The sequence below is a fragment of the Vicia villosa genome, unplaced genomic scaffold (assembly GCF_029867415.1).
Source record: "Vicia villosa cultivar HV-30 ecotype Madison, WI unplaced genomic scaffold, Vvil1.0 ctg.001262F_1_1, whole genome shotgun sequence".
Taxonomy (NCBI): domain Eukaryota; kingdom Viridiplantae; phylum Streptophyta; class Magnoliopsida; order Fabales; family Fabaceae; genus Vicia; species Vicia villosa.
In genome coordinates, this window is record NW_026705552.1 from 308,210 (window position 1) to 380,298 (window position 72,089).

General features: G+C 36.6%; 3 protein-coding genes across 3 annotated transcripts; all 3 read left to right on the forward strand.

The window, feature by feature from the left end:
* Positions 1 to 40,056: 40,056 nt before the first annotated feature.
* On the forward strand, positions 40,057 to 40,884 carry LOC131634227 (uncharacterized). Its single transcript, XM_058904879.1, has one exon. It carries the CDS (start codon positions 40,057 to 40,059, stop codon positions 40,882 to 40,884), a length of 828 nt encoding a protein of 275 aa, XP_058760862.1.
* A 12-nt stretch (positions 40,885 to 40,896) lies between these two features.
* LOC131634228 (uncharacterized) lies at positions 40,897 to 43,503 on the forward strand. Its single transcript, XM_058904881.1, has 3 exons — positions 40,897 to 41,040; positions 41,287 to 42,077; positions 42,606 to 43,503. The coding sequence occupies exons 1-3, from the start codon at positions 40,897 to 40,899 to the stop codon at positions 43,501 to 43,503; spliced, it is 1,833 nt and encodes a 610-aa protein (XP_058760864.1).
* Positions 43,504 to 54,700: 11,197 nt separating this feature from the next.
* On the forward strand, positions 54,701 to 56,799 carry LOC131634232 (cytochrome P450 76T24-like). The gene is made up of 3 exons (XM_058904886.1): positions 54,701 to 54,816; positions 54,951 to 55,840; positions 56,019 to 56,799. The coding sequence occupies exons 2-3, from the start codon at positions 54,953 to 54,955 to the stop codon at positions 56,601 to 56,603; spliced, it is 1,473 nt and encodes a 490-aa protein (XP_058760869.1). The 5' UTR covers positions 54,701 to 54,816; positions 54,951 to 54,952; the 3' UTR covers positions 56,604 to 56,799.
* Positions 56,800 to 72,089: the final 15,290 nt, after the last annotated feature.

Below are 72,089 nucleotides of genomic sequence, written 5' to 3' on the forward strand. Positions count from 1 at the left end.
TCATCGTTGATGATTATAGCCGCTGGACGTGGGTAAAGTTCTTGAAACACAAGGATGAGTCTCATTCAGTGTTCTTTGAATTCTGCACTCAGATTCAATCTGAGAAAGAGTGTAAAATCATAAAGGTCAGAAGTGATCATGGTGGCGAATTTGAGAACAGATTCTTTGAGGAGTTCTTCAAAGAAAATGGTATTGCCCATGATTTCTCTTGCCCCAGAACTCCACAGCAAAATGGAGTTGTAGAGCGAAAGAATAGGACTCTACAAGAAATGGCCAGAACCATGATCAATGAAACCAATATGGCTAAGCATTTCTGGGCAGAAGCAATTAACACTGCATGCTATATTCAGAATAGAATCTCTATCAGACCTATTCTAAATAAGACTCCTTATGAATTGTGGAAGAACAGAAAGCCCAACATTTCATATTTCCATCCTTTTGGATGTGTATGTTTTATTCTGAATACTAAAGATCATTAATTTTGATCATTCCCTTTAACATATCCAATGATTTTACATGTCAATGAGATGCATACAAATTAACGTCTGATAATACTTCATGAAAATCATTAATTTTGATCATTCCCTTTAACATATCCAATGATTTTTGGTTGATGTTACATTTTATAGACATGATCTCTACGATAATATCTTTCAATCTAGCGGTGAAACTTGTCATACAAATAGGTGGTAAAGAGTTATATGAGGTGTCATAATATTAAGTTTGACACATTTGTGTCATTTGATCCTGACCTATATATATATATATATATATATATATATATATATATATATATATATATATATATATATATATATATATATATATATATATATATATATATATATATATATATATATATATATATATATATATATATATATATATATATAAAATCGTGAATTTCAAATATATATTTCATGATTGATATAAAACTAAATATTGATGTTTAGAGAACAAATCGCAATAAACTAAACAAAAAGACCTGATACCAAGTATTAGAATTGATTTAATAATTAATCTATACAACATATGCTTAATAATAATTTAAGACGGAAGAGAAACGAATAAAATAAAATGATTCGCTTATTAAACCTTTTAAATTCAAATTAAATAATCAAATCACAAAAGCAATATTTAAATTTAATTTTTACCACATCCAAATAACTAATATAAATATATATTTTTATATATAAGTTTATAAAATATAATAGATAATGAGTTAAAAGGTAGTGCACTGGCAGTGTAAAATAATTTTACACTGTCATCCAGTAAAAAATCATATAAATGTGCCATGTCATTAAGTTTTTTTTTTATAAAAAAATGGTTTAATTAGATACATGGGTGGTGATTGGTTGACAGTGTAAAAATATTTTACACTGTCAGTGCATCACCCCTTTTCTCATAGATAATTACCCTGATATTAGTTTTAATTTTCAAATTACAATTAAAATTATAAATGTGATTCTTAAAAATATATAAGTCAAATATATATTGTAATCAAATTTATTGATTTCTTAATTTATTTTTTTAAAATAATAATTATTAACTCAAAGTATTAAGCAAACAAGTTAAAAAAAATTTAATCTTATATTTTATAATAAATTTCTATAACGAAATTTTGATCAATACCAAATAATTAAAATTTTAAATAATTTTAGAACTCTAAAATGTTGTTGAAGCATTGATTTATTAAAAAACCCAATCATTACATTGATATCCAATGTTATCTCAAAGTTAATTAACAAAAAAAATTAAGTTGTAATAATTTTAAAAATGCAATCAAAATTTTAAACTAAATTATTTCCAGATGCAAAAGATATCGAAGAACCTAAATCCATACAAATCGTTTCAAAATAAATATAACACATAGTGTTATGAATAAATATTATTGTGGATGTCCATATATATTCTTATCTTTCATCTTCATATTCCCTATTAAGTGGTATAGTGAGGTTATGATTTTTCACCTTCCTAATATCCTATAAATAGAGACCACTTTGCAATGTAAAGCTATCAACTTGAAAGATGATAATACAATATTACTTTTTCTCTTCTTTTCTCTCTATCATATCTCCTTCATCTATATTGTTTTGGTTAATTTCATAACACGTTATCAGCACGATACTCTACAACGCGAGTGATGATATAGCCAGGTTCTACGTTATTTTTCTAATCTTAATATATTTGAACCAATATAATACAATTCATGTTTTTGTTACTATTTTTTCCTTCATATAAATATGTTTTTTTTAATATATTTTGTAGAGAAATTGATTTACCTTGTACAATAATATTAGATCTCTTTAACCTCTCTGAAGAATTGCACAAAGAATAATTTTTCTTGACCGTTGTTTATGGAAATAGTTTGTGATGTGATATTTGTAGAACTAAAGATTAATATTAAACTATCTCCAAATTATTGATCAAAGATTGATTTTAATCGATTATTGTGTTTATTAATAATTGATGAATTCCAGAAGAATTCAACGTTCAATCCCCTTTAAAAGGTCGTATCTATAATATTATTGAATCCAAGAAGGATTTCATTTTTTTTGTATCGATCTGAAAATTCATAATTTGTAATATGCTCATTAAAAGATTGTCATTTGAGAAAAATGACACAAATAATTTTAATGCATCCCAGGAGGATGGTTATATTTTTATTAGATTATTGTTTATAACAAATTATTTATATAGTTCCTGAAGAACTTATCAAGCATCCCTGAAGGATAGAAAAATAAATTATTTTTATAGTTCCTGAAGAACTTATCAAGCATTCCTGAAGGATAGAAAAATAAATTATTTGTATAGTTCTTGAAGAACTTATCCATCCCTGAAGGATAGTAAATCAAATTAATTATATGACGATATAATTTTAGTGATATAATATTGTTTGATTAAATATATTTAATTTTATAAGGGGTAATTGTTTGATAATTATATGATAATATGTTCATATGAATGTGTTTGATTAAAGTGTTTAATAATGAGATACTATTATATTGGTTTTGAATTATATTGGAGGTATCAAATATATTTGTATTACACAACACAATTTGGACAGAAAATGTGTAATAGAAAAGCTACCGTCTTTTTTCCCTCGGGCTTGTACTACACTTATATTAGTACAATTTAAGCACATGTAATTGTAAACCAGTAGTTTACAAATTACACTTAAATGTGTCGTTGGTAAAACCGGTTGGGTCATCTCGGATATAATATGATGCGAATAATTTGTATTGAAGAACCAGAAGTTTCTTCAATCCATTAAATTTTTGTGTGTTTCTAAAGGAAAATAAAAATTTGAGAAATTGCATTTTTATGACATTAACTGCTGCATCGACTAAAATATCATGCATATGTCTCTATTCACAACCAGAAGTTTGTGAAATTATTTTCTCAACTAATTAGACTAAGATCTTATTTTCTGGATTTTTTAGAAATTCATGTATAAGTATCACATATATTATTAAAATTGATATTAAATATCATATAATATATGTTCATAAAAAGAAAATGGACCCGAAGATCCATTCTTTAGACGTCTAAAGTTAATTATATGGTTGATACTTATGAGATCATCAATTCTAAATTATATATTTGAAACACCCAAAGTATGATATTAAGATATTTATTCGCATTAAGCCAACAAGATACTATATCTTACTCCTCCCTATTTATTATAATACTTCTCATCTAAGTGAATATTTGGATGTGTTGTGTATATTCCAATTGCTCCAATACAATACATTAAGATGAGTCTTGAAAGAATATTGGAAAAATATAATTAATATGAATCTCAATTTTGAGGATATAATTTGAGAAAATAATCAAATACTTGATTACAGCCCAGTAGGCTGATTATCACTTGATAAATTAATTTTCCCAATATTAGGGGGAGGAAATAAGCAGCTGAAATCATGAACAAGAAGTTCAAATGAACAACTAAAATCATGAACAAGAAGTTCAAATGAACAATTTAAAATAAATTGTTGTCTTGATCCTCGTACAAATCAATATAAACCAAAAGTTCAAAATATTATTCATTTGCAAAGTTTATGAAATAAATTATCAGCTGATAATACTCCACTCAAAGTGGATTCTCCTATTGGATAATATAATATTGCAAATGAGTTGTTGCTGCGCCTGAAGCGTGGTATGAAAGTCGGTTCCAATGTTAAAAGTCCTCTACTAAGAAAAGAAACTAAAGATGACTCAAGTGAGGATATGAAAATGCTAAGAGCACTTTGATCTAATTTAATTTCCAGTTCCAGAAGAACAAATCAAGTACTTGAAATATGAAATAAAGAGATCTCGATAAATTATGTCATGGATGAAATAGAATGGAACCGGAATTGAGATAACCAAATAAAGTCAATATTGACAATGTCTTTGTATACAATATAGCGCTAAAAGTGATCAATGATAACGAGGATCATGAGTCAAAGTCTATTAAAGATGGTAGACTAAGTGAGAATTGGCCAAATGAATATATTCAATTACAGAAGAATTAAACTCACTTTACAAGTGACTCACTTTTGGACCTGTAGTCCGAACACCTCAAGGTGTGAAACCAATTGGATATAAATGATTTTTATGAAAAAGAAACATAAGAATGATATAAAGTTTGATTTATTGCTCAATGATTTTCACAAATACCTAAGATTGATTTTGATAAAACATATCCACCTGTAGTGGATTCAATCGATTTTTTTATATTTAATTAGCCTTGTAGCACATGAAGGGCTTAATTTGAACATGGTGAATGTTATGACATCTTATTTATATGGTTCACTTAATAGTGACATTTACGTGAAACTCCCTGAAGGGTTTGTCGCGGGCGAAAAATCGTTTGTCTTTTCTAAATGAGACACCTGATGCCTTCTTTGGGCTCGAGTGCTCAAAAAATGATTTTTCTTTCGTACCGACCAAACTTTTTATTGTTTCCAAAAGAGGAAAAGGAAAAAAGCTGCAATAACCTAAAAGTGGGGGGAGATCTTGGGTAAGAGGGTTGGTTATACGAAGGGAAGGTATTAGCACCCAACGTATCTGTAGTACTCTACAGGGTTCTTTATTGTTTATTCCATTCTTTGTTACGGTGGAGGTTCTGTTGTGAAATAGGTGGGACCTAAGGTGTTTGTTTGATTATGCTCGCAAAGATCATCGCGATCCTCTGCATACATATCCCCTAGAGGGAATCAGAGCATCTGTAGCTCGGGGTCTACGGGTGCTAAGGTTTGAATGGTTTTTTGTTTTGTTTTGCTCGCCAAGGATCGACCTTGTGCCTACGTATTCTCAAAGGGATGTTGAGAAAGTCAGAGCAATCGTAGTTCCCACTTATGCTAGTGGAAGCAAAGGAAAAGAGACAAATGTCGTCTAAATGCTAGATGTATCTAATCTATATCATCACATACATCTGTTTGTTTTTTTTTGAAAATCTTTTCATTATAAGCCCGGGGCCATGCCACTTATGGCGCTTAGAATGATAAAGATGTTTTTTGTTGTTTAACCAGCCTTGTGGCAAAAACTTTCAATGAAGTCAGCCTTGTGACAAAAAGTTTTGATTAATCAGCCAGCCTTGTGGCAAAAGTTTCAATGAAGTCAGCCTTGTGACAAAAACTTTGATTAATCAGCCAGTACGGTGGTAAAACGGTTTGATTGATTAGCCAGCCTTGTGGCAAAAAGTTTGATTGATTGATTGTTTGTGATGATATATAAGAGATACTCCTAGCATAGAGATGAAAAATGTCTAATCTCCTAGGGTATTTGATTTGGATATTGGGGATGCTTATAAGAAGCCCGTGGGTCCTTGTACGAAGCCCAAGAGGAGGCTATCCGAGGGTCCTTGCATTGTAAGCCCAAGAGGAGGCTATGGGAGGGACAATCCAGGGTCCTTGCATTGTAAGCCCAAGAGGAGGCTATGGGAGGGTCACTCGTTTGTACAAAGCCCAAGGGGAGGCATGGTATAGTTGGTTTGAGCTCTTAGAACGATTTCACCGGGAAACCATACTCTATGTCCTAACCTAAACTAGTGGAGATTCTTTGCACGAAGCCCAATAGGAGGCTATGGGGAACCTAGTGTTATACTAAGTTGAACAAGCACATATAACACAATCACAAGTATGAACAAGTACGAACAAATATGAACAAGTACATGAACAAATATGAACAGTTATACATATATGACAAAGTGTGTGTATATAATGGAGTTTATGAAGGAAATATACCTGTAAGCATGATCCATTTGTATACACCGGGCTCGGGACTCACACTCGAGGAGAAGTCCACTTGAGTTTATTCAAAGCTATGTAAACAGGTATTTATAAAGAGGCTTGGGACTTATACCTACATGGAAGCCCATGGTATATTTTTGGGAAGATTTAAAGAAACCTTCGTTTTTGGTTTGTTATTCAAAGTTAAAAATCAAACTGATCGAGATATGTACAAAAAGGCGTACAATGAAATACCTAATTTCATGTACTGGAGTGGGTATGTACAAAAGGGCTTGGGACTTATACCTACATGGAGGCCCATGGTAAAATTTTATGAAACATGGTTGATTATTTTTAACAGACGCGAGGTTTGAAAAACTGTTTGAAAGTTATTGTTTTGAAAAATTTTTCTGTACAAAGAAAAACTGTATAAAAGAAAAAAGGAGTGAAATGGGACTTACACTCTCTAATATTCGAGAGGCCCCTGTTTTATTTTCATAAAACAGGGTGGATGGTTTGAAAAAGATGTGAGAGTTGTTGTTTAAAAAAACTGTTTGGAAGTAATTTGAAAAAAAAGTTTTCTGTACAAAGAAAGACTGTACAAAGAAAAAGGAAAGAAATGGGACTTACACTCTCTAATATTCGAGAGGCCCCACTGTTTTGAAAAACAATGGATGATTTGAAAGTGAATTGATTACTGTTGTGAAAACAGTTGATTGAGTTTTAGGCTTACCTCGAAGAATGAGAAAATTGGATTTCTGAGTTTGAGGTGTTACCGTGATCCTCAAGTGATGTGCTTGGAATAAATTGGGATCTCAACAGATATTAAGCATCCTCACCAGCAGAAAAGAATGTCGAATAAGCTCACAACTTTCAGCAATTCCATGATCATCCAGTAATTGTTTGTGGAATCCTACAGCAAATGGAAGACCAAACAAAACAGACAATACAGAGAACAACAGAGAAATAATCTCGAAGTCTCGGATGAAGTTAGAAAATTCCAGTGATGTGTAACAGTAATCAAATAGAAACTTAAATGATTAACTATACAAAAATTATATGAAAATATCAAATTCAAAAGAAATTAATCTAAGAAAATATATCTTTTTTTTTGTGATTTTTCATGAAGGAAGAAAATAATTAGAAAACATAAAATTAAATATGTATCTAAAATATTTTTGTGTTTTTTTCTATGAAAAGAGAAAATAATTAGAAACATAAACATAAATATGCATCTAATATATTTTTTGGTATTTAAATAAGGATTAGAAAAAATAAACTATATCCTATATTTAATTAAAATATTAAGTCTTTTTTTATGAAAATACTTTTCTCAAAGCAAACTAAAAGAAAATAGTTAAAAAAACTAAATGTTTGGGCCTGGGGTTTTAAAAACAGATTGGGGGGGGGGGTGAGAGCCCAATTAATTGATTAAAATGCTGAACAAACAAATAAAAAAAAAAAAAAGAGAGTGGACCGGACCGGGTCGGGTCAGAGTGACCCGGATCCGCCACTTTTCGGTTCACAATTAGAATTGGGTTTGAAACCCTAGAACTTGAAGAAAAGAGGCAGCGCCTCTTGCATCTCTCTTTCCCTTTTTCTGAAAAAAAAAACTCTCTTCATCTTTCTCACGATGAGCAACAACAATGGCAGCCCCCCTCCCTTTCTCGGTTTCGCTCTACTCTCAACCACTCTCTCTCAGTTGCTCTTGCTCTCATTTGAACAACAACAACAACAAAGCTCCTACTCTCGCGGTTCTCTCTCGCTCTCGTCGTGAACAAAACAACTCCTCAAAAGAAGTTTCACGGCGGCTTGACGAACCCAGGTATGCTTCTTCCAAAAAATATCGTTTTCTTGTTGTTTTCTTTCTGTTTCAATTTTTACTCATGGTGAACAAACAGTAACAACATATCTCTCTTTCGGTTCTCTTGATCAACAACAATGGCGAACTCAGACTCGCCCTCGGTTCTCAATCGCTATTGTCTCTCTTTCAATCACTCTCACTCTCGGTTTGACGGCGGCCATGGAGGAGAAACAAGAACGAAAATCTGGGTATGTTTCTCTCAGCTCTTAATCATTCAGTTAAACTGAAAACTCACCTCCACAATTATTCATATTCAGACTCAAACAAACATAAGAACATGGTTCTGTGCGATTTTTGGTTTTAACAGGAAAGGATAAGGTTCACAGCAATATTATTGAAAGAGCAAGTGCGAAATCGATTTACCTGCGGCAAGGAGGATTTTGCCGGTTTAATCGTTTGAGGTATGTTGTCTTCAGCTTCTGAAAATCTGTAGACTTTCTGCTGTTGAACTGCTGCATTTCTAAACCTTCGAATTTGTCACTGTTATTGCTTTGAATTTCTATTGAAAATTGTTGCTGTGTTGATATGATTCTGAACCGTTGTTGATTGTTGATTCTGAATTGCGAAATCTGAAACGCTACTACGTTGCTGTTACACAACTTTTGAATTGATGGTTACTGAGCCGATGTTAATTGTTGCTGTCTCTGCTTTTTTTTTTACTTGCAGCAACAATAACAGCCTTCAAATTTTTCCAGTGGCCCGATTTGTTTCACGAACAGAGGTAGAGACTCAAGTATACTTTACTCAATTTTGTTCTTCATGACACAATTCTCTTTTATGATACTAACACATGCTTTCTCTATTTTTTTCTGGAAATTTTGTTTTAACAGAGAAATAGCAACAACAATATTGAGAGTAAGAGTGAAATTAGCTTACCTACGGCGAGGAGGTTTTCGCCGGACTATCTTTGAGGTATGCCTTGAATTCTTTATTGTTACTAACAACTTTGAATTGTTACTAACAATTTTCCTAACAATTTTGCTTGTTGTTGTAGGATCCTTTGAAGATGATACCACCTCTCTTTGGATATTAGGGAGACTTGAAGATGGACTTCAAGTTGGAAGCTTGAAGATGAAGATCTTCAAGTGAGGTATGAAGAACTACCTCCTTCTTCTTTGTAACTAGAACACTCACAATATTGAGCAATAGAGAGAAGAGAGAAAGCAAGTAGTTTTAAGTTGCTTTGGTGTGATTTGCAATGAAGAGAACACCTCTATTTATAGGAAAAGTTAAGGGAGTGTTTGGCATTTGGTAATAAACTTGATATCCAAATTGTAATCATTGCAAAAATCTCATAAGAATAAGAATATTCTTTATGACATTATTTCTTATGCAAGTGGGAAAAAATATCTTTGATTCCTTTTTGTCTTGAATTATTTCTTTGCTAAATACACCCCTTTTTGTCTTGATTTGGGCTTTTGAATATTTTGTTGAACTTTTTGCTAATCTCACCCTTCTTGTTTCTTTTTCCATGTGACATGAGCATTCTTGATGAAAGCATGAAGAAATTCAATTTTGAAGAATGAAGACTTTGAAGATTGAAGAATTCAAGAATGTCTTTGAAGCTTTTTCTTTTTTCTTGTAATTCCGATTTATTCCAACTTTAGATTGTATGAACTTGTATTCTTGGAAATAAATGGAACTTTGAATGTTGTATCTTTGAATTTTGAATATAGTTCACTTTGTACTTCCTTTGGAATTTAGAACTTTGTTCATGTAAAGAATTCCATTTGTAAATGCTTGAATTTATTTTAGAATCCTTGAATGAACATGAAGTTCTAATGTTCTTGAATGTACTTGAATGGAATTTGCAAGTTTGAATGATCCATGGTAATTCTTGAATAGGAGTGGTAGAATACCTTTGAGCTAGTGAGAAACTTGAATTTCAAGTATTGAAAAGTGTTCCTGTACCATGAATTTTGAAATGATATTGGACTTGAAATCCTTAAATTCACGATCTTGAATAATCACTTGAAATTATATTTCAACAAATGGACTAAAAAGATATTCTCTTGCAAATTTCATGAATGATTCAAACTTGTATCATCTTTCAAATAATCCATAAGAAACAATTTTCTTTACCATGACGAATCCATAGGCCAAAATCTTGAAATAGATTCCAATTAAAACTCTTGAATCACACAAATGGATATGGCACACTTTATTTGAAGATGATTGAAACCTTTGATTGACTTCCTGGGGATTTTTTAGGGTTTCCCAAATGTGATCCCTGATTTTGGTCCCTGATAGTTCAAAACCCTAATCTGATGATTTGAAATTTCACTGTTGATCAATCCTTGTGTAGGAGATGTTCTGAGCCAATGGATTAAGCCAAAATGATGCACTTGGGGTCTTGAGGTCATGTCCCAAGGCATTGTGTCAAATTCTGAGTAAAAGTCAAGAGTATGTTAACTTCAGTCAAAACCCTAATCTGGTTGATTCAGAGCTGTTGAGCTTGTTGAAATGAATCTCTGAGGACCAAATGTTGATTGTAAATGAAGATGATTCATTTGAGATGGAGGAGGAACAAAACCCTAATTGATTGTTACTTGTACTGATGAGTGATTTCCAGATTAAATCCTGCTGAGTCACAAGTAGCAAACACAAGCTATGCAATTTGTTAGAGATGCAAATGATGCATATGCAAATGATATGAGGTGGTATCTTAGGTCAAAAATTGGGGTATGACAGATGCCCCTATTTAAGTTTCTTCAACCTGAGACATGAAGATTGAAAATCTTCGTTTTGATAGGGTGGAAGAGACTTAAATATCAGAAGACGCGAATTTTGGACCTAAGATACCAAAATTGCGAATGATGCAAGGATATCTTTACCGAGGGATATCAAGACTGACTCCTCTGGGGAAAAGAGATCGGGAAGGATATCTCAATCCGTTTTAGGAAGAGAATCCGTTGTCTTTTCGTGAAAGCAAGTGTATGCTTCACCGGGGAATGATAGCTTTGTAAGAAAAGCTTACCTATCGACATTATCGACTATCAGCATGGGGATAGACTTGTTTAATAATGCGAAGGTGAAAGGTATGAAACTATATTACCGACTATCAGCATGGTGATAGACTTGACAAGGTAAAAGAGTTCCAAAGGTTCGGTTAATATTACCGACTATCAGCCTTGTGATAGACATGTTTAATAATATAACCAGAACAAAAGGTTACCGACTACCAGCCTTGTGATAGTGGTTTTGAAGACTTGATCAATTATCAGCCGAGTGATAAAATGATTTTGGAGATTTTGCTAGGGAAATTACTGGTTATTCAGCCTTGTGAACAGTAATAAGGCCCTGATTTATCAAATGGTCTTCATGATTGATTTCCTAGAGAGGAAAAGTCTTTTGAAAGAGACATAAGCTGCTCGGATGATGAGGCTATTGCTTATTGTCTGTTTTTTTTCTCGACTCTATTTGAGAATCGGAATTTGAATTTTTTGGTAAAGACAAGGTTTTAACCAAGAATGAATTGGAAAGAAACGGTCAAACAAGACTTTGCTCCCATGAGGAATAAACTCAAATGGGGATTTTCTCCTTTGTTTTGAGAGGAGAAAACTAAAGCAACCTTCTTCCACGAGGAATGATCTCAGTGGGGAACTGGAGAAAGAAAATGTTTTTTTTTTCTGCTTATGGGTGACAACCTACTTGGAGAGATGACACGCCCATACTTGTTTCTTTTCTTTCTTTTCTTTTTCTTCTTCTTTTTTTTTTTTTTTTTTTGGGATAGATATATCCTGAACAAGCGATTTTGAAGCAAACATTGAAAAATGCAAGAATGCATAAATGATGCAAATATGTATGAATGATGAATGTCATGAATGTAGCATGTATACTGACAATACTGACAGACAATGAAGTGTATACTGGAGAGGGACCGACGTCGCAATACAACCAGATACTTGGTTAATGTTCTTCAACACGGTGTAGATAACACAGGTGATGAATGGTGTTGCGTGCTTTAAACTTCTCTGGGGAAGATGAGCATCTTTCCTTACTGAGATGGGAGAACCTTTTCACTGGAGATGGAAAATCTTCTTCACTGGGGATAAAAGAGCTTCTTCGCTGGGGATAGAAGAGCTTCTTTACTTCGAGGGGTAATTGCTTCAGGAATTCTTTTCTGGGACAAGAATACCGTTGTCTCAACAATTTTTCAGGGAGAATCCTTTTGTTCATCCTATGGAGACGACTGCTGATGTTCCTTCCGTTGTTCACAACTCAAAGGAAAATTTCGCTTTTATTTTGAAAAAGAAAAGTAAATTCATTTAAAACTTATTATTTTTTTTTTTCAAAAATGAATAACACAATTAAAGCGTCATTTTGCAAGCTGAAAGAAATTAAAGATTGCAAACTAATGGGCACAAAAGCTCAAATTTATTTAATAGGATGGTAATCAGCTAAAGGCGTGATTCCATGGAGTATTTACAAAAGTTGGAAATGGTAATTTTGCGGAAAAGGCTACATTGAAAGCAATAACCACTATTCCCTTAGCAACTTTGAGTTACAACTGTGCTTGTCGCTTCAGATTTGGCGATGATTTGTTTGAAGATCCTTTGATGAGAAAGACTCTTCAGGTGACGAAGTATGGACTGATGCAGTTACTTTGTCATTATTCCTTAATTTTTGCCTAGATTGCCCTTTCAGGTTTTCAATCTACCAGGATGAATTTTTTCTGTTTATTGTCTCTAATTTTTGCCTGGACCGCCCTTTCGGGTTTTCAGTCCACCGAGACGCTCATTTTTGCCTAAGTCGCCCTTTGCGGGTTTTCGACTTACCGAGCTGTTCTTTTGTATTTTTTAGACAAAGTATTTCTTGACTGCATCAGCATTCACAGGATGTGGGAGTTCATCACCATCCATGGTTGCAAGAGTCATGGCGCCGCCAGAAAATGTTCTTTTGACAACATACGGGCCTTCGTAATTAGGAGACCATTTTCCCCTAGAATCCGGTTGAAAAGACAAGATCTTTTTAAGCACGAGGTCGCCTTCTTGAAATTCACGAGGTCGAACCTTTTTGTTGAAAGCTTGTTTCATCCTTGCTTGGTATAACTGTCCATGGCATAGAGCAGTCATACGTTTTTCTTCGATTAAGTTCAACTGATCATATCTGCTTTGGCACCATTCAGCCTCTGATAACTTGGTTTCCATGAGGACTCTCATTGATGGGATTTCAAATTCTACGGGGAGCACAGCTTCCATGCCGTATACTAGAGAAAAGGGAGTTGCCCCTGTTGAAGTACGCACTGAAGTACGGTACCCATGTAAAGCAAATGGCAGCATTTCATGCCAGTCTTTGTAAGTGACGACCATTTTCTGGACGATCTTCTTAATGTTCTTGTTGGCGGCTTCAACAGCGCCGTTCATTTTTGGTCTGTAAGGAGAAGAGTTGTGATGGTCAATCTTGAATTCCTCACACAATTCTTTCATCATTTTGTTATTCAAGTTTGAACCATTGTCAGTAATGATCTTGCTGGGAATACCATATCGGCAAATGATATTATTCTTGATAAACCTCACAACCACTTGTCTTGTAACATTGGCGTAAGATGCTGCTTCGACCCATTTGGTGAAGTAATCAATTGCCACTAAGATGAAACGATGACCGTTTGAAGCTTTTGGTTCGATCATTCCAATCATGTCGATCCCCCACATGGAAAAAGGCCATGGAGATGAGAGAACGTTGAGTAGAGTCGGTGGCACATGGATCTTATCTGCGTAGATCTGGCACTTGTGACATCTCTTCACGTGTTTGTAACAGTCTGATTCCATTGTCAACCAATAGTATCCTGCTCTTAAGATCTTTTTGGACATTGCATGCCCATTTGAATGAGTTCCAAAGGACCCTTCATGCACTTCATGCATAATCATGTCTGCTTCGTGTCTGTCCACGCATCTGAGCAAAACCATGTCGAAGTTTCTTTTGTATAGCACATCTCCATTCAGGAAGAAACTGCCAGAAAGTCTCCTTAGAGTTTTCTTATCTTTGTTTGATGCCCCAAGCGGGTACTCCTGAGTTTGAAGGAAGCGTTTGATGTCGTGGAACCACGGTTTATCATCGATGACTGCTTCAGTTGCAAACACATAGGCGGGCCTTTCAAGGCGCGTAATTCTGACTTTAGGCACATCATTCCAGTGACTGACTTTGAACATGGAAGATAGAGTAGCCAAGGCGTCTGCCATTCGATTCTGATCTCGAGGTATATGATGCAATTCAACCTTGTTGAAGAAAGTCAACTGACGTCTTGCATAATCTCTGTAAGGAATCAAGCCAGGGTGGTAAGTTTCCCACTTGTCTTTGATTTGGTTGATCACAAGGGCTGAATCTCCATATATGTCTAGGATCTTGATCCTTAAGTCAATGGCTTCTTCGAGACCCATGATACAAGCTTCATATTCTGCGATGTTGTTGGTACAATCAAATAGCAGTCTGGCGGAGAACGGGATATGAGTACCCTTGGGAGTGATGATAATTGCCCCAATTCCATTGCCAAAAGCGTTTACTGCTCCATCAAAAATTAGGCCCCATCTTGATCCGGGCTCAGGACCTTCTTCAGGTAACGGTTCGTCACAATCTTTCATCTTCAAGTACATGACATCTTCGTCAGGAAAGTCAAACTTGAGGGATTGATATTCATTAATTGGTTGATGCGCCAAATGATCGGCGAGAATGCTTCCTTTGACTGCTTTTTGAGCACGGTATTCAATGTCATATTCGGATAATAACATTTGCCATCGGGCAATCCTTCCTGTTAATGCAGGTTTTTCAAAGACGTACTTGATCGGATCCATTTTGGAGATTAACCAAGTAGTATTGTTGATCATGTATTGGCGAAGACGTTTTGAAGCCCATGCCAAAGCACAACATGTTTTTTCGAGCATGGAGTAACGAGACTCACAGTCTGTGAATTTCTTACTCAGGTAATAGATGGCATGCTCCTTCTTACCGGTTTCATCTTGCTGTCCAAGCATACAACCCATGGATTCTTCTAACACAGTAAGGTACATGATTAGTGGTCTTCCTTCAACTGGAGGAATCAATATTGGTGGTTCTAACAGGTACTCTTTGATACTGTCAAACGCTTTCTGGCAATCTTCAGTCCATACAACCCCTTGATCTTTGCGGAGAAGCTTGAAAATTGGCCCACAAGTAGCAGTCATTTGAGAGATAAATCTGGAGATGTAGTTCAATCGTCCGAGAAATCCTCTTACTTGCTTTTCAGTTTTTGGTGCAGGCATCTCTTGAATAGCTTTGACTTTGTCGGGATCTACTTCGATACCTCTTTGGCTGACAATGAAACCCAAGAGTTTTCCAGATCTAACCCCAAAAGTACATTTGTTAGGATTCAAGCGAAGCTGATATTTCCTTAGTCGTTGAAACAATTTCAAAAGGTATTCAATATGTTCTTCTTCTGTGCTGGACTTGGCTATCATGTCGTCCACATAAACTTCAATTTCTTTATGCATCATGTCATGAAAGAGAGTAGTCATTGCCCTTTGATAAGTTGTGCCTGCATTCTTTAATCCAAACGGCATCACTTTGTAGCAAAAGGTACCCCATGGGGTGATGAAAGATGTCTTCTCCATGTCTTCAGGAGCCATCTTGATCTGATTATAACCGGAGAACCCGTCCATGAAAGAAAAGACGTTGAACTTAGCAGTGTTATCAACCAACATGTCAATATGAGGTAACGGAAAGTCGTCTTTTGGACTGGCTTTGTTCAAGTCACGGTAGTCAACACACATTCTGACTTTGCCATCTTTCTTCGGAACTGGCACTATGTTGGCCAACCATTGAGGATACTCTGAGGTGATTAGAAAACCTGCGTCGAGCTGCTTTTGAACTTCCACTTTGATCTTGTTAGCCATATCAGGGTGAGTCCTTCGCAATTTCTGCTTAACCGGCGGACATTCTGGCTTCAATGGCAAGTAATGCTGAACAATATTGGTATCCAACCCAGGCATGTCTTGGTAGGACCAGGCAAACACGTCAACATATTCTTTGAGAAGGTCTGTCAACTTACTCTTGATATCAGCATCAAGCAGCGATCCAATGGTCACTTCTTTTTTGTCTTCTTCAGAACCCAAGTTGATTTTTTCTAAAGGCTCTTTGTGAGGCAGAATGGCTCTTTCCTCGTGCTTAAGTAATCGAGAGATCTCGTCCGGGATCTCCTCTTCTTCCTCTTCTTCGGCTTCGAACACAGGAAACTCAAAGTTGGGAGAGGGCATAGGGTTATTGCATTCAATGGGTTTATCAATAGTAAATCTGCACATGTGATTTATATCTATTTCAGAAAATTTATGAATGCAAGAGTGTATGCAGATTTTTTTTGGAAAAATTTTTTTTGGTTTTTTAGGATTACCATTTCCAGAAAAAAGCAAAAAATAAAACACATAGTGTAGGGAATTCAAAATGACACTTTATTTATGATTCATTTTTGAAACAAAGCCCTAAACACAAACTCATTTGTCTTGGGCAGGACAAAGAGGGAAACTTTTAAAACAAAGCCCTATACACAAAGTTATTTGGGCGGAACATTTAAAAGCAAAGCCCTATAAAACATCTCTCTGCTTTGGGCAAGGCAGGAGGTCAAAATAACAGCGAGGTGATTACTTTGAGCGGCGAACAACATTCGGAACGTCGACAGCCTTCCAGTAGCAACGAACTCCTCTGTGTATTATGTATTCAGGAAAATTCTCCTCAGAATTATCTTCAGTATTGACATTGACTGCTGGTCGAGCAGGATTTGAAGGTCCTGGTTTGTCACCCTTGTTCTTTGTAGAGTTGAAACGGTCTTCTTCTACTTCTTGAAGAGCATAAGATGAGTCACAGTCTTGAGAATTTTCAGGGTGTTCTTCCCAGTCTTCAGGATGAAGAGACTCATTGTCAGCGACACTTTCCGAGTCAGTTGCGGGACCATCTTCCCCTTCGTCTTCAAAAATGGCATTTATGTGATAATAACCATCTTCAGGATTCTTGGCAGATGCATTGAAGTTGAAATCTTCAGTAATTTCAGGCTGCTGAGAAAATTGACAGGGCTGATAAGCCTCTTCTGGTTGACTATTATATTCAAAGGAATCTCCCCATCCAGTTGGTTGGATATCCTCTATCGCAATCTTGTAACTTTCAGGTGCAGTGTATTTCACCATGTAATCAAATTTTCCACTTGGTTGTCCCAAGGTGTCCCAGATTTCTGTAGGAACTGGCTCAGTTTCTTTGCCTTTGGATTTCTGTGACGGAGGATATGGTTCTTCCTGAGATATGTATCCCGAGTCATTGAGATAACATTTCCATTCTTCTTCAGTATCGGGTAGACCTTCTTCGATACATTCTTCGATAAGGACATTAACCTCTTGAGGAGTCGGGTTAAGGAACCCTCCACTATGGAACGTTTCTTTGATCGGACGAAGGGTTTCATCCTTCTTGGTGCAGTTTGAGAATGTTGGTGAACATCCGAGTCCTGCTCTAGTTTCATTCTTAGTAGGGATCAGAACTTGCCCCCAGCCAGTGGTAGTTCCATCTTTCACTACTTTTACTGCCTCTTTATATGAAGAAATTGATGCTTTCTTTTTGGAAGACTCGTCTTCTAAAGAGAGACCTTGGAACTGAGTTCCTTCCACACCATCAGCACTGATAAAAGAGAAATTGGATAAATGGCTTACCATCAAGGCTTGTTCTCCACTTACTGTTACCAATTTTCCATTTGTTACAAATTTCAACTTTTGGTGGAGCGTAGAAGTTACTGCCCCTGCTTCATGGATCCATGGTCGTCCTAACAGACAGCTATAAGCAGCTTGAATGTCCATGACCTGGAAAGTGATTTGAAATGTATGTGGACCAATTGTCATGGGAAGGTTGACTTCGCCGATAACAGATTTTCGCGATCCATCAAATGCTTTGACTACCACACCACTGAATTTCATAGGCATTCCTTGGTAAGACAAGCGAGCAAGAGTCGCCTTTGGCATAACATTCAAGGAAGATCCGGTGTCTACTAACCCATTGGACAAAGAGTCTGACTGACAATTCATAGAAATGTGCAAAGCAAGATTGTGATTTCTACCCTCCTCGGGGAGTTCTTCATCACAGAAGCTTAAATTGTTGCAAGCTGTTATGTTGGCTATTATCCCATCAAAGTGATCAACAGTCACATCATGGTCTACAAAAGCTTGATCCAAAACTCTCATCAGGGCTTCCCTGTGGGCTTCTGAATTCAACAGCAATGAAAGTATTGAGATTTTTGAAGGAGTCTGCATAAGCTGATCCACAATCTTATATTCACTTCTTTTGATAAGCTTCAAAATTTCATCAAAATCAGGATTGACATTGGTTCCACTGGATTGACCACCATCAGTGTTTGGATTACTGACAGGAGTTTCCACAAGATTCTCTACTGGTGTATTGACAGGATTTTGCCCGGTAACAGGAACAACAGGCTGCTTTGGAGGAGTATACACACGTCCACTTCTTGTTACACGACTCACATCAGCAATGTTTACAACAGATGAAAGAGTAGGCAAAGGAACTTCTTGTCCGTCCTTTATCATTGTGGCATTGTAGTTGTATGGAACTGCCTTGTCAGAGTCATAAGGAACAGGTCCAGGTAGACAAATGATTAAAGGAGCAACAGGAACCTTCGGCTTGTTGTAAGTAACTTCCATGCGCTCAGGTATGTTGAAATGAGGAACGATGACGTTAACTGTAGGCATTTCCGAGTTGATATCTGAGACTAAAAGCTCATGCGGATAACATCCTATCATGTTAACTTCATTTTCATCCCTATTTCTGTATATCTCAATAGTACCATTATCTAGCAAAACTTGGAGATCTCTTCTCACAATCGAACACCCGTGAGGATCCACACAACATATTCTACAGGAACCGTATTGATGTTGGCGAAAATTCTGCCCCCGACAAAGAGTGGCGTGCATTTGTACCAAATCTGCTCTTGAGAAGTTGATATTATAGACTCGGTATTGGCCAGGACATCCATATACCATGTTTACAACATGCCCTCCATGATTGGGCAGCGGATTTGCTTGCACATTAGGATTCAAATTTCTGAAAGAGAGGAGATTAGATCTAACCAACCTCTGAACTTCATATTTCAAAGCTATACAATGCTCAAGATCATGTCCAGGTGCTCCTTGATGATAAGGGCATGAGACCTCAGCTTTGTACCACCATGGGAGTTTCTCAGGTATTGGTGGTGGTGCTTTAGTTTGAACAAGACCTCTTTCAACCAACGCAGGGTACAATTCTGTGTAGGTCATTGGAATCGGATCAAACTGTGGAGCTCTTTGTAGACGATTCTGATTATTGTTAAGCTGCTGAGCCTGTTGTCGAGGCTGTTGTTGTTGAAACTGAGGAGTGAATCCCGGATTCGGTGCTGAATTAACGACTGGCGCAATAGCAGCAATCTGTTGTCGACGATTGATACTTCCTCTTGGCTTTCCTTGGGATACCATGTCAACACTTTGTTCTTTCTTCTTTGGGAAACCACTTCCGAACTTTTTGGTTCCACTCGAAGATCCACCTTCTTTAGTCAGACGTCCGGTTCGGACTCCTTCTTCTAGACGCATCCCCATGTTTACCATTTCGGTGAAATCACTTGGAGCACTAGCAATCATGCGTTCATAATAAAACGGACTGAGAGTATTCAAGAAGATCTTTGTCATCTCTTTCTCTTTTAATGGTGGATTAATCTGAGCAGCAGTTTCTCTCCATCGTTGGGCATACTCTTTGAAAGCTTCATGGTCTTTCTGAGCCATGGATCGAAGCTGGTCTCTGTCTGGAGCCATATCCGAGTTATACTTGTATTGTCGGACAAAGGCCTCACCTAGGTCATTGAATGTTCGAATATTAGTGCTATCCAAGCCTGTGTACCACTTCAGTGCGGCACCCGTCAAACTGTCTTGAAAGTAATGGATAAGCAACTGATGATTATCTGCATAAGTAGACATCTTTCTGGCATACATCACAAGATGACTTTGCGGACAAGAACTACCTTTGTACTTCTCAAAGTCAGGGACCTTGAACTTAGCCGGTATTTGTACACTGGGAACCAAACATAGCTCCTGGGCATTCTTTCCAAACAAATCTTTTCCACGGATAGCTTTGACTTCCAACTGCATCTTGTTGAACTGCTCTTGGAGATCTCCCACAAGATTACGCTGATTTGTGCTATCACCTTGATCATGATAAATCTCATTGTCTCCGTAAGGAACAGTGTGAACCATAGGGGTCGGAACCGTCATAGTGGGTTGAGAAAGTGCCATAGTGATTTGGGAAAAAGTTACCCCCTGATTTGGAGTGAACTGTGAACTTTGTGCAGCAGGCGCTTCAGTTGTGGATGTTTGAACCCCAGAAACATTATGGCGGAAACCTGTACCAAAGCTGAAAGGCGTGCCCCAACCTTCTGGCATGGAGAAAGATGGAATGCCAAATGCAACCGTAGAAACTGGAGTAGTAACCTCAGATGTCACTGTTGCTTGACTGTTGGGTGGCGGCGGCTGATTCTGTGCGGCCATTAAGGAGTCAACCAGAGTAGTGAGACTTTCCAACTTTTCCTGAAGGGTGGTCACTGTACCACGAAGCTCAATATTCTCTTGTTCAGAACTTTCCATGATTCTTCTTCTGCTTGAACGAGTATTGTATCTGTGATCTGATTGCGAGCGCGGTCGAGAAACTTTGAGACGCGACAGCTTGACGATCTATTGGAGAAAGATCCAAAAGATAAGACTCTATACAACAGACTCGATATGCAGAATGATGTATGCAAAAAAAAAGTTTATAATTTTTTTCCAAATATTTTAAAGATTATTTCCTTGCAAACATTCGTACACAAACTGTTCTTTTATTCAATAAATGGGAAATGTTACAACATTGGAGCATAGCTCCTTACAAAAGCAAATGATAAATAAAAAGCTAAACAATCCTAAGCATCTTCATCAGACGAAGAACCAAATGCATTGTGCAGCTTGAGCTTCATGATTTCTTTCCCATAGTAAGCTTTCAATTCGGCCTTTTCGGTCTTTAGCTTGTCAACAATGTTCTTCCAATCGTCAGGAGTTGGAGTGTTGCTTGTTGAACCTTCAGGTTTTTTCTTGCTTTCTTTGATGTACCTCTTGATTGCAGCGTCTTTCTGACGAATCTTCTCATCTTTACTCATGAGCCATCCATCTTGACAGTAGAGAGTTTCTTCGTGATCTTTCACTTGTTTCTTCAACCTTCTGTTTTCCATATCGGTCCTACGAAACTTGTGCTCCCAAGCATTTTTCTCTAACCTCATTTTGGCTAAAGTGTCTTGGTATTCCTTCATAGTGGGAATGGGAATATTGGGTAGTTGAGGTACCACAAGAGACATGGGTTTTTCATAATCATAAGGCATTTGAAACTCCTTTGCTCTTTTCTTTACCCAGCAGGTGTAGGCGTCCGTAGCAATGCAATTCTTTTCCTCACCTTTTTCTTTCCATCGGACGTCGTACCAAGCTCTCATCATTCTTGTCTTCAACCTTTGAGGATCTTCCCTTTCTTGATAGAAGTAGCTTTCCACTGCGAGACCAACAGGTTTAACTGAATTTGCATACCCGAGTTGTCGTCGGGCTAAGATCGGATTGTAGTTAATTCCTCCTTGTGTACCAATGAGGGGTAAGTTGGCGAATTCTCCGCAACTTTCAATGGTTTCTGTACCGCAGCGAGCCAAGGTATACCAACGGATATCATTATTAGTAAGAGACATAAGTCTTCGAGGCCAACGCAAACCTTCTCGGTTTTCTGTGAAAATAGGAGACTCAGGTAAGTGTGAAACAATCCATTTGAACAACAAAGGTGCACAACATACAATGATTCCACCGCCTTGGCGATTCCTATGATGGACAGAGAAATACATGTCACCAAGTAAAGTCGGAACAGGATTTCCAATCAGAAAAATCTTTATGGCATTGATATCAACAAAGTTGTCGACATTGGGAAACAGAACCAACCCATAGATGAGCAAGGCTAGTATAGCTTCAAAAGCTATCATGCTACCAATTTCGATAAAATCAAAGGCTTTCTTTATCAGGAAGTGTGAGGTTAAACCCGGGAGGTTTCCTTTGGTAGTCCAATTACTCTCTACTTCAGACTTTTTCAAATGGGTACTTGCTGCAATGACGTGTGACTTAGGAATTGCTTCCAAACCATTGAAGGGTATTTTGTCAGACACAGGGATACCCAAAAGATTGGCATATTCTTCCAAGGTCGGTACCAACTGGTAGTCTGGAAAGGTGAAACAACGGTAGACGGGATCATAGAACTGAACCAAAGTTTTGAGAAGTCCTTCATCAACATGAGTGTTCAGGATAGGCAAAAGTTTTCCATAACTTTTCCTAAAATTGGAAGGATTTTGTACAGAAGATGCTAACTCTATCAGTTTTCCCACATCAGGCGCTTTGAAACCGTATTTCTTGGTATGCCTTTTTACTTCTTCCATGACTAAATCCTAAAATGTTTGCAAAGAAAATTTCTCTAAATCTTTGGAAAAAATCATGTTTTTTTTTTTTTTTTTTTTGGAAAAAGATGGGTTTTCTAATGAATGTATGCATGCGTGGATGCATGAATGCCACATATTCAAACATGGTAAAACAGACATGGTAACGCAAACATGGTACTACAAACATGGTAACACAAACATGGTAATTCAAACATGGTAATTCACACAAGTTCAAAGGTCCAGCGTCACGAGCATGAGGTCAGAGAACCAAATAGGGATAGATCTAGTTAATCACCTGTACAACATGTTCTACTGATACGTCAGAGTCTACATTTTTCTTTCGGATATTACCGGCTTTCACGACTAAACTGATGAGCCAGAAATATTCTCAAGAAAAACTCGTCTGAGTGTGGTTCTCCGCATGACAACTATCCAAGTCTTCACCTGGATCGTTTCTGCACCACGTCCTAATAAGGCCAGGATGGGTTGGGGTTCTACGGCCAACTCAGCTTCTACAGTTCAATGCGGCAATAATGTCTTCGCTACGAAAGCATGCTAAACATATATTACCAACAAGGAACCTCCACTGAGCGGAAGGATTCTCAAGTGCGCCTGCACATGACTATACCCTCCACCTAATTTCTTATGTGTACTTAATCCGGGTTAGGATTTGTCCATAATGTATCACTTGTAACAGAACCACACAAGTAACAGAACCAAAGAATCACACATGTAACAAAAATTAAAATAAAAACAATAATTAGAAATAACCCTTCCTTTGGAAACAATAAAAAGATGGTCCCCAGTGAAGTCGCCATTTTTCTGTCGCGGGCGAAAAATCGTTTGTCTTTTCTAAATGAGACACCTGATGCCTTCTTTGGGCTCGAGTGCTCAAAAAATGATTTTTCTTTCGTACCGACCAAACTTTTTATTGTTTCCAAAAGAGGAAAAGGAAAAAAGCTGCAATAACCTAAAAGTGGGGGGAGATCTTGGGTAAGAGGGTTGGTTATACGAAGGGAAGGTATTAGCACCCAACGTATCTGTAGTACTCTACAGGGTTCTTTATTGTTTATTCCATTCTTTGTTACGGTGGAGGTTCTGTTGTGAAATAGGTGGGACCTAAGGTGTTTGTTTGATTATGCTCGCAAAGATCATCGCGATCCTCTGCATACATATCCCCTAGAGGGAATCAGAGCATCTGTAGCTCGGGGTCTACGGGTGCTAAGGTTTGAATGGTTTTTTGTTTTGTTTTGCTCGCCAAGGATCGACCTTGTGCCTACGTATTCTCAAAGGGATGTTGAGAAAGTCAGAGCAATCGTAGTTCCCACTTATGCTAGTGGAAGCAAAGGAAAAGAGACAAATGTCGTCTAAATGCTAGATGTATCTAATCTATATCATCACATACATCTGTTTGTTTTTTTTTTTAAAATCTTTTCATTATAAGCCCGGGGCCATGCCACTTATGGCGCTTAGAATGATAAAGATGTTTTTTGTTGTTTAACCAGCCTTGTGGCAAAAACTTTCAATGAAGTCAGCCTTGTGACAAAAAGTTTTGATTAATCAGCCAGCCTTGTGGCAAAAGTTTCAATGAAGTCAGCCTTGTGACAAAAACTTTGATTAATCAGCCAGTACGGTGGTAAAACGGTTTGATTGATTAGCCAGCCTTGTGGCAAAAAGTTTGATTGATTGATTGTTTGTGATGATATATAAGAGATACTCCTAGCATAGAGATGAAAAATGTCTAATCTCCTAGGGTATTTGATTTGGATATTGGGGATGCTTATAAGAAGCCCGTGGGTCCTTGTACGAAGCCCAAGAGGAGGCTATCCGAGGGTCCTTGCATTGTAAGCCCAAGAGGAGGCTATGGGAGGGACAATCCAGGGTCCTTGCATTGTAAGCCCAAGAGGAGGCTATGGGAGGGTCACTCGTTTGTACAAAGCCCAAGGGGAGGCATGGTATAGTTGGTTTGAGCTCTTAGAACGATTTCACCGGGAAACCATACTCTATGTCCTAACCTAAACTAGTGGAGATTCTTTGCACGAAGCCCAATAGGAGGCTATGGGGAACCTAGTGTTATACTAAGTTGAACAAGCACATATAACACAATCACAAGTATGAACAAGTACGAACAAATATGAACAAGTACATGAACAAATATGAACAGTTATACATATATGACAAAGTGTGTGTATATAATGGAGTTTATGAAGGAAATATACCTGTAAGCATGATCCATTTGTATACACCGGGCTCGGGACTCACACTCGAGGAGAAGTCCACTTGAGTTTATTCAAAGCTATGTAAACAGGTATTTATAAAGAGGCTTGGGACTTATACCTACATGGAAGCCCATGGTATATTTTTGGGAAGATTTAAAGAAACCTTCGTTTTTGGTTTGTTATTCAAAGTTAAAAATCAAACTGATCGAGATATGTACAAAAAGGCGTACAATGAAATACCTAATTTCATGTACTGGAGTGGGTATGTACAAAAGGGCTTGGGACTTATACCTACATGGAGGCCCATGGTAAAATTTTATGAAACATGGTTGATTATTTTTAACAGACGCGAGGTTTGAAAAACTGTTTGAAAGTTATTGTTTTGAAAAAGTTTTCTGTACAAAGAAAAACTGTATAAAAGAAAAAAGGAGTGAAATGGGACTTACACTCTCTAATATTCGAGAGGCCCCTGTTTTATTTTCATAAAACAGGGTGGATGGTTTGAAAAAGATGTGAGAGTTGTTGTTTAAAAAAACTGTTTGGAAGTAATTTGAAAAAAAAGTTTTTTGTACAAAGAAAGACTGTACAAAGAAAAAGGAAAGAAATGGGACTTACACTCTCTAATATTCGAGAGGCCCCACTGTTTTGAAAAACAATGGATGATTTGAAAGTGAATTGATTACTGTTGTGAAAACAGTTGATTGAGTTTTAGGCTTACCTCGAAGAATGAGAAAATTGGATTTCTGAGTTTGAGGTGTTACCGTGATCCTCAAGTGATGTGCTTGGAATAAATTGGGATCTCAACAGATATTAAGCATCCTCACCAGCAGAAAAGAATGTCGAATAAGCTCACAGCTTTCAGCAATTCCATGATCATCCAGTAATTGTTTGTGGAATCCTACAGCAAATGGAAGACCAAACAAAACAGACAATACAGAGAACAACAGAGAAATAATCTCGAAGTCTCGGATGAAGTTAGAAAATTCCAGTGATGTGTAACAGTAATCAAATAGAAACTTAAATGATTAACTATACAAAAATTATATGAAAATATCAAATTCAAAAGAAATTAATCTAAGAAAATATATCTTTTTTTTTGTGATTTTTCATGAAGGAAGAAAATAATTAGAAAACATAAAATTAAATATGTATCTAAAATATTTTTGTGTTTTTTTCTATGAAAAGAGAAAATAATTAGAAACATAAACATAAATATGCATCTAATATATTTTTTGGTATTTAAATAAGGATTAGAAAAAATAAACTATATCCTATATTTAATTAAAATATTAAGTCTTTTTTTATGAAAATACTTTTCTCAAAGCAAACTAAAAGAAAATAGTTAAAAAAACTAAATGTTTGGGCCTGGGGTTTTAAAAACAGATTGGGGGGGGGGGGGTGAGAGCCCAATTAATTGATTAAAATGCTGAACAAACAAATAAATAAAAAAAAAGAGAGTGGACCGGACCGGGTCGGGTCAGAGTGACCCGGATCCGCCACTTTTCGGTTCACAATTAGAATTGGGTTTGAAACCCTAGAACTTGAAGAAAAGAGGCAGCGCCTCTTGCATCTCTCTTTCCCTTTTTCTGAAAAAAAAAACTCTCTTCATCTTTCTCACGATGAGCAACAACAATGGCAGCCCCCCTCCCTTTCTCGGTTTCGCTCTACTCTCAACCACTCTCTCTCAGTTGCTCTTGCTCTCATTTGAACAACAACAACAACAAAGCTCCTACTCTCGCGGTTCTCTCTCGCTCTCGTCGTGAACAAAACAACTCCTCAAAAGAAGTTTCACGGCGGCTTGACGAACCCAGGTATGCTTCTTCCAAAAAATATCGTTTTCTTGTTGTTTTCTTTCTGTTTCAATTTTTACTCATGGTGAACAAACAGTAACAACATATCTCTCTTTCGGTTCTCTTGATCAACAACAATGGCGAACTCAGACTCGCCCTCGGTTCTCAATCGCTATTGTCTCTCTTTCAATCACTCTCACTCTCGGTTTGACGGCGGCCATGGAGGAGAAACAAGAACGAAAATCTGGGTATGTTTCTCTCAGCTCTTAATCATTCAGTTAAACTGAAAACTCACCTCCACAATTATTCATATTCAGACTCAAACAAACATAAGAACATGGTTCTGTGCGATTTTTGGTTTTAACAGGAAAGGATAAGGTTCACAGCAATATTATTGAAAGAGCAAGTGCGAAATCGATTTACCTGCGGCAAGGAGGATTTTGCCGGTTTAATCGTTTGAGGTATGTTGTCTTCAGCTTCTGAAAATCTGTAGACTTTCTGCTGTTGAACTGCTGCATTTCTAAACCTTCGAATTTGTCACTGTTATTGCTTTGAATTTCTATTGAAAATTGTTGCTGTGTTGATATGATTCTGAACCGTTGTTGATTGTTGATTCTGAATTGCGAAATCTGAAACGCTACTACGTTGCTGTTACACAACTTTTGAATTGATGGTTACTGAGCCGATGTTAATTGTTGCTGTCTCTGCTTTTTTTTTTACTTGCAGCAACAATAACAGCCTTCAAATTTTTCCAGTGGCCCGATTTGTTTCACGAACAGAGGTAGAGACTCAAGTATACTTTACTCAATTTTGTTCTTCATGACACAATTCTCTTTTATGATACTAACACATGCTTTCTCTATTTTTTTCTGGAAATTTTGTTTTAACAGAGAAATAGCAACAACAATATTGAGAGTAAGAGTGAAATTAGCTTACCTACGGCGAGGAGGTTTTCGCCGGACTATCTTTGAGGTATGCCTTGAATTCTTTATTGTTACTAACAACTTTGAATTGTTACTAACAATTTTCCTAACAATTTTGCTTGTTGTTGTAGGATCCTTTGAAGATGATACCACCTCTCTTTGGATATTAGGGAGACTTGAAGATGGACTTCAAGTTGGAAGCTTGAAGATGAAGATCTTCAAGTGAGGTATGAAGAACTACCTCCTTCTTCTTTGTAACTAGAACACTCACAATATTGAGCAATAGAGAGAAGAGAGAAAGCAAGTAGTTTTAAGTTGCTTTGGTGTGATTTGCAATGAAGAGAACACCTCTATTTATAGGAAAAGTTAAGGGAGTGTTTGGCATTTGGTAATAAACTTGATATCCAAATTGTAATCATTGCAAAAATCTCATAAGAATAAGAATATTCTTTATGACATTATTTCTTATGCAAGTGGGAAAAAATATCTTTGATTCCTTTTTGTCTTGAATTATTTCTTTGCTAAATACACCCCTTTTTGTCTTGATTTGGGCTTTTGAATATTTTGTTGAACTTTTTGCTAATCTCACCCTTCTTGTTTCTTTTTCCATGTGACATGAGCATTCTTGATGAAAGCATGAAGAAATTCAATTTTGAAGAATGAAGACTTTGAAGATTGAAGAATTCAAGAATGTCTTTGAAGCTTTTTCTTTTTTCTTGTAATTCCGATTTATTCCAACTTTAGATTGTATGAACTTGTATTCTTGGAAATAAATGGAACTTTGAATGTTGTATCTTTGAATTTTGAATATAGTTCACTTTGTACTTCCTTTGGAATTTAGAACTTTGTTCATGTAAAGAATTCCATTTGTAAATGCTTGAATTTATTTTAGAATCCTTGAATGAACATGAAGTTCTAATGTTCTTGAATGTACTTGAATGGAATTTGCAAGTTTGAATGATCCATGGTAATTCTTGAATAGGAGTGGTAGAATACCTTTGAGCTAGTGAGAAACTTGAATTTCAAGTATTGAAAAGTGTTCCTGTACCATGAATTTTGAAATGATATTGGACTTGAAATCCTTAAATTCACGATCTTGAATAATCACTTGAAATTATATTTCAACAAATGGACTAAAAAGATATTCTCTTGCAAATTTCATGAATGATTCAAACTTGTATCATCTTTCAAATAATCCATAAGAAACAATTTTCTTTACCATGACGAATCCATAGGCCAAAATCTTGAAATAGATTCCAATTAAAACTCTTGAATCACACAAATGGATATGGCACACTTTATTTGAAGATGATTGAAACCTTTGATTGACTTCCTGGGGATTTTTTAGGGTTTCCCAAATGTGATCCCTGATTTTGGTCCCTGATAGTTCAAAACCCTAATCTGATGATTTGAAATTTCACTGTTGATCAATCCTTGTGTAGGAGATGTTCTGAGCCAATGGATTAAGCCAAAATGATGCACTTGGGGTCTTGAGGTCATGTCCCAAGGCATTGTGTCAAATTCTGAGTAAAAGTCAAGAGTATGTTAACTTCAGTCAAAACCCTAATCTGGTTGATTCAGAGCTGTTGAGCTTGTTGAAATGAATCTCTGAGGACCAAATGTTGATTGTAAATGAAGATGATTCATTTGAGATGGAGGAGGAACAAAACCCTAATTGATTGTTACTTGTACTGATGAGTGATTTCCAGATTAAATCCTGCTGAGTCACAAGTAGCAAACACAAGCTATGCAATTTGTTAGAGATGCAAATGATGCATATGCAAATGATATGAGGTGGTATCTTAGGTCAAAAATTGGGGTATGACAGGGTTCAATATACCAAAGGCACGTAATTTTGGATCTCGAGAAAACCACTCCATCAAATTGAACAAGTTTCTCTATGGATTGAAACAATCTAGACGCATGTGGTATGATCAATTTGTCCTTTTATTTTCATAAAATGATGTGGAAAAGTATTTTCAATAATAGTTGTCTATGTGGATGACATAAGTATTATTGGAACTCCTGAAGAGCTTCCAAAAGCTATAAATTGCTTAAATAAAGAGTTTGAGATGAAGGACCTAGAAAAGACAAAATATGTCTAGGTTTGCAAATTGAGCATGTGGACAAAAGAATATTTGTACATCAAGAAGGCTATATAGAAAAGTGTTGAAATGATTCTATATGAACAAATGTCACATGTTGCCTACTCCAATATGGTTGTTAGATCATTAGATTTGGAGAAAGATCTTTTTAGGCCTCGAGAAAAGGATAAAAATTGCTTGGTCCTGAAGTACCATATCTTAGTGAAATTGGAGTACTAATTCACCTTGCTAAATACACACATCATGATATATCATTTGCGGTCAATCTATAAGTAAGATAGAATTATTCATCTACACGAAGAAATTGTAAAGCGGTCAACCATATACTTCATTATCTTAGAGATGTAGGTTACTTGTCAGATTCTCACAATGGTAGATCAGAAAGAGGTTATTTATTTACATGTGATGGTACAACCATTTCATGGAGATCTATGAAACAACTCATGGCAACAACTTCATCAAATCCTGCATAACTATTAGCACTACATGAAGTCACTTCGAAGAAGACATTTTAAGCAACGACTACAAAGAATATCGTCACACATATAAATGTTTGCATGAGGGGGAGATATACATATGTTTTGCACTCTTTTTCCCTTCACCATGGTTTTGTCCCATTGGGTTTTCCTGGTAAGGTTTTTAACGAGGCAATTCACATTCAAGGGATATTGTACTCTTTTTCCTTCACTAGAATTTTTCCCACTGGGTTTTCTCTAGTAAGGTTTTAACGAGGCATATCCTCAATGGACATCCAAGGGGGAGTGTTATGAATAAATATTATTGTGGATGTCCATATATATTCTTATCTTTCATCTTCATATTCCCTATTAAGTGGTATAGTAAGGTTATGATTTTTCACCTTCCTAATATCCTATAAATAGAGACCACTTTGCAATGTAAAGCTATCAACTTGAAAGATGATAATACAATATTACTTTTTCTCTTCTTCTCTCTATCATCTCTCCTTCATCTATATTGTTTTGGTTAATTTCATAACACATAGTAAGTTTAACAAAACTCAAAATTATCATTAAAACTTAATGCTGCATAAAACATATATACCAATCTGTAATAAAATAGAAGAAAAAATTATGTAATATGTGTTTCATGATTCATAAAAAAAATGAATAATCATATTTAGAGGACAAATCTTAATAAATTAAACATAAAGACGTGTATTGATTTGCTAGAATTAATTTAATAATTAATCTATACAATACATGCTCAATATAAAAATTAAAACTATAATCATAATTTAAGGCATCATAATTTAAGGCAAGAGCAAAACATATATGCTAACATGCATATACATAATTATGATCTACGACATGTCAGTCTATGAGATATTTTTATGGATTATACGAATATTTGGACGGATTCAAGAAGAAATTTTTTTAAGTATTAAAGAGAGAAGTTTACTTTACATATCAACAGAGGACTATCAAATATTTTTTTTTTCAATAAGCAATTGATTATATGAGATGCACTAGGGGTGCAACCCTTATCAAATATAAAAGCGGACAAATTTGAATAGTCGAAATCAAGCAATTAAAATTTAGGGGCTAAAATCAATCAATAAGAAAATTTTGAGGACCAAAATCATACAATTGAAATTTGAGGAAAAAAATCAAACAACTTAAAAATTTAGAAGATCAATACTGCATTTAAGTCTTAAATAAATAAATAACGTGTGAGATAATATGGTTTCAATTAATTAATCAACAATTAAATATAGCATCAATAATAATAAGAAGATAACAAATTTTACGAATACAAATCATGACACATGACAAAGTCTTACACAAACATAACAGACACCTTATTTCTTAACCAACAAACATCAATGTTCAACAACTAAGAGTGCGTGTATTTTATATCTCTCAGCATTAAGGAAACACTCTGTATATAAAAGTCAATTTGGTTAGAAGACTCACTAGATGAGTTTCCAAACAAATGCAGAGCAAATAATGTAGAATTTACAATAAAAAAAAGAATTTAAATATGATTAGTTCTCAGAAAATCGCCCATAATCAAAACAAAATAAAACTTAAAAAAAAACGCATGAAATGATAATTGAGCCAAAATAATTCAACAACTCTTATAACATTTTATTTATTATTTCATCAATAAAAATAAAGTCAATTAATATATTATTTTTAATATGCTGAGTTGAGATTAGGTAAAACTTTGAAAATGCACTTGTAAAGACAACTCTATCATTGAACTTGAGGGTCAGCGACATATGTAAATTGTATATATTATAACTAATATGTTATTACTTATTCATTATGTGCTTGTGGTTACATCTAGGCATTTGTTGGAGTTGATTTCTTCTGTTTGTAATTTGAAAGATACATTTTAATTTTTTTTATAAATTTTTGTTTCCCACCTTATAAATAAATAAAAAAAGACTCGGAAAGATTTATATAGTTAATTGATTTGTATTTAGCAATGTGAATTGGACTATATAATTTACTATGCTTGTACACAGAAGTATGTTTCTTTATTACGTGACATATTTTTTACTATATATTCTCAATACTACTCTTTTTAATAATAGTAATAAATAAAATTTAATTAAAAAAACCTGCTCAAAGTAGTGCAACTCCAAATATATAATTTATTAGGGATGAAGCCAAGATGTTTCTTCTCACTACACTTGTTCTCGGAAAAAATATTTGAAAAGGGCTTAATAATTATATCAACATGTATAGTCAACTAAGATCTGTTTAATATTTGATATCTTTATTGAATAATCATCATTAAACACAAATTTTTTTTTTTTTTGCATTGTGCTCATGTGATCTTTTCTTCATAGAATTCTATAGACAAGAATGAACCAAATAACTTATATTTTGGTTTAAGTGAATGACCCTCGAAAGAAACCTTTTTTTCTTCCAGCAAAACAATTATTTTATTTCTTTAAGATTGGATTTTTCATGTCCGAAACACATCCTGCCAACTTAACTAAATCATGTATTTATTATTCATGTGACACAATCCCTTAAGCAATAATTCAACTTTTTCAGTCAGCTCAACTACATGAAGATCTTAATTAATTTTGGAAATTTCTTCAACCCACCTCCTATCCTTCTTGGTCACCTCTGGTGAATTTACCAAAATGCCCCCTGTTTCGAAAGTTCATTTCCGAAAATGTACTTTTATTGGAAAAAAAGGTATTTTCGGAAAAGTATCTCCGAAAAGGTGTTTTTTTTAATGAAAAATATTGATTTCGGAGATGCATCTCCGAAATAAAGTTGTTTTTCAGAAAATTGGTGTATACGGAAGTGCATCTCCGAATTCACCCCCCTTGGAGGAATTCGGAAATGTACTTCCGAAATAAGGTCTGGACAGAAGAAAAATAACAAACAAGAACGATTCGCTTTATTTAATCGGATGAAGATTACGTCGATCACATTACATAAGGTTAAAGTTACATATTGTTAAACACGGTAATTACACTTTCTTTACTTTTACTGTTTTTACATCGATTCACTTTCTTCACATCATTGAACCAAACCCAACCCTTGTTCACCTACCTCCTCCTTTTCATATTCCCGGTAATTACACTTTCTTTATTTTTACTGTTTTTACCAAGAGGTGTAGAAATTGTTGCCCTTTTGTTAACATAGTTGTTATCATTTAAACATGTTGTAAAATATCTTGTAGGATACTGTATGAGTACAGTTAATGAGTACTAGTACATTCACATAAATGAAGCGTGCTTTAGTCAAGTTTAACCCGATTGATTCTCATATATATGACGAAGGAGGTGGATGTCCGGAGGAAGAAGAACCGGCGGTACGTCCACCGCGAGAGCCAGGGCCACTACCACCACGGCCTGATCCTGCAGCATTGATGAATGATTGTTAAGCATGTGCAGGAGATGGTTGACTCCGGCGATATTCGGGATGGTTTCCTCCACCGCGGCTAGACATTGTGATGAAAGCGGTTACAAGCTAGACATTGTGATTGGAAGAAAAATGGGTGAGGGAGCAGGCTTTTAAGTAGGAAGACGATGGAGGAGACGCTGCAACAGGTTAGAAAGTTCTGATCCTCTAGAAATCCATACCACATTGTAACTTACCAACATAATAAACAACAACAAAAACTATACACTTAAAGTTCAAAAAACTTATGAGCAAACTATACTTACATCATAGTGGTGTAGATCCTTATCAGCCACTCGCAACTGAAAATGATTAGCACGGACTTGAATTTTCCTTCCCAATTGACCGTAACCAGGTCGGTTAGGGAACCTAACCGCCTTGTGAGACGACGGAGCTGACTCTAGATTAGCCTTCTGTTTAACTTCGGCAGTCAGGCTCTCGATGGAAATCGGAGCCGAACTCAAGGAAGCAACCGGCGCAGCAACAGGAGCTGCAACATATGGAGGAAAAATGGGTGAGAGAGCAGGCTTTTAAGTAGGAAAGTGTTACCACATTTCTTAGAAGGTAACCGTCTGAGAGTGGTGGGGGAGAAAGAAAAGGCACTTAGAAATTTCAAATCAGGTTGATTACAACTCATTTTTGTCCTATAATGGTGAATAATTAAGAAAAGGCACTTGTAAATTTTTTGAATTTTTTGGTGTTTCAAAGATTCATTTCCGAATTCAAAAAAAATTCAAAAAAAAAAACTTCGGAGATGCATCTCCGAAGCAGGGGTAATTTTGGGATTTCGCTGGGGGTGACCTCCAAAGGGAGGTGGCTAAAGAAAAATTCTTAATTTTTAGATGTGTCACGTAAAGGGTAGGATACTTTGCACCTCTAGAAACTTATAGAACCATTGACAATTTTGCAAATGTCCCCTAGTATTAAAAGGCTAGCTTAAGCATCAAGTTACATAAACATTGATGTATGAAAATATGTGTGTTATTATATGCACATACATGCATAACTGTGACTAACTCTTGCATCATCCACCATCCATTATTTGCTATATGTAGGTGGCTATGGTTTTGTAAAGGTTAAGTGAGGTTGAATGAATAATGTGAAAAATACATTATATCATGGTATCAATCGCCGAGTCGATCTCTTCTGCTCTCTCACACTTCCCTAACAAAATTATGTTACCAAAATAACTTTCTCTCTCTTCTTCATCGTCTTCGTTGAGTCTCCATGGAAGAATCTTTCAATATTACACCGACTGCACCAGGCGACAACGTTCGTCAATCGCCACCGTTCACAGTGGTTTTTGCACCTGATTCATCCACTTCACACCATTTCAATCAGAAGTTTTCTTGATGGATTTCAATTCAATGCATAGTTGGAGATATTGTTTCAGAACAGGATCAAATTGACTCTGATCTCAACGGATTCCCTGAGGAGTTTAATCCGTTTTTTATGCAAATGTATGTCTCTCCCGAGCCTCAATCTCTCAAAGATTTCGAAGCACTTATCTATGTCCAGGAGGCGCAACTTCATAAGTTCCGCCAGGAGTTGGCTTTTTCCTTTGTTTCAACAAATTATGTGAATGCTAATCATCAATCTGTTGGTGTGCGTGAAAAATCTGCTCATAGTCAAGGTTGTGGGTGCATATTTCATGGTCAAGGGCACAATATAGGCCGCTTCCCATATGGATCTCGACCTACTTGCCAGCCTTATGGAAAATATGGTCATTATTTGAATGATTATTGGCATCGATTCGATGAGCAGTTTACACTAACACAAGCTCAGGCCGCACCTCAAAATGTTGCTGACCTAACTTCATATTCTCTCGGGGCAACATCTGATTCTCGGGCCTTGGCCATAATTTCAACAGCACATGCGTACTCCTTGTCTCGAGATCTTGAAAGACAGGCTTAGTTTGCAAACTTAGAAGTCTCTCACCATCTTACTTCTTATGCTTCTTACTTGCATTCTAAGAAAGCTTACTCAAGTACATGTCGTGTCAGTATAGCTAATGGTCAGAAATCAAGTGTGTAGGTTATACTCATGTTTATTCTTCGTTATGTACCTTTACTACGTACACTTGCACTTAATGATATTTTTCTTGTACCTTGTACTACCATAAATCTATTGTTAGTCTCCAAGTTCTTGCGTGATAACAATGTTGTGTTTGAATTCTTGGTTGATAAGTGTTTAATCAAAAATCATGTTTCTAGGCTTACATTGCTTGAAGGTTTTCGTGATTCCAGTGGTTTGTATTGCTTTCCTTGCTTAGTTGTGGCTCCTTCCAACATGTTATCCAAGTCTTCTTCCAATTACACGACTGTTTGTAATAATACTAAGTCATTTAATTATTCTGCGACCTTTGGTGTAAATAACACGAGATCTAGTCTTCTTTGGCATTTTCGACTAGGTCATGCCAACTATCATGCTATTCGACAAGCTCTAAAGCATTGCAATATTCCTTTTTCGACCAGATCTTTTTTCGACTAAGTCGTGTAAATCTTGTTGTATTGGCAAATCTCATCGATCATATTCCCCTGCTTCTATAATATTATATTATTTTCCTTTTGAATTAGTGCACACCGATCTAATGGGTTTGCCCCTTCCCTTCAACTTCTGGTTTTCTTTAATATGTTACTTTTGTCGATGTGTATTCCGAGTACACTTGGATCTATTTTCTTTTAAAAAAGTCAGAAACACTTCACGTCTTCAAATTGTTTCACAAGTTTGTTCAAACTCAGTTAAACACCCTTCACTAAGTATTTAACTAGTATTTCGACCCTTCACTAAGTATTTAACTGAGTTAGGTGTCTCTCTTGGGCTTACTCGTCCACACACGTCTCATCAAAATGGTACAGTCGAACGCAAGCACAAACATATTGGTGTAATGGGCCTTACCTTGCTATCTCATGCTTCCTTTCCTCTTCATTTTGGGAACATAATTTTGCGTATACAGTTCATGTGATTAATTGTTTCCCTATTGCGGGTCTTGCTCGTTTTTTGTCCCCCTTCTTTGCCTTGTACCCCAAGTATCCTTGGTATAACACACTATGAGTGTTTGGTTACATGTCTTTTCCATTCACTCGTCCTCACAATAAACATAAGTTGGAATATAGGATTCATGAGTCTTTGTTTTTAGGGAGTTCTCCTTGGCATAAGGCTTACAAGTGTCTTAGTAGGTCCATCTGAATTCATATCTCTAAAGATTTTATATTTTTCGAAGACATTTTTCCTTATCCAACGTTGTTTCCCTCTATAACTTGCGTACAGTCTGATCGAAATTGCCACACGGAGACCATTCCTTTTCCTTCAATTTCGACTTCGACTGATCCTTAAGTCCTAAGTACCACTCAGAAGTCATCACAGTATCCTCCAAATTCGACTTCTAATGATCTTTCAATTTTGACTTTGATTGTTCCTTTAGTCCCTACTACCACTCAGGATTCAACTCAGAATCCTTCAATTTTGACTTATACCGAGTCATCAATTTCCCCTCCTCCTGTTCAACACTTTAATGCACATCCTATGTTAACTTGTGCTAAGTAAGACATGTAACTCCAAGCCTAAGGCTCTTCTTTCCCTATGTTAAACAGGCTCTGTCCAATCCACACTGGTTCGAAGCCATGATACTTGAGTATGAAGCTTTACTAAAGAATAAGACTTGGACATTGGCCACTCTTCCACCAAAACAAAAATTGTGGGATATAGGTGGTCTTTCAAGGTTAAAGAGAATCATGATGGTTCAGTTAACAAGTATAAAGCTTGATTGGATGTGTAACACGGTGGGAGAACTGACCTTTTTTAAATGTTGCGGATAGCAAGAGTCGCCACCGACTTTTATTTTATCCAATTTATAGAAAGGCTAAAAGAACAGAAAAAAACTTTTTGAAAGAGATTGAGTTCAGGGGGTAAGTTATACAAAGGGAAGGTGTAAGCACCCTTTGTATCCATGGTTATCCATGGCCTCTTAATTGCTTAGCTCACTTTTGTTTGAATTGTTTGAAATGTAGTGTGTGAATAAGAAAAGATTTTTTGAAGAAGAAATTTAGCTTGTAAATAAGCGTAGTCTTTTTGAATTTGAAAAAAGGAGTGGAAAAAGATTTTGATTTGAATTTGAGAAAGAGCAAGCAATTAAAAAGCAACTACCCTTAAGTTTAGAAAAATTGTTCTTTTAGACTTTAATGGGAAAGGGCTATCCATACCATAAAGAGGGCAGATAGTCTTTTCATTGATTTAAAAAGGGTCATCGGAGTTATCGTTCGCCATAAGACTGTCCTTGCCATAAACAGGGCAGGTAATCTAGGGAAGGATAGAATAGTCATTTAGGCAACATGTAAGGACACCTTAGCATTCGAAGGGACTATCATCATTTTTCGAGGCAACATCGAGGGACGAGATCATTTTATCGTAGGCAACATCGAAGGTATCGTGATCTTTAAATCGGAGGGACTATGATGATTTAGAATCGAAGGCAACAAGCTAAGGTATCCCTACGCTCGAAGGGACTTAACTATTTGATCGAAAGGCATCGGAAGAGGAGTTACCCTAGAGGTGGGTGTGTGTAGCAATCACGTGATTGTATTCAGATATTTATCTTGAATTAGTGAGCTACGTCCAATTAACTATCTTGCACTCCCTATTTACTAACCACGCAATTTATAGCATACAGAAATTTAAAACAGTTTATGGGTGCGGAAAGTAAAAAGCGAGAAAGTAAAGCCTTAATTACTATTACATCAAAAATCGAATGAGCAACCTATACATAATTTCTAGAATTTAAAATACGAAACTAAATAATTAAATAGCAGTAATTAAAACAACACGCGACAATCATTGGAGTTTGAGAGAGAGAAGAATCGCGAATTGAAATTTTAATCTTGAAAAGTAAGTGAGAAAACCTAAATCTAAATAATTATTAAATTACCTAATTAATTCCAATCCTAAATTAATTATTAAATTGAAATCAAATTAATCACAACCTAACTACTAAATCAATTAATCAATAGGAATTAAGGTAAATTAAATCTAATCATTTATTCTAATTATTAATTAAATTATGAAATAAAATAAAAATGTAAGTCTTGACTTCTAAATTAATTATCTAATTATTAAACTAACCTAATTAATTATATTGTAAAAAAATAAAGATAAAAAGGGTTTAAAAGAAACTAAATAGAAAAAAGAAATTGTTAAAGGAAAAAATTAAAATAACCAGAACCTGATCCAGTGCAGCGCAGGTCTGGAATTCTATGATGGAGCAGCATTTGGGGGCGGTTGATCATTCTTCAAGGGGATCTGAAGGCTGAAGGGCGAAGGTTCACCATGGGCGTGAAAAAGCCAGACGCGTTGGATTCTACAAAAACAAGCATGTCAAACAAATTAAAATAAATAAATGTCACCCCAGGGATCGATCCCAAATTTAAAGGGTGAAGGGTACTTCCTGTTGGCCAAGTGAGCTGCAATTTCAATTCGTTAATCATACCAAACAGAAAAAATAAATATTAAAACATGACACCAAACCTCAAATTCAACGCTGGTCAACATGGGTCCCTCTTTTGTTGCGTGAGAACCAATGAAACTGGGAGAGAGAGAACGAAAGAGTTGACCAGCCAATTAGGAGGTGACACGCACGCCGCTAACGGTCAGCCCCCACTATCCTTCTTCTACCTCCAGACTTGTGCTTTTTCTTGCGAATCCCGTTGCAGATTTACCTGCGGATTTTTCCGCAGGTTCTTTCCTTCCACCTTGCGATTTGGAAACCTGCACTACCAAGCTTAAACAAATTACAAAGCCACCCAGATCATATAATTGGGGCATTACAAAACCAATGGTGTACTTTTCATGGCCTGAGGACGCTTGTACTCGTGAAAACCAAGAGGGTAACCTCTTTTGTCCTAACAATGGTGAATCCATTTCCAGCCATGAAAAACCTGGTGCAATTGTTCAAAGATATTCTAATGGATCATAGGAAGCTATAAGCACTGTTATTTTTCATTAAATCAAAGCAAATATAAGAAAACGAAGATCACACATATATGAACATGAAGAATCATGGAGCATGCGTTTCAGGTTATTTTAATCATACCTCGCGACCACTACTCACCCTTTGACATCTCAGGAGGAGATTGTAAAGACTGATGTGGATTAAAAGTGGCTGCCTTGAGAAGAAATTTTTGCCCTAGCTTTTGAGTTTTTTGAGAGTTTGAGAGGTGTGATTGAAGCTAGGTTTCGTTCTCTTTCCACCAATGATCCAAGAATAAAAAATCCAAATTCCTTCGAATCCACATCTGCTGAAGCGCCAGTCAGGTAATGTTTCTGGACCTCAAAATCTTCACTCTATATTGAAATTTTTACCGCTTTCCGATGATTCATTAACACACTCAGATGTGAGGAACTGTAGTTCAAGAGTGGGCAAAGGAGTTTTAGGGAAGGCTTCGGAAGGGCTGTAGAACTCTATGAACAAGTTGGGAATTACAAATACATCAAATTCTTTTGATCCTATTTTGAGATTGGAGGAGATGGAGAGGAGAGATTCTAAGGAGGAAAAGGAGTCAAAGGGGAATAAAATCCAGTTCTAATGATTATTTATTCCTTAAATATAAGAGGAGGTGGAAAATTAGTGAAGAGGGAGAGAGTGGGATTTAACATTCAAAGAGGAGGGGTGGACATTGCTTTCATTCAGGAAACAGGACTTAGGGGAGTGCAGTTTCAAACTGTTAAAGAGTTATGGGGAGAGGCTTTGGTGGAGTGGTCTCATTCGGATGCGGAAGGAGCTTCGGGGGGGGGGGGCATTTTAATTATGTGGAGGAAGGATTTCTTTAAGGTTATTTATAGCTTTAAAGGAGAAGGTTTTTTAGGTTTATGTGTGGAAAAGGAGAATAAAAGGATCTATTTTGTCAACTTTTATGCTTCTTGTGATCACAATTCTAGATTGAGATCTTGGAAGAGGTTATTGGACATTAAGAGGAGAAGTAGTGACGGATCTTGGTGCATTGGAGGAGAATTTAATATGATTACTTCTTTGGATGAAAGAGTTGGTATTTCAAAGAAGAACTATAGGAAGGAGATTGAAGATTTTAAGGTGTTCATAGAGGAAATGGAGTTGGTGGATCCTCCCACGATAGGAGGAAAGTTTACTTGGAGAAATAGTGGCGGAAGTGCTATGAGTAGATTGGATAGATTTCTTCTATCGGATAATTTTATTATAGATTGGAAGGTAGAAGGACAAACAATAGGAGAAAGGGATGTGTCAGATCCTGCTCCAATTTGGATCAAGGATAATAAGAGAAATTGGGGACCTAAACCTTTTAGGTTTAACAATTTGTGGTTTGATCATAAGAAGTTTTTTCTTTTTGTGGAAGGGGAATGGAAGAAGATAATGATGAAGGGTAGAGGCGATATTTGATTGGTTAAAAAAATGAAAATTCTTAAAATTCAAATCATCAAATGGAACAAGGAGGTTTATGGGTGGATAGATCTCAACATAGAAGAGGCGGGAAAGGAGATGCATTTTTTAGATAACAAGTTTGCTCATTTTGCAGGTAACGTTCCGGAAGAAGTGGTGGTTGATAGAGGCGGCGATTGATTTTTGGGAAAACCTTAACAAAAAAGAAGGTTTTCTCCGTCAAAAATCAAGGCATTTATGGTTAACCGAAGGAGATTGTAACTCTCATTTTTTTCACAATTCTCTCAAAGAGAGAAGGAGAAACTCTTTGTGTGCTCTTGACTCTAGAGGGGGAGATTAGAAGATGTATTTGAAATTAAAGATTTTGTTTTCAAACATTTCAACTCGTTTTTCAATGATGAGGTGGAGAAGAGACCAACGCTAAGTGGAGTGCACTTGAAGTCGCTTAGTGAACCGGAGAGTTTGTTCCTTGAAAGACCGTTCACGGAGAAGGAAGTGGAGGATGCCATTTGGTCGTGTGATGGAAACAAAAGTGCGGGACCGGATGGTTATTCTTTAGAATTTTATAAAAGGTTTTGGTTGGTCATTCGGAAGGGTGTTTTACGGCTTTGCAATGACTTCCATGGAAAAGGTTCCCTTGTGAAATCTATTACTTCTTCTTTTCTAGCTTTGATTCCCAAGAACAATAATCCGCAAAATTTAGGCGAGTATCGTCCCATTTGTTTGGTGGGTAGTATTTACAAAATCATTGCAAAAATTTTGGCGGCTAGATTGAAAGAGGTGATTGGTATTTTGGTGTCCAATAATCAAACCGCTTTTGTCCCGGGTAGAACCATGATGGATGGTGTTTTATTGGTGAATGAGTTATTATATTGGATGAGGAAAAAGAAAAGAGGTTGCATTTTACTCAAGGTGGATTTCGAGAAGGCTTATGACTCCGTTTCGTGGCAATATCTTAGAGAGATGATGATGAGAATGGGCTTTGGTGATAGGTGGATGAAATGGATGGATGCCTGTATTTTTACGAGTCATATGTCCGTTTTGGTCAACGGGAGTGCAACGAAGGAATTCAAGGTGACTAAAGGTTTGAGACAAGGAGATCCTTTATCTCCTTTTCTCTTTGTTCTTGCTATGGAAGGCTTAACCGCGCTTGTGAGAAAATCGATAGAGGTGGGGGATTTTAAACCTTTCAAGTACGGGGAAGAGGATTTTTGTGAATATTTTACTATTTGCGGATGACACTATAATTCTTGGAGAACCGTCGTGTGACAATCTTTGGAGCTTGAAAGTTTTGTTGAGAGGTTTTGAGATTGTTTCCGGTTTGAAAATTAATTTTGCTAAAAGTAATATTATTGGTGCTAATGTCGGTGATTGGTTCCTAAATTCGGCAAAAGCGTTTCTTTCTTGTAAAAAAGGAGGTATTCCTTTCAAATTTTTAGGAATTATGGTGGGGGAGAGTCATAGAAAGAGGAAAGTGTGGGTGGAGGTGATAAATAAAATAAAGGGGCGGCTTTCTTCTTGGAAGGGAAGGAACATAACAATGGGAGGTAGAGTTACTCTTGTCAATTCGATTTTAAATGCAATCCCAACTTTCACCTTATCTTTCTTCAAAGCTCCGGGTAAGGTGATCCAAGAGATAAGAAGACTTCAAAGTGTTTTTTTATGGGGAGGGAGTTTTGAAAAAAAGTGCATTCATTGGTGAAGTGGAAGAATGTTTGTAGACCGAAAGAGAAGGGAGGGCTTGGAGTGAGAGATGTGGCGGAAGTAAATAAAGCTCTTCTCTTGAAATGGAAGTGGAGAATTTTGAGAGAGGATAATGCTATTTGGAGTAGATTTATTTCTTTGAGATATCATTGTCCTAAACTCAAGATGCAAGCTTCTAACGGAGATATGAGTAGAAATGATGATTCAATATGGTGGAGAGATATTACCAACAATAATTTGATTAATGATTTTGTTGCTAGCGGTTTTACCGGGTGTTTTTCGTGTTGTTGTAAAAATGGTAAAAGTATTCTTTTTTGGCATAGTTTGTGGTTGGGTGATCAATATCTTCGTGAGCTTTACCCGGATTTGTTTGATATGTCAACCATAAAAAATTGTGCGGTTGCGGATGTGTTGGTTTGGAATAACGGTAAGCACTATTGGGAGTTGGAGGCTTTATTTCGTGGTGGGGCAGCCACTGTTTTTTCGACTGGGGCTTCCACTTCTACAGCGGCTGCGGCTGTTCGGGGGATGTCTTGTTGGGCCCGTTTTTGTGCCGACGTGAACTCTTACATTCCGATTGAATTGGAGAATGACAACTTTGTGTGGCGCATAAATCCGGAAAAGGAGTTTTTGGTAGCTAGCATTTCAAATATTGTTAATGTTTCAAAATCCTTTGCTAGGCCAAACCACTTGATTAAATTGTTGAAAGCGATGTGGGAGCTTAAAATTCCTCCTAAGATGAAAGTTTTTGCTTGGAGATTCTTCATTGAAAAAATTCCTTCCAAAGATGAGTTGTTGAAAAGAGGAGTTACTAGCATCATAAATAAGGATTGTGTGTTTTGTGGTAACCATCCGGAAGTTATTTCTCATCTCTTTTTTAATTGTCATGTGGTGAAAGAGATTTGGAAAAAGTGAATAATGCTAATCATAGGTTGAAGATTAACATCGTCTGGATTGTCATTATTTGGTGCATATGGCTCATGAGGAATGCCATAATCTTTAAGGGGGAAGCTTTTTGCTATGATGTGGTTTGTTCCAATATCATCTTCCTATCTTGGAGATGGTTGTCTTTTGGTTACTCTAAGTTTAGTGCCATTTATTATGAATGGTTTAAACTTCCTTTATCCTGTTCAAACGCTATTTAGTGTTTTTTGTAAGGGTTGCACCCCTAGTGCGAGCTTTATATTATCAATTGCTTATTAAAAAAAAAAGAAGATAGTTTTCAATTTTTGTACAATTAACAAGTGTTAGTGCTCTGTTCTGTATTATTGTCTTATTGGCATCCATGCTTGGCTAAAACATAATAGCAGCTGAATGTAATGTAATGTACTCTTGCAAATATTAAAAGAACAAAACAGGTACTGAAGCAAGATGTTACAAGGGATGTCATGACTTCAACCATGACATCGCGCCTGCAGAACTGAGGAAGGAAGATTCAGTTTGGTTTTAAAAGATACAGAATATTCTATGTGAATATTATGTAATCCTATGTGGCGCAGTTTTAAAGGTCAAAGAATCAAGTCAGAATTTTGAAGAATCAAATCTGAAGATTGAAGATTCAGCAGTTACTAATTTAGGAGATAAATTAGGTAAGTTATGATTAAAAGGCCTTGTTTGTAGCAGAAGAAATCTGCTGATTTGTAACAGCATGGAGTGCTGCGTTTTTAAGCCCAAGTCCAACTAGGATCAGGTTATATATAGGAATCTTTGTAGCCTTGTAAACTTAACGATCATAATATAGTCATTAGGGTTTGTTGTTTAAGTGAACCACCCAGGTTGTGGGATGATCACTGATTTGTGCCTCGAAGCCTGTAGGTAAGAGGTTTACTTTATTCACTCAGAAGCTGTGAAGCAATGAGTGAAGATTGTATTCTTGGAACTACTCCATTATGTATATTTAAATTGTTGGTGATTAAGCTGTCGATGCAGTGGCTGAGTTGCTGACTGCTAGACATCATTGCTATGATTGGGAGTGGAATGGAGATATTCCATATCTAGGGAGAACCTAGGTAGAGGGGTCATTGGGTAGTGATTAAGTGAGGAGTTGTAAACTGGGAGTTTAGCTCTGAATTGATACTGCTAATAGTGGACTTCATCCCTGGCTTGGTATGCCCCCAGAGTAGGTTAGTTAGAACCGAACTGGGTAAACAATTTTTCTCTGTGTTATTTATGTTTCTGCATTGTTTATTTGTAAGTTTAGTTTGGATGTCATAACATCGTGCATGACATCAGTGTGTGATTTAATGACTGTGCTAACACAGAATCTCTGCAAAGCAGATTTGTTTATGTTAACTGAACTGATATGTGATCCCAACACTTCCAGACTTCTGGATGTTAGAAGTAATAAAAAATTGGGGGATCTGTATGTACTGCCTCAGCTAAGCTGATGACAGAAAAGATGTCGTGACATTGTGTATGACATTCTGAGTCTGTCTTACCAGAATTTCAATTGGTATCAGAGCAGGCATCCTGTCTGTTTCTGGGTGAGATCCATGGAAGATACTTTCTGGTTGTTGGAGGTAGTTGATTGTTCGAACATTCATGTTCATATTGAATGGTCCCTAGAAGTGGAGGATGGACCTATGTGTGGAAGACTGGACCAAACTGACCATAACAGGTGTATTTTCTTGGCAAGGGAAGATGGTGTTACTGATTTCAAGGATATCCAAATTATTCATGCGGGAGTGAAGAATTTGGGGTGTTTTATTCAGCATATAGCAAGGTACAGAGAAGAAGATTTTCAAAACCTTCATGCGGGAGTGAAGTTAATGATAAGGTATTCTTTGTGCTTATTTGTTTCCTTCTGGTCAGAATATTGGTTAGGTCTTGTTGTGTTACTTGAAGAAGAAGCAAGCATATTGTTGGATTGTTCAGCTGCAATTCTTGGATGTCATGCTTACAACTGGTTCTGGGAGTAAGCATTGTGTAATCTCTGTTGATATATGGCTATTTTCTGCTGCATAGCATCTGATGCATAATCCTATCTTTGAAAGAAGATCTCTAGGGTTATATGGTTTTCAACAGAATTTGTAGCAGATTGTTTTCAACTTTAGTACAAGTGTCAAAGATACTTGAGATCTTTTCTCAAGTCCTCTCATAAAGGCATGGTTATTGAGGTTGAAGAGGTTCATATGATCAGTGTTCCTCATGTTCATCTGCAAAGTTTTTTGATAATCCTCAAGATTGTCAAGAATTGTGTGTTCCAAGAAGAAGGAACTGATGGCATACTGGTATGCAGCTACCAGTTGAAGAACAGATGTTCTGGTGCTAAACTTATGTAGTGTGAGTACATTTGTTTGGAACCTACTCCTGATCTGGAAGAGGAGACATCTGCTTTTTGTGTTGATTGGTCAGAATACAATCAACTGAACCTTCCATCCCAAATGTCAGCTTATTTCAGGCATAAGCTTATGGGAGTTGGAAGTAGAGCTCAGTGCAAGTGAAAGGATTCATTCAGTTTTTCTTTTCAAGACCTCTATGAAAATTCAAGATGAGCTTATATCTGGTATGTTCTTTTGATCAAAGGAACCAGATGTGTGAATTGTTTTCTTAATCATAGAACAGTTAGTGGTGAAAACTGAATACTGTGTATCGTGCATAGTGAAATATGGTTTTGAATATTGTGTGATGATTCAAGGGAGTCAGATTACTGTGTGGAATCTGAGGTAGTTTCAGGAGTTATGTCATCAGTGAATCTGTTCCAGAAACCTTGTTGAGGGAATCTCTTCATGGGGTACAGATTGTGGCATCCATTATCTCAAAGTCAGAAGAGAAGTCTGAAGAAAAGTTTATTGAGATATGGCATATATTATCCCTTAATCATGACTGCTGTGTAGCTGAGTTGATGATGTTGGTCGTGCTTTCTTTGTCTTTCCCCAAGTGTCATACTGGAGATGTTGAATGAGAAATCCAAAGAGTCTAAATAAATGATGTCATAACAGATGTTGTAACATCATTTTCAAGAAGAATGCTTTCATGTATGAAGAAGAGATCATTTAGAAGGACCTGGTGTGAGCAGCAAATTCTATCTGAGTGACTAATAGGTGCTTTGACAGGAGACTTAGTACTTATTGGATGTACAGCCTCAATACAGATTCATATACTCTGTCGGGAGCTAAGTATGTATATGAAGTGTCCATGGTCTGATTTGAACTATGCATCAATTATAGTTCTGTGTTATCTTCAATTAAGCATTAAGAAAGGCAATGGTTGGCTGGTGAGTTGATTCAAGAAGAAGAAACATATAGGAGATGGTGAGTATCTTGATGGGAGCTGGATATTTACATCAACTATGTGGAAGAAGATGAAGAAGATGTATGTGATGCTTTGTTTTGTATGTTACATCACAACACTTGAAGACACCAGTAAAAATTAGGTTCAGACCTATCTGTTGAAGAGATGTTCAAGAGCTATTTAGAAGTTTCTTCTATTTCAAGGTACATGAAGTGGCAGTCTGGATCTTGTGTAGCAAGCAAACTAAGGATTCCAAATTTGGAAAGTGTGGCAGTTCTTTATGTTGAGTTTGTGGCAACCTTTCTATGGAAGCATCAAGTGTCAAAGGGTTATTTGTTGATTATTTCAGGTGGAGATAAGGTGGTAGACTTGAATCTGTTGAAGAAAGAGAAGTGGAGTTAGTTGAATGTACTGAACTGTTCAACTGTATCTTAATGATATACAAGATGTTATAACATCTAAATTCTGATGTGAGTATCTTTTGTAAAGGAGTTACTTTGTAATAGTGAAGTGTGTCAGCTAGTTAGTTAGGCAGAGGGTGCGCTCTTGAAGATATGAAGATGCGTCTTATATTTTCCATTCATCATTACAAGTTTTCCTGTATGAAGCAAAAATTATCTCAGATAGGGGGAGTGTCTTCTTAGTTCAAGATATAATTCTAGAAAATTATCTTGGTCTGTTATACTCTATCATCATAATGAAGGTGGTCCAAGTCAGCAGGAGCTTTTTCAATTTAGTTAGAGGAAGTTTCCTATGAAAAGTTTTATTTAACCATGTGCGTCTGGTATCCACAAATCTTGAACTGTTCTAGTGGCTGTATGTCAACAAGTGTTGGAAGGCTCTTCACAGTTGCAGTATACAGTCTCAAGGTGATCAGAACAACAGAAGTCTATGACTAGTGAGTCAGTAAAGGAGTAGGAGGTCTATTACGTGGTTCATAGGATGCTTTGTCAAAGTCTCTTAAAGAATCTTAAGCTATGTGCTTGAGGGGTGAAAGAGGGACAATGTCTGACAGGATGTCATGACATAGTTAAAGACATTGATTCTGCAGAGTCAAACAAGGAAAAAACTGCTTTGGAAAGAGTAATTGCTTTTAGAACTGTTTCCTAATTAATAGGTTGACCGTTGAACAAGACCAAAGACTATCGTTACTTCCTATGATTCTCCAATGGCTATAAATTAGCATCTTCGCAACAGGCTTCAGATATCAAATCTCTCAAAGATGTGTTTCGTGTGTGTTTGTGTTGGGTGCGTCCAAATTTGGTATTGCGATGGGTTCCTCTACCAAACTCTGCTCAGAATAACACAGGGTGGGGAAATCATGAATCTCTACCAATGGTGTTACAGCAATAACAATGAGCATGCATCTTCTTGTTCAGTCTTCGAGAAGGGAGACGTTTTAGTTGTGATTTGTGATCTGAGTTATGAACACAATTGTGATTTGTGTTCTGAGTTACAAGGGCTAGTTCTTGGAGAACTACAGTGGCAAGAATTGGTTTTCGTATCTTCTTCCTCATGTGCAGGGGGAGTTACAGGTTCTTCCATTGCATATTATGACATTGTATACATCTTTGTCATATTATGGCTAAAAAGGGGGAGAGAGGCTGACGCTGATTTTGCTACTGTCAAAAGAAACAAAGGAAGATTTGAAGACAGAAGTAGAAGCAGACTGAAGATGTTATGGTGTGGTTCAGCCTAGGTATCCTGAAGGTTGAAGCAGCTGCTCTTGGAGTTAATGTGTATTTATTATTTATGTTTAGTTTTAGCCGAAATAAGCCAAAGGGGGAGATTGTTAGTGCTCTGTTCTGTATTATTGTCTTATTGGCATCCATGCTTGGCTAAAACATAATAGCAGCTGAATGTAATGTAATGTACTCTTGCAAATATTAAAAGAACAAAACAGGTACTGAAGCAAGATGTTACAAGGGATGTCATGACTTCAACCATGACATCGCGCCTGCAGAACTGAGGAAGGAAGATTCAGTTTGGTTTTAAAAGATACAGAATATTCTATGTGAATATTATGTAATCCTATGTGGCGCAGTTTTAAAGGTCAAAGAATCAAGTCAGAATTTTGAAGAATCAAATCTGAAGATTGAAGATTCAGCAGTTACTAATTTAGGAGATAAATTAGGTAAGTTATGATTAAAAGGCCTTGTTTGTAGCAGAAGAAATCTGCTGATTTGTAACAGCATGGAGTGCTGCGTTTTTAAGCCCAAGTCCAACTAGGATCAGGTTATATATAGGAATCTTTGTAGCCTTGTAAACTTAACGATCATAATATAGTCATTAGGGTTTGTTGTTTAAGTGAACCACCCAGGTTGTGGGATGATCACTGATTTGTGCCTCGAAGCCTGTAGGTAAGAGGTTTACTTTATTCACTCAGAAGCTGTGAAGCAATGAGTGAAGATTGTATTCTTGGAACTACTCCATTATGTATATTTAAATTGTTGGTGATTAAGCTGTCGATGCAGTGGCTGAGTTGCTGACTGCTAGACATCATTGCTATGATTGGGAGTGGAATGGAGATATTCCATATCTAGGGAGAACCTAGGTAGAGGGGTCATTGGGTAGTGATTAAGTGAGGAGTTGTAAACTGGGAGTTTAGCTCTGAATTGATACTGCTAATAGTGGACTTCATCCCTGGCTTGGTATGCCCCCAGAGTAGGTTAGTTAGAACCGAACTGGGTAAACAATTTTTCTCTGTGTTATTTATGTTTCTGCATTGTTTATTTGTAAGTTTAGTTTGGATGTCATAACATCGTGCATGACATCAGTGTGTGATTTAATGACTGTGCTAACACAGAATCTCTGCAAAGCAGATTTGTTTATGTTAACTGAACTGATATGTGATCCCAACACTTCCAGACTTCTGGATGTTAGAAGTAATAAAAAATTGGGGGATCTGTATGTACTGCCTCAGCTAAGCTGATGACAGAAAAGATGTCGTGACATTGTGTATGACATTCTGAGTCTGTCTTACCAGAATTTCAACAAGTCACAAAGTTAATTGTTAAATTTTGTCGGCCTCAACTTTCTCTGTTCTATTTTAGTCATTGTCAAATATATGCCGCTCTATCAAGAATAAAAAAATATGCCAAGTACAATGAAAGACTTCAGGCCCATTTCGCTTTGTAATGTGATTTATAAGATTGTATCGAAAGTTTTGGCAAATAGACTCAAAACTGTGTTGGATAAATGTGTGTCAGAAGAACAATCGGCGTTTGTGGAAGGTAGATCTATTTTACATAATGCGATGATAGCTACAGAGATTATCCATCATCTCAAAAGGAAAACGGTTGGTAGGAAAGTGTCGTTAGCTTTAAAGATTGACATTAGTAAAGCTTACGATAGGGTGGATTGGGGATTCCTTCGAGGGGTGCTTGAAAGAATGGGTTTTGCTGATAAGTGGATCCACTGGATGATGATGTGTGTGACTTCGGTGAACTATTCTGTGCTGGTTAACTCAGACTGTGTCGGACCTATTGAACCAGGAAGAGGACTGAGGCAAGGAGACCCACTGTCTCCTTATCTCTTCACTCTTATTTCAGAAGGTCTCTCTACTCTTATAAAGAGCTATGTGGCCAGGGGTGACATCCATGGTGTCCAAATCTGTAGAGGGGCACCTAGTGTGTCCCATCTACTTTTTGCTGACGATTGTTTTCTTTTTTGCAGGGCAACACTCTCAGAAGTTCGTCATATTATGGAGTTACTTGATTTATATGCTAAGGCGGCGGGTCAGGAAATTAATATGTCTAAATCGGAAGTCTTTTTCAGTCGTAACCTGAGCATCCCTGCTCAAGAGGATCTGGCTAAGGTTATGGGGGTCCGTCATGTTCTTGGTACAGGGAGGTACCTGGGACTGCCTTCGGTGATAGGTCGAAGTAAGAAGGAAACCTTCTCTTTTATTAAAGATCGTATCTGGAAGCGTATTAATTCTTGGAGGGGTAGGTCTTTATCCAGGGCAGGTAAAGAGATCATGATTAAGTCTGTTCTCCAGGCTATTCCAGCTTATATTATGAGTATCTTTCTTCTTCCGGATGGTGTGATTGATGATATTGAGAAAATGATTAATTCCTTCTGGTGGGGAGGTGGGTCGCATAGTAAGGGGATCAGATGGATGGCGTGGGACAAGTTGACTGATTTAAAGGAGGAAGGCGGGTTGGGTTTTAGAGATTTTAAAGCTTTTAACATGGCCATGGTAGCTAAACAAGGTTGGTTTATTATGTCTAATCCTCGGGCTCTTGTTTCACGTATCTACAAAGCCAGGTACTTTCCGAGAACTTCTCTATTTGATGCTACTCTTGGTTATAACCCCAGTTTTGTTTGGAGTGGGATTTGGAAAGCGAGGGCGGTTCTTATGTTGGGGAGCAGGTGGAGTATAGGTGATGGTAGCAACATAAAGGTCATGCATGAACCGTGGCTCCGCGGTAATTATGAAGGGTGTTTGGATGGACCGCAAGGCCAGGGTGCGTACAACATTACAGTGAAGGATTTGTTACTGCCTAATGTTAAACAGTGGAACATGAGAGCAATTCGGGATCTATTTGTTGTTACAGCTACAAAAAATATTCTACAAGTTCCATTGGTTGAGGAAGTAACGGTTGATAGATTGGTTTGGAAGGAAGAAAAGGATGGGTTATACAGTGTCCGGTCGGGGTACCGTATTTGGAGGAAGGCGAGGAATAGAAATAGGGGGTTGGATATGAACGTTAATTGGAATAGTTTGTGGAAGATATCGGCACCGAATAGAGTAAAACATCTTCTTTGGAGAATTTGCCGGGATTGCCTCTCGACAAGGGTGCGTCTCCGACATCGCCATGTTCCTTGTGTTCTTCATTGTTCTTTCTGTGATAATGATTTTGAAGATGATTGGCATGTCTTTTTTGGGTGTTCGGATGCAATTTCTTCTTGGCGGGCAGCAGGTTTGTATGATGTTATATTTCCCCGTCTCCATTCTCTTCCGGATGTTAAATCTGTTATTATTGATATTTGTAGTAAGGAAGACAAATACCTTGCTGGCAGGGTAGCTGTAATGATAGAGGGCTTGTGGAAGAATAAGAATGATTGGGTTTGGAATAATGAGAAAGAAGAAGCTACTAGACTTGGTTGGTTGGCCTTGCATAAGTGGCAGGAATGGTTTTCTGCTCAACAGGTACGTCACACTGACGGTAACCAAGAGATTCTGTTACATTGGAATAAGCCACCGAGTGGGTTCTTTAAGTGTAGTGTGGATGCAGGTTTTAACCGTCTTTTAGGCACAACGAACCGTGGGTGGTGCCTTCGGGATGATCATGGAGATTTTATTATTGCTGGTACTGCTTGGGATCGTGGTAATTTATCTATTCTAGAAGCTGAAGCCTTAGCCCTTAAAGAAGCTATCCTTGGAGTGATCAACCAACGCCTTGATTATGTTCTGTTTGAAAGTGATTCCCAGTTGGTTGTCCAGAGTCTTCGATCTAATACTCATGGCACTTCAGAGTTTAAGTTTATTATTTCTTCTATTAAATTGTTGTTACTAGATTTCCCCCACTTTGAGGTTAAGTTTGTTAAACGTCAAGCGAACTTGGTTGCTCATACCTTAGCTAAGGCGGCCAGTTCTTGGACTCGACGTATGTTATTTGATGAAATTCCTCCTTGTATTTTCTATTACTTGAATAATGAAAGAAGTTAAGTTTGATTTTGTCAAAAAAAAAATATGGTTGAATATATTTTTGGTATCTAGAAATTACCAAATTTTGCTTTTGGGCTTCGTAAGAAAAAGTGACATGTTTTAATCCTATAAAATTATTATGCATATAGTTTTAGTTCCTACTGTTAAACCAATGTGTATTATTGAATTATTATTTTACATACATGTTTAGAACGTTATAAAAGATTTCTTGAAAAAAAACTCAAAATTTAATTTCTAAGTCAAAATTTTTATTACTTTTATCATTATCTTTTAAATTTTAAAAAATTCATATTTAATTTTTTTTATTTTAAAAAATTTTAAAATTTAGTAAATAAATATTTTCCAGTATGACAAAAAGTATTTAAAAATTTAAATATTAAAGAATAATTAAATAATTTTCAAAATTTCAGAAAATAACATAGATTAAAACCACATGCATAAATTTTTTATAGAAATCAAAATATATAATTTTTTTAATAAAGACTAAAAATATAATATATGATATTTATAAGGACCAGAAACATATTTAACCCAAAAAAATAAACAAGAATTGAAAGTACTAATACATGAGGAAGAATCAGAAAAAACTACAACAATAACTTGTAACTTCTACGAGTGGAGTAATCGTCCTCTCGACTTTTTGTAATATATTATGTTTTGTAGAATAGTTTAGCATTATTGTTTGCTATTATTTCATCCTCTGTGTATTTGGGTTTGAGTACCCCTAGTGCTCATTATTTTTTTTCATAATGTTCATGTAAGTAATGATTCAAGTTAGAATATCCAAAGTTGTTATCGCTTAATTTGGTGTTAACACTGAGAACATATGTTTATCAGTTAAGCTAATCATACATATCAAATTTGTGAAAAATAATGTTAAATGAAGCTGCATTATATTATGTTTTGATTGACATATTTGTAATTGTAAATGGATTTAAGGCAACACATAAATTTACTTTATATCTTTATTCATGGGGATAAGGGCTAAATATATCGCAAAACATGCAACGGGGTTATTAAACTTACCCCTTCAAGGACAACATTGTATATAAAGGAGTATTGAACCTGATAAAGTGCTTTATTCATATTAAAGATTACAGCCATGCAAAAGCTTTTGTCATTTCTTTAAAAGAAGACACACCATATGTATACAAGAATGACAAACCACAGATAAATACTATTAAATTTGAGACCCTTAAAAAAAATTAAAACTCCAAAAACCTTTAAACCATTCAAATCTACTACTGATAATCAATTTATAAAAAACGTTATATTATTAAAATTAATGAATAAAATTATTTTCTTTCCACTATCAGTACTAACAAAACATTAACATTATCACAAACAATAATTTAGATTAAATAATAAAGTAGCATATACGAGAAAAATTTATTTTGTACACCTACAATTAGACCTGTACCCCTACACGAAAAAATTTTGGACCGAAATACCCTCTTATAAATAATACATATTTTAAGTTTTTTCATTTTTTCCTCATATTTTCAAAAAAAATTAAAACACCCAAAAATATATAAACCGGAACACTTTTTTAAAGTTTTCCGGTTCAAAAAAAATCACACCGGAACACTTAGAAAAAGAGTTCCGGTAGCTTAAAAGTGGGATTTAAATATGCATACCGGAACACTTATTAAAACTGTTAAATGGGGATTTAAATATGCATACCGGAACACTTATTAAAACTTATTTCCATTTAGCTGTCTAATTTCAAATTAAAACCAATGGCCAATAATCAATCAATTATTACTTTTTTTAGTATTATTGGTAGGCTCCAGTTGGGAGTATATTAACTAGAATCACATGGCATGCCAAATGCACTCTCTCATTTGTTTGTAAGTATATGACCAAATAATTTTCTTAATACTGTGTTGGTTTCATAGAGTATCTTTTGCTATTTCAAACTATTAAATATTTTATCATAAAGCTTAATAAAAAATATAACTGTTCATATAACGTATAATATAATTTTTTTGGTGTAATATTTATTCTAGGGACTACAATTTCACTTCTTAAAAATAAATAAAATGTCACATGTTGGAAGGGAAGAAGCCAAGATGCTTCCTAACAAAAATATGAAAATTTAATAATTTTACTGAAAGAGATATTTTAACAACACTAACTAACATCTATTAATATTTTAAGCTCATAAAAATAACTCAGTATTAAATTGTTTGTATTTGTTTTGAAGTGGGCATAACTTCATGTTCTCCTCCTATAAATTGGGGTGAAGTAGAAAGCAAAATGCAAAAGTCCTTCCAACTCATAATTAATACCTCTGGTGGTGACTTTGTAGAAGTACTTAAGTAAGTACTTAATTAATTGCCTCTTCTTTCTAATTATTTCTAGCTTTAATAACTAATCTGCACTAATTTCCCTTGCTTTTATATGATAATTTATATAATGCTTGATAATTAATTGTTTGCCTTGTTTACCTCAGACATGGATTACATGAGTACTAGTGCAGTGCTCTTTTTGTTGACATGCATTGCCACATACTTTGTTGGTTCACTTTATGCAAAAAGCAAAAATTCAAACTACAAGCTTCCACCTGGACCTTCTTTTTTCACTATCATGTCAAACGTTATTGATTTGTACAACAAGCCACAACAAACACTTGCAAATTTTGCTAAGTTTTATGGTCCTGTTATGCGTATAAACCTATGCACTGAAACCACTATAATAATCTCTTCTTCTGATATGGCCAAAGAGATTCTCCATACTCATGATTCTTTGTTCACTGATAGATCTGTTCCTCATAACACAACAACTCACAACCATGACAATTTTAGCTTAGTTTTCCTCCCATTTTCACCTCTCTGGCAACACCTTAGGAAAATATGTCATAATAATCTATTCTCCACCAAGACTCTTGACGCAAGTACAGAACTTAGACGTATGAAACTCAAAGATCTTCTCAATGATATGCATAAAAGCAGCTTAACTGGTGAAGCTGTTGATATTGGAAGAGCTGCTTTCAAGGCTTGCATTAATTTTTTGTCCTACACTTTTGTGTCTCAAGATTTTGTTGAGTCTTTGGATGATGAGTATAAGGATATAGTTTCCACTCTCCTAAAAGCTGTGGGAACACCAAACATCTCTGATCATTTTCCTGTGTTGAAAATTTTGGACCCACAAGGCATTAAGAAACACACTACTAATTATGTTGAAAAGGTATTTTATGCCTTAGATATCATAATAGATAAGCGAATGAAGATGAGAGAAAGTGAACATTATATTTCAAAGAATGACATGTTAGACACCTTGTTGGACATTTCCAAAGAAGATAAGCAGAAGATGGATAAAAAACAAATTAAACATCTATTACTTGTAAGTATTTTCATTTCTCTTTCACCATTTTATCTTCTACTTTTATATAATCATGCACATGGCCATTTTAAATTTAACTGTGGCAAAATAAATAGAAGACTTATTTAGTCACAGTTTGTACACTCTTAAAGACGGCCCTGATGATTTACTTTACACGTGAATGTTGTACTTTTATCAGGATTTGCTTGTGGCGGGAACAGATACAACAGCATATGGATTAGAAAGAGCATTGAGTGAACTAGTACACAATCCAGAGATTATGTCAAAAGCCAAAAAGGAACTTGAGGAGACTATTGGAATAGGAAATCCAGTTGATGAATCAGACATGGATAGGCTTCCATACTTACAAGCAGTGGTAAAAGAGAGTTTACGTTTATACCCTCCAGCTCCAATGTTGCTTCCTCGAAAAGCAAGGGTAGATGTGGAAATATCAGGATACACAATTCCAAAGGGTGCTCAAGTTTTGATAAATGAATGGGCTATTGGTAGAACAGACATATGGGAGGATGCTCATTTGTTTTCACCAGAAAGGTTTATAGGATCTGAAATAGATGTGAAAGGACGACACTTTAAGCTTACACCATTTGGGAGTGGAAGACGTATATGTCCAGGATCACCATTGGCTGTTAGGATGTTGCATTTGATGTTGGGATCATTGATCAACTCATTTGATTGGAAACTTGAAAACAATATGGAGTTTAAGGACATGGACATGGACAAATCTCTAAGAGCTATTCCAGTTGCACTAAACAAAGTGTATTAAGTACTTATCCAAATCCATGTATTATTATATTAATCTTGCTGGAGATTGGGTTTTAGGGGAGTATATTGTATTCTTATATAGTTTTTGCTTTTACTTTAATAATTTTGTATTATAGTTTGTGTGGGATTGTAACTTTTAAGTTTCCACTCCTAAGTTTATGGAGAGTATGCTAAAACAATATAATATAGTAAATAAAATTTCCTACTTTTGTATACTTCTGTTTTTCACTGAATATTTTATAGAGATTCATGTAGTTTCTTCTACTCCCTCCCTCCAAATTTATATAAGTCGCTAGCGACATATTTTGATTTTTTTTTTTTCATAATCGTGTTCTGAAACCAAATACCTAAATAAGCAATTTTCTCCAATATTTTTCAAAATATCAATGTCTCAAATATTTTTCAAAATATCAATATCTCAAAAAAAAAAATTATTTAGAACTCAAGTCAATTGAATTGACATTCCCATTTAACGTTTTTGGAAGGTAGGCCAGATAAATTGACACCTCCAATGATGCAAGTTAGAAAATTTCTTCACCCACCTCCTAACCTTCTTGCCCACCCCTAGTGAATTTACCACAATACCCCTTGTTTCAGAAGTTCATTTCCGAAAAGGTATTTTTTTTATAAAAAAAGGTGTTTTCGGAAATGTATCTCCGAAAACGTATTTTTTTTAATATAAAATATTGATTTCGGAGATGCATCTCCGAAATAAAGTTACTTTTCAGAAAATGTGGTGTTTTAGGAAGTTCATCTCCGAACGCACCCCCTTGGGGGAATTCGGAAATGAACTTCCGAAATTATGTCTGGACAGAAGAAAAATGAAAAACAACAACGCTTCGCTTTATTTAATCGGGTGAAGATTACAACGATAATATTACATAAAATTAAAGTTACATATTGTTGAACACGGGTAGGTGGGGATGAGTCAACATTTTGATAACGTCGTCCGCCGATCTTTGAAGTTTGGCGTCCAACTCGATCGGGCCTGTCGAAGAAAATCGGTCGAACGTTGTCCACAAAACCGCTAAATCTTCGTCGTTCTTGATCTCAAAAGGTGTGAACTTAATGCCTCCCTCGTCGTTAAGCGATGGCGAGCGGTACTCGAGCTTAACAACCTTTCGATTCGCGGGATAGTGCAAAAGCGTGTTGAGCGACGGTATCAACTCCGCAAACGGCGTGTCGCGCGAGAAGCGAAATTGGAACGGCATCGGGTAGCCGGTTTCGAAGTAGACGAATGCTAGGTGGGGGTAGGTTTGTGTCATTTGTGTTTTGTGGTGTGAAGAGGATGAAGAAGAGTGTGTAGTATTTATAGACTTATTGGAGCAATGATGGCCCAACAAACCTTATCCTGCCTCAGGGAACTTTTCGGAAATGAACTTCCGAAAATTGGAGGCAGAGATGTATATTTCGGAAGTTCATTTCCGAATTATGCAGAAACAGACATAAATTTTGCATTTTGTTGATTGCTTAGTGTGTTGTGTAAATTGAACAAATGGAATTCACATTAAACATAAATTAGACAAAGATGACATAAAACATACTTATATTATATATGTATTGAATCGGTCCGATTTTACATGATAAACAACAATACATACAAAAATGGTCATTACAAACAAAAAACGATCCGGAACGAACTAAAATTCACCGAACCAATCGGTGGATCCTAAGTCCAAAATAGGCACGTTCTTCGACCGCTCTCTATTTTGCTCGCGCTCTTGGCTCATCATTTCTTCAAACTCCGCCATTCTTGAAACGAAAGGATCCAGCCAAGTCTCCGTCTCATTTAAACGATGTGCGGTCCATTGACAACAAGTAGCCGGTATAGGACACCCCGGTTTCAAAAACACTTAGACGACGTGTCGCGATCGTAGATACCCGATGCATATGATCCGGCCCGACGAGTCCAATGGCGGTCGACTATGAAGTGGAAAGAAAGTCTCACTTAGTCCAAACCTCGTCAAATCGACGCATACAATATCATATGCACTTGCTATTAGATGACCCATATAGGGGAATGACATCCACTTCGAAACCGGAGCGATACCGGTAAGTGATGGAACAAGTGAGTCATGAATTTTCGCAAACTTTTCTTGATTTTCATATAGTCGGCTGTAGATGTCCCGATACGAAGTCAACTCCGGAATGAGTTCCCGTCGGACTAAAGTGTGATTATTTTCCCCTTTACCGAGCAAATCCGCAACGGCCCGATATCCACAATTGTCGTCGCCTCCAACATCAACGATGTTATCGATATATTTGTGCATAAAAAGTGGCATCTCATCAATGTAGACAATCAGTGATTTTTTGATCGGCGGTGTGCGAGGTGGCTTCGAAATACGGGCTCCTTTGTTACCACTACACTTGGACTTCGGTGTCGGTGAATCCGGGAACGATGCATCAACATGTTCAACGTAGGAAGGAGATTGTTTTGTTGACGTGTCATCTTGTGTAATTTTGGACTTTTTCGGTGCACCTTTCGTCTTAACCGGTTGAGATGGCGGTTTCAAATCGGCGGTCTCCGGAAATGCAATTTTTCGCAATTGTTCTTTTATATGCATTTTCGTTGTGTCATCCGCTTTAGCAAAATTCTCCATTATCACTTCCAACTCGTCGGAGATGGTGATTTTGGAGTCATTTTCTTTTGGCGGGTCAAAATCATCAAAACGAAGCTTCTTCCAATGGTCGGCTACCTCATCCATGCGTATTGGTGAATTCAACTTCTTCTTTTTTGCAAGTATACAAGCACATGGAAGGCCGTATGTCTTTCTAATGGTGCACCCACATAATGAACTATCGGGCCCCGTGATCTCCGGCCGCTTAGCTTCATGAAACAAAAAATTCAAACCCGTTCGAGATATGTTGTAAATCAATTGGGAGAATAGAATTTGGCCCTTTTACCGGTGTTCCATAACCGTCTTGCTCCAACCGAACGATGTTTGAATTTCATTGTGTTGATTTTGGAGCATTTGGTTGACGGTGTCCCATCCCCGACACAAATCTCCCTTGCTATCACTCAACCACCTCTTGAAGACCGCATGTGCGGATTCAACTCGGTTAGTCGTGGTGCAACCAAGATGTCTAACTCGATTTGTCCAAGCGCACACGACTTTTTCTCTAACTTTGTCAAGAATGGTGGATTCAACATAATGACAAAATGTCTTAATGGAACCACACAAAGACCTAAAGTGTACCAATTTCTCGGTATACACCTCTTCGGAGTATGCATCCAAAATTTCCCTCCATGCCGCCATTATCCTATCAACCACAACACCGGCTTTGACAACTTTACCATTTTCATCCGGCCTATCTTTTGTCCCAACCGCGGGTTTCAACTTGCTTCTCACGTTGCAAGTTATGTGATACCGGCAAAGTAACGCGGTAGATGTCGGGAAGACGGTATCGACCGCATTCATCAAAGCATTGTCCCGGTCGGTGACAATGACGTTTGGTATAACCTCTTGATCAACTAACAAAGACTTGCAAATTCCCAAGGCCCATGTAAAGTTATCTTCTTTTTCACACTCCAAAAAAGCAAACCCGACCGAATAAGTCTTTTCCGTCGAGGTCACACCGACTATCTCTAGAAGAGGAAGCCTATATTTGTTTGTCTTGTACGTCGAATCCATGACTAGAACGGTTGGAAATGTGTTGAATAATTTGATACTTTCGGGATGAGTCCAAAAAATATCACGCACCGTAACTTTGTCCTCGGAAGTTCGGAAGCTTGAAACATATTAGTTATCGCCTAATAGTTTCAAAAGTTGTTGCATTTCCGACCGAGGACCCATATTCAAAACTTTGAGATTGTGCCGTTCATTGTAAACTTGATTGATATTTGAAACGCTATCCGGTTTCTTACGCTTCAAATCGGCAAGTATGTTGCGAGGCGCCACTTTGACTATCGTTAAGTCCGATATCACATTCCTCTCTTCGCGGGACAAACGACACGCCATTGGATGTCCGTGTAACTTGACATCCAAGGCATGATTATGAATTCCACAAATTACGGTTAACCGCCACAAATCATCAACCCTCCAAGTAGCACGCAACTTAAAGGGACACCCACACTTTCTCGATCCCGTGTCCTCGTGTTTTAGCACCCGGTTTGATTGTACATAACTCCCACCCCGTTCACAATTCAAAACAACGAAAGATTTCCGCCTACTATTTCCGTTGTCCGACCTTAAAATAACAATTCCAAATCCATGTTTGCTAGCTTCCTTCCTGTCATACCCCAAAATTTGCCCTCCCATATTCCATTCACAATAATGCAAAGCTCAAGGTTCAGTCCCAAAGACCACTCACTCCAAAGTCCAGAAGATCCATAGTCAACTAGTTTGACCTAAAAAGTCAACCACCACCAGAGCATAGTCAAAGCTTCCCAATTTTGGTCAACATCTAGTATGTGAAGTACAACCATCATTTGATCAAAGATTGATCATGATTCCATTAATAGAAACTCAGAGATGAACAAATACACAAAGGTTCAAATTAGGGTTTCTTAGGAGAAAGTCAACCCAACTTTGACTGGGTATAACTTTCACATGGAACATCAAAAATTCCCCCACTCAAAGCCTATTTTGAAGGAAATTGGATTCTCTACAACTTTGTCTCTCACAAGCCAGGGCTAGAAATGGTTCATTTGAGAGATACAGTGCAAAAGATTACAGGTCCTTTTCAAGCATCCTTCAAAAGCAGTTTTTTCCCAAGAAGGATATGATCAAGATAAAAGCTCCAAATGGAAAATATATTCTAAAGTGGCTTGTAGAGGACCTCTTGAGGTTTCCAAAAAGTATTAGAACTCCCTCATAGCCTAAAAATTGAGTGAGATATGATCGATCAAAGTTGGGCGATTTATAAGGGCCAAATGTGAAATAAAGGAGGTCTAAGTTGGATTTCTTGCAAATGGGCCTATATTCTATGACTCAAACTTGGTCCACAAGCTACCCAAACCACATGCCACAAATTTTGCTTTCTATTTTAATTAATATAATTTTATTTCATTTTTTAATGATTTAAAGTAATTTAATTAAAAGAAAATCAAATATTGTGTCAAAAATATTCACGTAAACTACTTTCAATCAACATTTATGGCTGAAAATCATATATTTTCGTGGATTATTGGTGGAGGAAGAAATTGATACAATTTTAGGCCAAAATAGAAAGTTTCCATTTGAAAATAAAATCAATTTTCTCAAGTTGGCAAGATTTGATTCAAAGGGCTTTGGGATAGTTTTGTTGACCTAATTTGATCCCCTATAAGTACTAAACACGAGCCATAGGATTAGGGGACGAAATTCTGGATCAGAGGCATATGCTCAAGAACTCAAAAACTCACTCAAAACCAAAATTCGGTTTCAAAGAATTGGGGACTTTCAAGGAGATTCAAAGGTTGTAAAAGCTTCTTGGAGGTATTCTGAACGTGATTGAACACTTGCATAGCAACAACACCCCCAGATTAATCTCCCCCGAGCCAAGGTATGTCGTTTTAAACTCTGAATCGATTAGCCTAATTCATGCATCTTTAGGTGAGTTTGATTATATGTCATGCTTTGTTTCAATGCTACGAAGGTTTCTGGATCTTTAATTTGATTTCTGGGCATTCTTGATAGGGTTCTCCATTATTAACCGAGTTAGGGTTTATAGGTTTTAAATTGGGGGTTTTCTCTTGGAGTTAAATTAGGCTAAAATAATACCATGGTTAGATTCACGTGGTGAGGACGAAGAGGATAGACCGGTCGCGAATCATTTATGTGCACGTATGTGGTTTTTATCATTTGCAGGTTTATTGGCTACGAAGGAATTCGTAGCGAATTCGTAGCAAGAATTGCAGGGTTTTACAGGTCTCTGTGGAGAAGATGATGGCGTGGCAGCGTTTCACTGGTTTGTTTAAACTTCGCGCGCGTTTGGTCTCCATATCTCTTTGTTTTTTTTATATGATTCATTGAGTGCGTTTCCTATATCAAAAGGGCGTGTGTGGTTGAGTGGTTAGCGTGGGTGTGTGTAAACGAAAGGGCGTGGGTTCGAACCCCCTCTTCAACATATTTTTTATGAACTCATTTGCTTCCTGATCACCTGCTGCGCCAGTGTAGTAGTTTACCATGTTCCTCAGATCTGAACCCTTAGAATCCCAGACTCCTTAGATCTAACGCTCCAGAGTGTGATCCCTATACCATGCACCATATGATTAGCCACACAGGATTTAAATCCTAATATACTTAATTAATTTCTATTATTTATTTTGTTTAATTAAAATACCTTTTAATATATATATATATATATATTGCATAATAATTATTTTTTTTTTATATAAATAAATTATTATGTGATATTTATATTAAAAGTTCTAATTCGTTGTTTGCGTCGATTAAATCGATTAATCGTTATGGGCAATGATAATTTTAATTAAAATATCATGTAAATAAATTACAAATCAAATTATATTCGATTAAATGGTTGCAATCATCTTATTGATTGTGATGATTAATCCTCTCTTGTTCCAGATTTAATTTGTTATTATTTGTAATCGAATTAATCGATTATGAGGGGTAACAATACAAAATAAAATTCATAAAATAATAAAATACGTTAATTCATTATTAGTGATAATCGAATCAATCGATTTGAATTGGTAATGGTGCAAAACCCCAATCTTTTAACTATGGTGATCAAACCTATTGATCATTGCGGTTAATTGTGCCAAATCAGGGTTGTACGCCCGAAACATCTAAAATACACTAAACCACGATACTACAGGATTTTTATCCTGGGCAACTCAAAATGCCCTTTCAAATCAAATTCAAACTGCGATAGGCAATTCGAAGAGCCTCAAAACAATTTCAAAACAACTTCACACAATCTCTATAATCAATTCTAAGGCGTACAACCCTGGCCCCGAACTACGTAGACTCTGATCCTCCATAATGAGGTACGTAGGCACTTGGCAACAAGGCGAGTCCCCCACCCTAAAATCTCAATTTTCCCCTTATTCAATTCTTTAGCATAAACCTTACCTTAATACTCTTAGCCATCAAACCTTTGCCTTAGATTCAAAGCCAATAGGAAAGGGTTGAGGGTGCCTAACACCTTCCCTTGACCTGAATATAGTAACTTACCCTGAATCTCACATCTGCGTAGGGTTTCCTATTCGCCCTTCAGAATAGGTGGCGACTCTAAAGCTAAATTTTTAGGCAGGTTGCTACAGCTGGCGACTCTGCTGGGGATAACTATTTCGGTGAATTACTATGCTCCTATAGGGTTTAGGTTTGGCAGCTTTTTAGGGTTTGGCTAACGCGCCTTTTTCAGGGTTTACAATTATTTTTTTTATTTCTTAAAAATTGTTTATTCATTTTTGTCTAAAAATATTTAATTATTTATAATATGTTTATATTTAACTGTCTATGTGAATATATTTATATTTTTGTTAACTATTATATTTTTATATACTGCTGGATATATTATGTAGTGTTAAAACCCTAAGTGTGGGAGTTAACTCTGAGACCAAAAGGGGACATGAATCGCCTTACGAGTCTCACTGATAACTCCACTCGGAGTGGGTTAGGTATTTGGAAAGGTCCGAAACGAAGCTTGACTTTGTGGAGGGCTGGACTGGATACTTAGCTGATATCTCCGGGAACCTACCCCAAAAATTCGAACCTCATGGATAAAATGAGTTGTTCCAACATCCGAAGAGACGAAAAAGTCTCGGAGGCTACGAACGACCCCATGAGACCTTCTAGAACCCCCTATAAAAAGGTTGGCTCCCAAGAGCCGCTACGTCGAACCTATGAACTTATGTGATTTGTGTTATATGTATATATTGTGTTGATCATTATTATTTCTCTTTTCATTCATCATACATCATGTGCATTCTTGCATCATATTTTATTCAAAAAGAAAAAAGAAAAAAAGGATATCATACATATCATGCATGGCATACACATCATTTTCATGACATTAAGAGAAGATTCCTCTTCTATCTCCAGAGTAAGGGACCATTGGGAAGGATAACCTAACATCCCGCCCATATTATCAAACAAGGTTTCGGCAGAAGAAGTCAATGGATCAACTTGAACAGAATCAAGCCGCCCTTCGTGAGGAAGTGGATCAACTAAAGGTTAGCGTGGAAGAGGTTAAAGGAGGTATGGCTCAGATGCTAGAATTCATGAATGCCCTCCTAGACAAACAAGACAAAGCAAAAGAGGTTCAGTCTGGGGATACCCTGGTTCAGGATGAGATCCCTAATGACGAAAACCCGCTGCTAGGGTTTGTTTCAGGCTTTGGCCCCACTAAGGACAAATCTCAGGCCCGATCTGTCAGGAGAACTATTTAGTTCCAAGAGAAAGGAGAGACCTCCCAAGAAGGATTTGTCCCCACTCCACAAACGAAAGGGACAACCCGCATAGTTCGCATTTCTGCTAGCAATGTCCCTAGGGATGATGATTACCTGGGTTTACAATACGGAGTGCAAGAGGTGGACAACACAGACCAAACACCTCAGACATAACAGTTTATCCCTAACTCTGGGGAAGACTCCAAGGACAGTAAACAAATCAAGGTGGCTAGAAGAAGGATTTCTTAGATCATTAGTTTTGTTTTCATTCGCAATTTCTTTCTGTTTGTTTAAACATTAGTCTTATGACATATGCTATGTACTTTACAACAATCATTAATGCATTGCTTACGTTTGTCTTGATTCATTCCTAGTGTTCTCACTATATTTAAAACTGTGTTTTTACTCGGTTTTCTTCTTTGTGATATTCAACTCTCGTTAAAGTCGTACACCTTTTGAGGGAGAATGACGAAAACGATACCATAATTTCATACACCATGCTTTCGAACAGACTGTGTTGACGATGTACAGGCATTGTTTCAATTCCCAAACAGTGGAGATATAAGGATGTTAATCCCTTGTCAACCCCTTTGAGCCTAAAGAAGTAGGAGTTTTCCTTCATACAAAATAAAACCCTTAATATATAACCTGGGGTAGGGTAGCTGCTCAGTTAACTTAATTATTCCAAGTTGTTCCTTTGAACATAATCACCGATGGTTCCCCATCATCATTAAGTCCGGCAGTCAATGTCCTCAAAGAAAAAAAGAGAAAGCAATGCAAAAGCCTGCTGAGTCAAAACCTATTAAGGAGACTTAGGCAACATTGGGGCATCCCGCTGACTGTAATTTTAAAAACAAACAGTCCAAAAAAAAGTTAGGGATAACAAAGTCGAAAAAAGGTTACCATGTACCTTCGACAAAAGGAAAATACTACAAAAAAGGAGAATGACTGCCTTTGCAGATAAACCTTTGGTTTTTGAACCATCACAAATGTCAATGTCACAATTCCCAAATTCTTTTGGAGACTAAATGCATAGCTAACTGAGCATAGGACTGGAGAACATCACGAAGATTGGGATTGGTACAAATAAACTTTGAGCCTCTATCTTTTGTTTCTTTAAACCGTGAACCAGGCCACGTTACAACCTTTAAAAGTCCTAACTGAAGCATGGTTAGTTCGAAAGCATACCGTTACCAAAGGTATCCCGACTCCTTAAGGTCTACTATAACTCTTGAGTTGATATCACTTTCTTAAAAAAAAAAAAACTTTGTTTTACTCAAAAAATGTTTTCAAACTTTCAAGACAGACGTATGCATTTGCATTTCATTATAAAGTACACTTGTCTATATAGATTTAAATGTTAACATCAGGGAGAAGTTGCATGGGGCATGGCTAATGGCTAAAAATCCTACTGACTGATGAAGTAGCTTTTAAAAGCTTGTCAAAAAAAAGAAACATCTCTTACACATGACTGGGATGGCTAATGTGTACACAGGGCGTAACCCATCATTATCCCATTTTCATGGGGCAATCTAATCAAGATCCATTGGAGTCTCTCAAGGACGCTGAATAGCCCATGGGGCAAGTCCATTACCTGGGGGCACGTTGCAAAGGTCACTCAGTATCAGATGGTGTCAATGCCAGTCTCACATCCTTTCCAGGAACCTTTATAGGATACTTCTCAATCTGTCCATATAGTCTTCTTTAAGACATGTTCAAACACTTCTCACCCTTTCTAGGAACATTTTTCAAATAGTCTTTTAAGACACATTTTCCTATCCCTTCTATTTTCAAACTCTTTCAGATAGTCTTTTTAAAGACCAGACTCCTTATCCTTTCTATTTTCAAACCCTTGCAAATAGTCTTCTCTAAGACACATTCCTCACTAAGAGCCTTTTCTAGGTAGTCTTTTGTAAGACATCTCTTGACTTTTTCAGTTAGTCTTTTAAGACATATTCAAACTTCTCTTACGCTTCCAAAAAACCTTGTCAAACTTTGTTTAAAGTACAGAGTCTTTTCTAAGACAATTCACCGTCCTTTCTAGGGGTAATCTTCTCCAAGATGTCTTTTCCTAAGTTTTGTTTAAAACACCACAAAAACAGTCCTTGTCCTCTATAGGAATATTTTTGACACTCCTCACAAACATATCCCTTTGAGCTTTGTTTAAAGCGCAGTCTTGTTTAAGACAATTTCTCATTCTTTCCAAGGACCTCTTCAGGTAATCTTATAGCAGACATCATCTCATTCATGAGTACTCAGCAAATCACTATCCGTCAGGCGCGACCGAAACGCATGACTCAGCATCTGCTTCATATTCAAACCAACACTTAGCATCAAGGAGACCTCTAAATTGGTCTAATCAAAGACGATCATTCCTGATAAAAACCCTTAGATGGGGAAACCACGTTCAGAGGGTTTTCCTAGAACAGGGGCATACAATCCAGAATCCTATTGACTGGGGGGCATATCTTTCAAGAATTCAAACACTGGGGCAATGCATATCAGGCAAGACATGGTGAAATTCGAGTTCCCTCGAAAGGTCCCGCCGTTAGATCAAGGGGCACATCTCTCAAAATTTCTGATATTCGGGAAGTCACACTAGCATCATATAAAGAGCATTGTTGCATATTTAATCTTCTCACGCCTGTACCATTCACATCCCGCAGTGTGGGGTAGGCATACATGCATAATTCTCATTGAGAATCTCATTACATGACACATGCATCATGACATTGCATAAAACTAACGCTACCTTTTCAGGTCACTTCGCTTCAAAAAGATGTTATCATCAAATTACCACGCAAACATGATCGTATCAACGATTCAATCTTAACAGATACAATTCCAATACTTCATTTCAAGTCTTTCTTCAAAGGCAATCCAGAAGCAATCAAACAGTTTCTTACCTTTCCAGGTAGTCTTGTCCAAGATAACTATCCTAACCTTCCCAAGCAGTCTTGTTTAAGACATATCCCAAACCTTTCTAGGTAATTCCGTTTAAAACGCTCGCATCCTTTATAGGAATCTTTTTAGATGGTTTTGTTTAAAACGTTTCATATCCTCTATAGGAATCTTTTTAGATGGTTTTGTTTAAAACGTTTCATATCCTCTATAGGAATCTTTTTAGATAGTTTTGTTTAAAATATTTCATATCCTTTATAGGAATCTTTTTAGATAGTTTTGTTTAAAACGTTTCATATCCTTTATAGGAATCTTTTTAGATAGTTTTGTTTAAAACATGTCGTATCCTTTATAGGAACCTTTCTAGGTAGTTTTGTTTAAAACATGTCGCGTCCTTTATAGGAACCTTTATAGGTAGTTTTGTTTAAAACATGTCATATCCTTTATAGGAACCTCTATAGGTAGTTTTGTTTAAAACGTTTTATGTCCTCTATAGGAACCTTTCTGTGTAGTTTTGTTTAAAACGTATTCCTCCCTTTATAGGAACCTCTCTAGGTAAGTCTTATTTAAGATATCCCGTATCCTATCTAAGAGCCTTTCTAGGTTAGTCTTGTTTAAGACGTACCATAACCTGTCTAGGTAGTCTTGTTCAAGACGTTCCATATCTTTTTAGGAGCCTTTCTAGGTGAGTCTTATTTAAAACATATCATGCCTTTCTAGGTAGCCTTTTTAAAATGTTTATCCATTCTTTTCTAAGACACGCTTAGTTCTTCTAAAGAACTCCTCAGTTAGTCTTCTCCAAGACATTCTTCCTAAGCATTGTTCAAAGCCTACGCTTCTTCGCATCATCCTTTGATATGCCCTATTCAGGAACCTCTTCAGGTAGTCTTATGTAAGACATTACTTCCTATCTCTTCAGATATAATCAAATGGATGGCATCGACAAGCCCATCTCCCACAGAACTCCTTTCCCACGCAAGCAAATTTCAGGGCATTTCAGTGTCCAATCATCTTCTACCTCTTCAGGTTCAAGAAGATTGAACAGGGGCAGCTGTCATACCCCAAAATTTGCCCTCCCATATTCCATTCACAATAATGCAAAGCTCAAGGTTCAGTCCCAAAGACCACTCACTCCAAAGTCCAGAAGATCCATAGTCAACTAGTTTGACCTAAAAAGTCAACCACCACCAGAGCATAGTCAAAGTTTCCCAATTTTGGTCAACATCTAGTATGTGAAGTACAACCATCATTTGATCAAAGATTGATCATGATTCCATTAATAGAAACTCAGAGATGAACAAATACACAAAGGTTCAAATTAGGGTTTCTTAGGAGAAAATCAACCCAACTTTGACTGGGTATAACTTTCACATGGAACATCAAAAATTCCCCCACTCAAAGCCTATTTTGAAGGAAATTGGATTCTCTACAACTTTGTCTCTCACAAGCCAGGGCTAGAAATGGTTCATTTGAGAGATACAGTGCAAAAGATTACAGGTCCTTTTCAGGCATCCTTCAAAAGCAGTTTTTTCCCAAGAAGGATATGATCAAGATAAAAGCTCCAAATGGAAAATATATTCCAAAGTGGCTTGTAGAGGACCTCTTGAGGTTTCCAAAAAGTATTAGAACTCCCTCATAGCCTAAAAATTGAGTGAGATATGATCGATCAAAGTTGGGCGATTTATGAGGGCCAAATGTGAAATAAAGGAGGTCTAAGTTGGATTTCTTGCAAATGGGCCTATATTCTATGACTCAAACTTGGTCCACAAGCTACCCAAACCACATGCCACAAATTTTTCTTTCTATTTTAATTAATATAATTTTATTTCATTTTTTAATGATTTAAAGTCATTTAATTAAAAGAAAATCAAATATTGTGTCAAAAATATTCACGTAAACTACTTTCAATCAACATTTATGGCTGAAAATCATATATTTTCGTGGATTATTGGTGGAGGAAGAAATTGATACAATTTTAGGCCAAAATAGAAAGTTTCCATTTGAAAATAAAATCAATTTTCTCAAGTTGGCAAGATTTGATTCAAAGGGCTTTGGGATAGTTTTGTTGACCTAATTTGATCCCCTATAAGTACTAAACACGAGCCATAGGATTAGGGGACGAAATTCTGGATCAGAGGCATAGGCTCAAGAACTCAAAAACTCACTCAAAACCAAAATTCGGTTTCAAAGAATTGGGGACTTTCAAGGAGATTCAAAGGTTGTAAAAGCTTCTTGGAGGTATTCTGAACGTGATTGAACACTTGCATAGCAACAACACCCCCAGATTAATCTCCCCCGAGCCAAGGTATGTCGTTTTAAACTCTGAATCGATTAGCCTAATTCATGCATCTTTAGGTGAGTTTGATTATATGTCATGCTTTGTTTCAATGCTACGAAGGTTTCTGGATCTTTAATTTGATTTCTGGGCATTCTTGATAGGGTTCTCCATTATTAACCGAGTTAGGGTTTATAGGTTTTAAATTGGGGGTTTTCTCTTGGAGTTAAATTAGGCTAAAATAATACCATGGTTAGATTCACGTGGTGAGGACGAAGAGGATAGACCGGTCGCGAATCATTTATGTGCACGTATGTGGTTTTTATCATTTGCAGGTTTATTGGCTACGAAGGAATTCGTAGCGAATTCGTAGCAAGAATTGCAGGGTTTTACAGGTCTCTGTGGAGAAGATGATGGCGTGGCAGCGTGTCACTGGTTTGTTTAAACTTCGCGCGCGTTTGGTCTCCATATCTCTTTGTTTTTTTTATATTATTCATTGAGTGCGTTTCCTATATCAAAAGGGCGTGTGTGGTTGAGTGGTTAGCGTGGGTGTGTGTAAACGAAAGGGCGTGGGTTCGAACCCCCTCTTCAACATATTTTTTATGAACTCATTTGCTTCCTGATCACCTGCTGCGCCAGTGTAGTAGTTTAACATGTTCCTCAGATCTGACCCCTTAGAATCCTAGACTCCTTAGATCTAACGCTCCAGAGTGTGATCCCTATACCATGCACCATATGATTAGCCACACAGGATTTAAATCCTAATATACTTAATTAATTTCTATTATTTATTTTGTTTAATTAAAATACCTTTTAATATATATATATATATTGCATAATAATTATTTTTTTATATATAAATAAATTATTATGTGATATCTATATTAAAAGTTCTAATTCGTTGTTCGCGTCGATTAAATCGATTAATCGTTATGGGCAATGATAATTTTAATTAAAATATCATGTAAATAAATTACAAATCAAATTATATTCGATTAAATGGTTGCAATCATCTTATTGATTGTGATGATTAATCCTCTCTTGTTCCAGATTTAATTTGTTATTATTTGTAATCGAATTAATCGATTATGAGGGGTAACAATACAAAATAAAATTCATAAAATAATAAAATACGTTAATTCATTATTAGTGATAATCGAATCATCGATTTGAATTGGTAATGGTGCAAAACCCCAATCTTTTAACTATGGTGATCAAACCTATTGATCATTGCGGTTAATTGTGCCAAATCAGGGTTGTACGCCCGAAACATCTAAAATACACTAAACCACGATACTACAGGATTTTTATCCTGGGCAACTCAAAATGCCCTTTCAAATCAAATTCAAACTGCGATAGGCAATTCGAAGAGCCTCAAAACAATTTCAAAACAACTTCACACAATCTCTATAATCAATTCTAAGGCGTACAACCCTGGCCCCGAACTACGTAGACTCTGATCCTCCATAAGGAGGTACGTAGGCACTTGGCAACAAGGCGAGTCCCCCACCCTAAAATCTCAATTTTCCCCTTATTCAATTCTTTAGCATAAACCTTACCTTAATACTTTTAGCCATCAAACCTTTGCCTTAGATTCAAAGCCAATAGGAAAGGGTTGAGGGTGCCTAACACCTTCCCTTGACCTGAATATAGTAACTTACCCTGAATCTCACATCTGCGTAGGGTTTCCTATTCGCCCTTCAGAATAGGTGGCGACTCTAAAGCTAAATTTTTAGGCAGGTTGCTACACTTCCGAACCCAATCAATCAATTGTTCGCGACTATCGAAGCTCCGATCATTTGTAAATTCTTGCCGAACATCAACCGCATTGATCATAGGATTCACGTCGATAACATGATCGTTATTAACGTTGACAACTACTGCGTCATCGTCTTGCACAATGTTGTCCAGATGCACCATACCTAACAAATGAAAAAATTATCAAAAGTTGGCCAAAACAGTTTTTTTTACTG

Bases quoted from the DNA above. Each gene is read 5' to 3' on its own strand.
- LOC131634227 (XM_058904879.1), top strand. From the start codon at position 40,057: ATGATTATTTATTCCTTAAATATAAGAGGAGGTGGAAAATTAGTGAAG.
- LOC131634228 (XM_058904881.1), top strand. From the start codon at position 40,897: ATGAAAATTCTTAAAATTCAAATCATCAAATGGAACAAGGAGGTTTAT. The intron at 41,041-41,286 runs GTGGTTGATAGA...TTCAATGATGAG, and splicing joins GTAACGTTCCGGAAGAAGTG to GTGGAGAAGAGACCAACGCT. The intron at 42,078-42,605 runs GTACGGGGAAGA...GAATGTTTGTAG, and splicing joins GGGGATTTTAAACCTTTCAA to ACCGAAAGAGAAGGGAGGGC.
- LOC131634232 (XM_058904886.1), top strand. From the start codon at position 54,953: ATGGATTACATGAGTACTAGTGCAGTGCTCTTTTTGTTGACATGCATT. The intron at 55,841-56,018 runs GTAAGTATTTTC...TACTTTTATCAG, and splicing joins AAATTAAACATCTATTACTT to GATTTGCTTGTGGCGGGAAC.